General features: G+C 45.4%; 1 protein-coding gene across 2 annotated transcripts; it reads left to right on the top strand.

The window, feature by feature from the left end:
• Positions 1 to 14107: 14107 nt before the first annotated feature.
• Positions 14108 to 66095, top strand: bcl10 (BCL10 immune signaling adaptor). Of its 2 annotated transcripts, none has more exons than XM_072574851.1 (3): positions 14108 to 14368; positions 64075 to 64360; positions 65204 to 66095. In XM_072574851.1, exons 1-3 carry the CDS (start codon positions 14318 to 14320, stop codon positions 65569 to 65571), a joined length of 705 nt encoding a protein of 234 aa, XP_072430952.1. In that variant the 5' UTR covers positions 14108 to 14317; the 3' UTR covers positions 65572 to 66095. The 2 variants fall into 2 exon arrangements, with proteins under 2 accessions (XP_072430952.1, XP_072430951.1); XM_072574850.1 differs by having other exon boundaries at positions 14109 to 14368; positions 65201 to 66095.
• Positions 66096 to 72089: the final 5994 nt, after the last annotated feature.

Here is a 72089-nt window from a genome sequence, read left to right as displayed (position 1 = left end):
ATGTACAGAGGGAAAAGGGATTGTTAATAGTTGATAATAAAGTGGCTAGATTATCTACATCCCAGAGTACCAAAGGCAGTGTCCCTTGAACTAATGGATACATTGATGGTCATCATCCAAGATTCTTGGACTATAGACTAGATTCTACAGACTCAGAAACAGTTCTTACAGATTGGCGGCTCTAACACATGAGGAGAGATTGAGTCATTTCGGATTTTGTTCACTGAATTTTAGAAGAATGAGGGGGGAGTTTAGTAGAAACCTATAAAATTCGAACAGGACTAGACAGGATAAAGGTAGGAAGGATGTTCCCGATTCTTAAACCAGAACCAACAATCATGGTTTAAGGATAAGGAGTAAACCTTTTAGGTCTAAGATAAGGAGAAATGTCTTCACCCAGAGAGTGGGCAGGCTGTGGAATTCACTGCTGCAAAAAGTGGTTGAGCTCAAAACATGGATCTTGTGGCTAAAGAGATCACGGGACGTGGGGGAGGTGGGGAGGTAGAGGGTGGGATTAGGATATTGAGCTCAATGATCAGCCTTGATCCGATTGAATGGCAGAGCAGGCTTGATGGGCTGAATGGCCTCCTCCTGCTCCTATCTTTTTTTGTTTCAATGTTTCATGTATTTAGAGTGTGCAACCTTCGACTGATGTGATACTTGGATTCAAATGAGATCCATTGACCGCACCATCACACCTTTCTCTCTGCCGTGGTGCTGCAGTTACAGATTCAGTAAGGTCTGAATCCAGCAGTAGGTGTGAAGCTGAAGTGAAGTAACACTTGATTATCCAGAACAGGTGATCTCACTCAACCCTTGTTCCAAAATGCAGGTTCTTCAACACTCTAATTAGACTAACATTAGAGCAAAATAAAACCATGTTTTTCATGTATTATGAGGCAGTAAGAGATAGAGGAATAGGAATAAAAGATATGTATGATCCTCTCTGGACTATGGCTAATTACTGACTGACTTATTGCAATTAGCCAGAGATGGCTCTTGCCACGTCCTAATGATTTACTTTGGAGCTTCATCTTTTCACTGGATTTCTAAATGGAAGGAAGAGAGAGCCATTTATCAAAGTTTGCAGACTAAGGTGGATAGTATTGTAATTACTTTCAAGAGACTAGAAATTGCAAGTGGAAATTTATAGATTGGGTGAGTAGGCAGGGCTGTGGCAGGAACATTGTAAAACAAAGATGACACCAGAGGATGTCAGAACAGAAATAGACCATTCAGCCCATTGAGTCTGCTCCTTCATTCAATGAGATCATGGTCATCATGATAATCTTCAACTCACCTCATCGCATGGTAGACTGGCTAGTAAAGTTAGATCACACAGGATTCAGGAACAGCTTACCAATTGGGCTTAACAGCAGGAGACAGAGAGTGGTGGGGTAAGGGTGTTTTTCAGACTGGAGCCCTATGACCAGCAGTGTTCTGCAGGGATCAGTACTTCACCACTGTTGTTTGTCATTTATTGAAATAATTTGGATCAGAATTTAGGAGGCAGGGTGAGTAGTTTGCGGACAACACCAAAATTGGTGGCGCAGTGAAGAGTGAAGAAGTTTTTCTAAGATTACACAGGGATAGAACATAGAACAAGACAATGCAGAACAGGCCCTTCGGCCCTCGATGTTGCGCCGACTTATGAACTATTCTCAGCTCGTCCCCCTACACTATCCCAAAATCATCCATGTGCTTATCTGAGGATTGTTTAAATCTCCCTAATGTGGCTGAGTTGACTCCATTGGCAGGTAGGGCATTCCACGCCCTTACCACTCTCTGAGTAAAGAACCTGCCTCTGACATCTGTCTTAAATCTATCACCCCTCAATTTATAGTTATGCCCCCTCATACATGCTGACGTCATCATCCTATGAAAAAGACTTCCACTGTCTACCCTATCTAATCCACTGATCATCTTGTATGTCTCTATCAAATTCCCTCTTAGCCTTCTTCTTTCCAATGAGAACAGGTTCAAGTCTCTCAGCCTTTCCTCATAAGACCTTCCCTCCAGACCAGGCAACATCCTGGTAAATTTCCTCTGCACCTTTTCCAATGCTTCCACATCCTTCCCAAAATATGGGGACCAGAACTGTACACAATATTCCAAGTGTGGCTGCACCAGCATTTTGTATAGTTGCAACATAATATTGCGTCTCCGGAACTTAATTCCTCTACAAATGAAACCTAACACACCGTATGCCTTCTTAACAGCACTATCCACCTGGGTAGCAACTTTCAGGGATCTATGTACATGGACTCCAAGATCCCTCTGCACATCCACACTACCAAGATTCTTTCCATTGACCAAGTACTCTGCCTTCCTGTTATTCTTCCCAAAGTGCATCACTTCACATTTAGCTGCATTGAACTCCATTTGCCACCTCTCAGCCCAATTCTGCAGTTTATACAAGTCTCCCTGCAACCTGTAACATTTTTCCAAACTGTCCACTACTCTACCGACTCTAGTGTCATCTACAAATTTCCTAATCCATTCACCTATGCTTGCGTCCAAGTCATTTATAAAAATGACAAACAACAGTGGTCCCAAAACAAATCCTTGTGGCACACCACGAGTAACTGGACTCCAGGCTGAATATTTTCCATCAACCACCACTCGCTGCCTTCTTACAGAAAGCCAGTTTCTAACCCAAACTGCTAAATCACCCTCAATTCCCTGCCTCTGCATTTTCTCCAACAGCCTACCACGTGGAACATTGTCAAATGCTTTACTGAAGTCCACATATACCACGTCAACTGCCCTACCCTCGTCTACATGCTTGGTCACCTTCTCAAAAAACTCAATGAGGTTTGTGAGACATGAACTTCCCTTGATAAAACCATGTTGACTATCTGAAATCAAATTGTTGCTTGCTGGATGATTATAAATCTTATCTCGTATAATCCTTTCCAAAACCTTTCCTGCAACAGACATAAGGCTCACTGGTCTATAATTACATGGGTCATCTCTACTGCCCTTCTTGAACAAGGGCACAACATTTGCAATCCTCCAGTCAATGTAGACAATAACAACTCACATATAAAAGTCAAAGGCTCTGCTATCTCCTCCCTAGCTTCCCAGAGAATCCTCGGATAAATCCCAACCGGCCCAGGGGACTTGTCTACTTTCACTCCTTCTAGAATTCATAACACCTGTTCATAACTAACCTTGATCCTTACTAGTCTAATATCTCATACCTCATTCTTCTCCTCTCCTTTTCCTGAGTTAAATCCGATAAGAAATGTTCGTTTAGCACCTCTCCAATCTCCACGGGGGTCCACACTCAACTTCCCACTTCTGTCTTTGATTGGCCCTATTCCTACCCTAATTATCCTTTTATTCCTCACATACCCATAGAAAGCTTTAGGATTCTCCTTTATTCTATTTGCTAAAGACTGCTTGTGTCCTCTCTTTGCTCTTCTTAACTCTCTCTTTAAATCCCTCCTAGCTGATCTGTAACTCTCCATCGTCTCATCTGAACCATCTTGCCTCATCAACACATAAGCCTCCTTCTTCCTTCGTAACAAGAAATGCTAGTTCTGTTGTAAACCACGGTTCCCTTACCTTATCACTTCCTCCCTGCCTGACAGGGACACGCAATATCTGTTCCTTAAACCAGCTCCACATTTCCATTGTCTGAATCCCCTGCATTTTGCTACCCCATTCTATGCATCCTAATTCTTGCCTAATCACATTATAATTGCCCTTGCCCCATCGATAACTCTTGCCCTGTGGCATGTACCTATCCCTTTCCATCGCTAAACTAAACGTAACTGAATTATGGTCACTATCTTCAAAGTGCTCACCTACAACTAAATCAAACACCTGGCCTGGTTCATTTTGATAAAATGAACAACAGCAGGATTTGCACAATTAATGGTGGGCTCTGGGTAGAGCTGTAGAACAGAGAGACATAGCGGTTCAGGTACATAGCGAGGAAAGAGATCAATCTGAGACTGGTACAGTTGAGAAGTGAGTCAAACAGTCAGGGCAGGCAGGGACAAAGCAGAGAACAAAGTAAGACTGATAAATTAAACTACATTTATTTCAATGCAAGGGGCCTAACAGGGAAGGCAGCTGAGCTCAGGGCATGGTTAGTAACATGGGACTGGGATATCAGAGCAATTACAGAAAATGGCTCAGGGATGGGCAGGACTGGCAGCTTAATGTTCCAGGAAGGGAGGCAAGAGAGTAGGAGGAGTGGCGTTTTTTGATAAGGGACAGCATTACAGCTGTACTGAGGGAGGGCTTTCCTGGAAATACATCCAAAGAAGTTATTTAGGTGGAACTGAGAAATAAGAAAGAGATGATCTCCTTATTGGAATTGTATTATAGTCAACGGGAAATTGAGAAACAAATTTGTAAGAAGATCTCAATTATCTGTAAGAATAATAGGGTGGTTATGGTAGGGGATTTTTACTTTCCAAACATAGACTGGGACTGCCATAGTGTTAAGGGTTTAGATGGAAAGGAATTTGTTAAGTGTGTACAAGACAATTTTCTGATTCAGTATGTGGATGTACCTACTAGAGAAGGTGCAAAACTTGACCTACTCTTGGGAAATAAGGCAGGGCAGGAGACTGAGGTGTCAGTGGGGGAGCACTTTGGGCCCAGCGACCATAATTCTATTAGATTTAAAATAGTGATGGAAAAGGATAGACCAGATCTAAAAGTTGAAGTTCTAAATTGAAGAAAGGCTAATTTTGACAGTATTAGGCAAGAACTTTCAAAAGCTGATTGGGGGCAGATGTTCGCAGGTAAAGGGATGGCTGGAAAGTGGGAAGCCTTCAGAAATGAGATAACAAGAATCCAGAGAAAGTATATTCCTGTTAGGGTGAAAGGGAAGGCTGGTAGGTATAGGGAATGCTGGATGATGAGAGAAATTGAGGCTTTGGTTAAGAAAAAGAAGGAAGCATGTGTCAATTATAGAAAGGAGAGATCTAGTGAATCCTTAGAAGAGTATAAAGACTACAGGAAAGTGGAAAATCAGGATGACAAAAAGGGGACATGAAATAGCTTTGGCAAATATAGTTAAGGAGAATCCAAAAGGTTTTTACAAATACATTAAGGACAAAAGGGTAACTAGGGAGAGATTAGGGCCCCTCAAAGATCAGCAAGGCGGCCTTTGTGTGGAGCCACAGGAGATGGGGGAGATACTAAGCGAGTATTTTGCATCAGTGTTTGCTGGGAAAAAGGATATGGAAGATATAGACTGTAGGGAAATAGATGGTGACATCTTGAAAAATGTCCATATTACAGAGGACGAAATGCTGGATGCCTTAAAATGTGTAAAAGTGGATAAATCCCCAGGACCTGATCAGGTGTACCCTAGAATTCTGTGGGAAGCTAGAGAAGTGATCGCTGGGCCTCTTGTTGAGATATTTGTATCATCGATAGTCACAGGTGAGATGCCGGAAGACTGGAGGTTGGCGAAGATGGTGCCACTGTTTAAGAAGGGTGGTAAGGACAAGCCAGGGAACTGTAACAAAGAGAGTAATAAGAAAGGAGAGGATCAAATATGAAGGTAGGCTAGCTAGTAATATTAGAAATGATAGTAAAAGTTTCTTTCAATACATAAGAAACAAACGACAGGCAAAAGTAGACATTGGGCCACTTCAAACTGATGCTGGAAGCCTAGTGATGGGAGATAAGGAAATAGCAGGAGAACTTAACAAGTACTTTGCGTCAGTTTTCACAGTGGAAGACATGAGTAATATCCCAACAATTAAAGGGAGTTAGGGGGCTGAGTTGAGTATGGTTGCCATTACAAACAAGATAGTGCTAGAAAAGCTAAAAAGTCTTAAAATTGATAAATCTCCTGGCCCCAATGGGCTACATCCTAGAGTTCTGAGAGAGGTGGCTGAGGAAATAGCGGAGGCATTGGTTGAGATCTTTCAAGAGTCACTAGAGTCAGGGAAAGTCCCGGATGATTGGAAGATCGCTGTTGTAACCCCCTTGTTCAAGAAAGGATCAAGACAAAAGATGGAAAATTATAGGCCAATTAGCCTAACCTCAGTTGTTGGTAAAATTCTAGAATCCATCGTTAAGGATGAGGTTTCTAAATTCTTAGAAGAGCAGAGTCGGATTAGAACAAGTCAACATGGATTTAGTAAGGGGAGGTCATGCCTAACAAACCTGTTGGTATTCTTTGAAGAGGTGACAAGTAGGTTAGACCAGGGAAACCCAGTGGATGTGGTCTATCTAGACTTCCAAAAGGCCTTTAATAAGGTGCCACACAGGAGGCTGCTGAGCAAGGTGAGGGCCCATGGTGTTCGAGGTGAGCTACTGGCATGGATTGAGGATTGGCTGTCTGACAGAAGGCAGAGAGTTGGGATAAAAGGTTCTTTTTCAGAATGGCAGCCGGTGACGAGCGGTGTCCCGCAGGGTTCAGTGTTGGGGCCACAGCTGTTTGCATTATATATTAATGATCTGGATGAAGGGATTGGGGGCATTCTAGCGAAGTTTGCAGATGATATGAAGTTAGGTGGACAGGCAGGTAGTACTGAGGAAGTGGGGAGGCTGCAGAAGGATCTAGACAGTTTGGGAGAGTGGTCCAGGAAATGGCTGATGGAATTCAACGTGAACAAATGCGAGGTCTTGCACTTTGGCAAAAAGAATAAAAGCACAGACTACTTTCTAAATGGTGAGAAAATTCATAAAGCCAAAGTACAAAGGGATCTGGGAGTGCTAGTCGAGGATTCTCTAAAGGTCAACATGCAGGTTGAGTCTGTGGTTAAGAAAGCGAATGCAATGTTGTCACTTATCTCAAGAGGGTTGGAATATAAAAGCACCATTGTGCTACTGAGACTTTATAAAGCTCTGGTTAGGCCCCGTATAGAATACGGTGTCCAGTTTTGGTCCCCACACCTCAGGAAGGAGATACTGGCACTGGAGCATGTCCAGCGGAGATTCACACGGATGATCCCTGGAATGGTAGGTCTAACATATGAGGAACGGCTGAGGATCCTGGAATTGTATTCATTGGAGTTTAGAAGATTAAGGGGAGACTTAATAGAGACATACAAGATAATACATGGCTTGGAAAGGGTGGACGCTAGGAAATTGTTTCCGTTAGGTGAGGAGACTAGGACCCGTGGACACAGCCTTAGAATTAGAGGGGGTAAATTCAGAACAGAAATGCGGAGACATTTCTTCAGCCAGAGAGTGGTGGGCCTGTGGAATTCATTGCCGCAGAGTGCAGTGGAGGCCAGGACGCTAAATGTCTTCAAGGCAGGGATTGATAGATTCTTGTTGTCTCGAGGAATTAAGGGCTACGGGGAGAATGAGGGTAAGTGGAGTTGAAATGCCCATCAGCCATGATTGAATGGCGGAGTGGACTCGATGGGTTGAATGGCCTTACTTCCATTCCTATGTCTTATGGTCTTATGTAGACCAGTGAGCTGGACCTTAGTGGTGGGCAAGTTGTTGGAGGGAATCCTGAGGGACAGGATGTACATGTATTTGGAAAGGCATGGACTGATTAGGGATAGTCAACATGGTTTTGTGCGTGGGAAATCATGTCTCACAAACTTGATTGAGTTTTTTGAAAAAGTAGCAAAGAGGATTGATGAGGGCAGAGTGGTAGACATGATCTATATGGAAATCAGTAAGACGTTCGACAAGGTTCCCTGTGGGAGACTGTTTAGCAAGGTTAGATCTCATGGAATACAGGGAGAACTAGCCATTTGGATAGAGAACTGGCTCAAAGATAGAGACAGAGGGTGATGGTAAAGGGTTGGTTTTCAGACTGGAGGCCTGTGGATTGGCAGTGGAAGGATCGGGTTCACTACATTTTTTCATTGAGATAAATTATAAGAGGTATATTTAGTACATCTGCAGATTACTCCAAAATTGGAGGCGTAGTGGACAGCGAAGATGGTTACCTGAGATTACAATGGGATCTTGATCAAATGGGCCAATGGGCTAAGAAGTGGTTGATGGAGTTTGATTTAGATAAAGGTGAGGCGCTGCATTTTGGGAAAGCAAGTCTTAGCAGGACTTATAGGCTTAATGGAAAGGTTCTAGGGAGTGTTGCTGAACAAAGAGACCTTGCAGTACAGGTTCATAGCTCCTTGAATGTAGAGTCAAAGATACGTAGGATCGACAAGAAGGCGTTTGGTATGTTTTCCTTTATTGATCAGAGCATTGATTATCGGAGTTGGGAGGTCATGTTGTGGCTGTATAGGATGTTGGTTCGGCCACTTTTGGAATATTGTGTGCAATTCTGGTCTCCTTCCTATCAGAAAGATGTTGTGAAACTTGAAAGGGTTCAGAAAAGATTTACAACGATGTTGCAAGAATTGGAGGATTTGAGCTATAGGAAGAGGCTGAACAGGCTGGGACTGTTTTCCCTGGAGCATCAGAGGCTGAGGGGTGACCTCATAGAGGTTTATAAAATCATGAGGAGCATGGATGGGGTAAATAGACAAAATCTTCTCCGTGGAGTCCAGAACTAGGGGGCATATGTTTAGAGTGAGAGGGGAAAGATATAAAAGAGACCTAAGGGCCAACTTTTTCACTCAGAGGGTGGTACGTGTATGGAATGATCTGCCAGAGGAAGTAGTGGAGGTTAGTACATTTGCAACATTTAAAAGGCGTAGGTATGGATATATAAATAGGAAAAGTTTAGAGGGATATGGGCCAAATGCTGGTAAATGGGACTAGATTAGGTTGGGATATCTGGTCGGCATGGATGAGTTGGACTGAAGGGTCTGTTTCTGTGCTATACATCTCTCTGACTCTCTGACTCTATGGTAGAAGATTTCAAAATGAGGGGGCATATTTTAAGGTGAGCAGAGGAAGATTTAAGAGTTCTGAGGGGCAACGTTTTCACACAGAGGGTGGGTTCATCTGTGGAATGAACTGCCAGAGGAAGTGATAGATGCAGGTACAGTTACAACATTTAAAAGATACTTGAATGTTATATGAATAGGAAAGAGATATGGGCTAAACGCAGGAAAGTAGGACCAGTTTAGTTTGGGAAACTTGATCTGCATGAATGACAACAAAATAATGTGAAAAGAGATCAAAATACAATGTCTTTCCAATCAAGAAATAATCAACAATTCCAAGTGCCTAGTAACAAAAAAAAACAAAATTCACCAATCTTCCCACCAGAAAGATTTCAACTTTCAGATCCAGTTCAGTAAATTGGCAAACATGGAAAGCCCAGTTCTAAGATTTCAAAGAGCTTCTGATTGGACACCAGACCAAATGTGAAACAGATGGAAAGAACACCAGGTCATGTACGACACAGACAACAGACTAATGAATAAATAAATTACATTTGACAACCTCACAACATCTTTTGATTGGTATTTCCCTCCAAGAATAAATAAAATACTTTAATATCAGATATCAATGCCCAGGAGAGTTTGCAGATAATTTCACGAATGTCTTGTACAATCTGAACTATGCAAAGTTATAACAAGACCTCAATTACAGCTGAATTGTCCTTGGGCCAAATCGGTAACTGAACTCCTTCAGTCAAAAGAGGATCTAAATCTTGAACAAGCAGTCTAAATAGATGTGCATACTGAGTCTAGAAACTTGTTCAAGAATCATCATGCAACAATGGTTCCTTTAAATGCAAAACATTCTACAGAGAGTTTTGGCCACTTAAAATATAATAAACCATCCAACCAGAGTAGACTGACACCTCTTTTAATCGACATACCAAGTGATCTCAGGTTAAAGTATATTGTCACAGGTGTGGCTCCATATCAGCAGAGATAGACTTGACCTTATGTCAACAATTGTGCAAGAACATCAGGAATCAGCAATAACCTTGTGATGATGTCATAGAATTGCACATCACTGAACATAAATAACACAGTGTGGGTGGAGCTGGAACACTCTAGAGTGAGGGAGAATCTTGAGAGTCAAAAACAGAAATTGCCAGAAAAGCTCAGCAGGTCAGTCAGCATCTGTAGAGAGAAATCAGGGTTAACGTATTGGGTCAAGTGACCCACCCTCAGAACTCTGACCCAAAATGTTAACTCTGATTTCTCTCCACAGAAGCTGCCAGAGCCGCCGAGTTTTTCCAGTAATTTCTGTTCTTTTTTTGTTTCTGATTTCCAGCATTTGCAGTTTTTCTGGTTTTTATTTAGAATCTTGAGTGTGTGTGGACATGAACAAACAAACAACTTAGATTCATGCTTACTAAATATAAGTCGAAGAATGTAGTATATCTTCCATTACCATGTATTGAGTAGTCATGTGTAATCCCTGATATAAGTCTAAGCCTGAAGATAGTTCTGGGCATTGTCTTTTCCACAATCAGTCTGTCTTGAACCCAGTGTCAAACCACACAATAAAACAGCCTCCAACATTGCATTAACTTTTATTTGGTCACTTATTATTCATTAATCATTTATGGTTGCTTTTCGGACTGGAGGCCTCTAACCAGTGATATGCCACAAGAATCAGTGCTGGATCCATTGCTTTTTAGCATTTATATAAATGATTTGGATATGAATAAAAGAGGTATAATAATAAGTTTGCAGGTGACACCAAAATTGGTGCTGTAGGGCAGTGAAGATTATCTCAGAATACAATGGGATCTTGATCAGATAAGTCATTGGGTCAAGGAGGATTAGATAAAATTTAATCTAGATAAATGTGAAGGTTGCATTTTGGGAAGGCAAACCAGGGCAGGACTTATAAACTTAACGGTAGACCTCTGGGGAGTGTTGTCAAACAAAGAGTCAAAGGTGTGCAGGTTCGTAGTTCCTTGAAACTGCAGTCACAGGTCAACAGGGTAGTGAAGAAGGCGTGTGGCACACTTACCTTCATTGGTCAGAGCACCGAGTATAGGATAAAAGCAAATTACTGCGGATGCTGGAATCTGAAACCAAAAGACAAAATGCTGGAAAATCTGAGCAGGTCTGGCAGCATCTGTAAGGAGAGAAAAAAGCTGACGTTTCGAGTCTAACTGACCCTTTGTCAAAACTCAAAGTATAGGAGTTGGGATATTACATTGAGGACATTGGTGAGGCCAATTTTGGAATACTGCCTTCAATTAGAGTCATACTGCACAGAAATAGACTCTTTGGTCCAACTTGTCCATGCCAACCAGATATCCTAACCTAATCTAGTACCATTTACCAGCATTTGGCCCATATCCCTCTAAATCTTTCCAATTCGTATCCCCATCCAGACGTCTTTCAAATGCTGTAACTGTACCAGTCTCCACCACTTCCTCTGGCAGCTCATTCCATACATGCACCACCCTCTGTGTGAAAAAGTTGTCCCTTCGGTCCCCTCTCTCACCTTAAACTTAGAACATAGAACATAGAACATAGAACAATACAGCACAGAACAGGCCCTTCGGCCCACGATGTTGTGCCGAACTTCTATCCTAGATTAAGCACCCATCCATGTACCTATCCAAATGCCGCTTAAAGGTCGCCAATGAATCTGACTCTACCACTCCCACGGGCAGCGCATTCCATGCCCCCACCACTCTCTGGGTGAAGAACCCACCCCTGACATCTCCCCTATACCTTCCACCCTTCACCTTAAATTTATGTCCCCTTGTAACACTCTGTTGTACCCGGGGAAAAAGTTTCTGACTGTCTACTCTATCTATTCCTCTGATCATCTTATAAACCTCTATCAAGTCACCCCTCATCCTTCGCCGTTCCAACGAGAAAAGGCCGAGAACTCTCAACCTATCCTCGTACGACCTACTCTCCATTCCAGGCAACATCCTGGTAAATCTTCTCTGCACCCTCTCCAAAGCTTCCACATCTTTCCTAAAGTGAGGCGACCAGAACTGCACACAGTACTCCAAATGTGGCCTAACCAAAGTCCTGTACAGCTGCAACATCACCTCACGACTCTTGAATTCAATCCCTCTGCTAATGAACGATAATACTCCATAGGCCTTCTTACAAACTCTATCCACCTGAGTGGCAACCTTCAAAGATCTATGTACATAGACCCCAAGATCCCTCTGTTCCTCCACCTGACCAAGAACCCTACCATTAACCCTGTATTCCGCATTCTTATTTGTTCTTCCAAAATGGACAACTTCACACTTGGCAGGGTTGAACTCCATCTGCCACTCCTCAGCCCAGCTCTGCATCATATCTAAGTCCCTCTGCAGCCGACAACAGCCCTCCTCACTGTCCACAACTCCACCTATCTTTGTATCATCTGCAAATTTACTGACCCACCCTTCGACTCCCTCATCTAAGTCATTAATAAAAATTACAAACAGCAGAGGACCCAGAACTGATCCCTGCGGAACTCCACTTGTAACTGGACTCCATGCTGAATATTTACCATCTACTACCACTCTCTGACTTCGACCGGTTAGCCAGTTTTCTATCCAATTGGCCAAATTTCCCTCTATCCCATGCCTCCTGACTTTCCGCATAAGCCTACCATGGGGAACCTTATCAAATGCCTTACTAAAATCCATGTACACTACATCCACTGCTCTACCCTCATCCACATGCTTGGTCACCTCCTTGAAGAATTCAATAAGACTTGTAAGGCAAGACCTACCCTTCACAAATCCGTGCTGGCTGTCCCTAATCAAGCAGTGCCGTTCCAGATACTCGTAAATCCTATCCCTCAGTACCCTTTCCATTACTTTGCCTACCACAGAAGTAAGACTAACTGGCCTGTAATTCCCGGGGTTATCCCTATTCCCTTTTTTGAACAGGGGCACAACATTCGCTACTCTCCAGTCCCCTGGTACCACCCCCGTTGCCAGTGAAGACGAGAAGATCATTGCCAACGGTACTGCAATTTCCTCTCTTGCTTCCCACATAATCCTAGGATATATCCCGTCAGGCCCGGGGGACTTGTCTATCCTCAAGTTGTTCAAAATGTCCAACACATCTTCCTTCCTAACAGATATCTCTTCTAGCTTATCAGTCCGTTTCACACTCTCCTCTTCAACAATACAGTCCCTCTCGTTCGTAAATACTGAAGAGAAGTACTTGTTCAAGACCTCTCCTATCTCTTCCGACTCAATACACAGTCTCCCACCACTGTCCTTGATCGGACCTACCCTCGTTCTCGTCATTCTCAGGTTTCTCACATACGCATAGAATGCCTTGGGGTTATCCTTGATCCTATCCGCCAGGGATTTTTCATGCCCTCTCTTAGCTCTCCTAATCCCTTTCTTCAGGTCCCTTCTGGCTATCCTGTATCCCTCCACTGCTCTGTCTGAACCTTGTTTCCTCAACCTTATGTAAGCCTCCTTCTTCCTCTTTACTAGACATTCAACCTCCCTCGTCAACCAAGGCTCCCTCACACGACCATTTCTTTCCTGCCTGATCGGTACATACATATCAAGGACACGTCGTATCTGCTCCTTGAAAATGTCCCACATTTCCACCACATCCTTCCCTGACAGCCTATGCTCCCAACGTATGCTCCTCAAATCCTGTCTTACAGCATCGTAATTTCCCTTCCCCCAATTGTAAAAACTTCCTTGTTGTGTGCACCTATCTCTCTCCATAACCAAGGTGAAAGTCACAGAATTGTGGTCGCCATCACCAAAATGTTCACCCACTAACAAGCCCACCACTTGTCCCGGTTCGTTACCGAGTACCAAATCCAATATGGCCTCCCCTCTGGTTGGACAATCTACATACTGCGTTAGAAAAGCTTCCTGGACACACTGCCCTCTAACTTATGCCCTCTAATTGTGGACTCCCCCACCCCGGGGGAAAGACCTTGCCTATTTACCCTATTCATGCCCCTCATGACTTTATAAACTTCTATAAGGTCACCCCTCAGCCAGTCAAAAAAAAATCAGAGGATAAGTGTTAGTAGACTTGTAACGTGCAGATGGGCTGAATATCCACCTACCATGATGGGAATCTTGTCAACAATTTTTATTTTAAATTGCAATCACTGAAAGGTCTACTTTTCCCACAGGACAAGAAAATGAAATGATCAGGTTTGCAGGCAGTGTGAGTGTTTTGGGTGAACAGGGAGGTTGTGTTCCGGACAGTGAGCAGCTCTCTCTCTCTCTCTCTTTCTCCAAAGTTTCACTCAAATCTTCCTGACGTCAGTGTGACCAGAGGAGGCTGCTGCTGGTGCAAAGTCTGCAATTGGTTCGGCTTCCCACCCAGCTTCCCCGCAGTGTGTGTGAGTAACAAACCAGGAAGGAAGTGCAGAGTTCACAATGCAAACATGTAAAAGTTGCTGCAGGTAACCTGGGCTCCGCGAACCCCCTCTTCCCCTGGACAGGCACTACCCGGACTCTGCTCACACTCACCACAGGGTCCCCTACACACACACAGGGGGACAGGGAGAGGATTAGGGTCCCCTCCCGGAACCCGCACCCATGGAGTCCCCGCAGCTCACCGAGGACGAGATGGCTGAAATAAAAAAGGAAGTAAGTTCATTGCCGCTGTTTGAACAAAATGCGAAGAGGGAACGGGGTTTCCTGCCCCAGCCTCTGGTACTCACCTGCCCCCTTTACAGGGTAGGACAGGTGAGGGGGTATCAGGCTAGTGGACACACTGAAGCTGGCCTACCCATGTACCTGGGTCACTGCAGTGTGGGTACACCTGGGCACTGAGGCTGGTGAAACCAAAGCACTGTGGATTGGCTCACTTGGGCACAGCTGCACCTGGGCACTGAGGCTGGTGTACCTGGAGCAGTGGGGAAGGGCCCAGTTGGGCACTGGGCGGTGTCTTATACTTGAACAACATGAGCCTGCAGCTCCTGGGCTGACAGAGACTGGACAATGTGTCCAAATTCAGTATGGCCTTTCTATGGTCAATGCCAGGAGCATCCGGAATAGTGTGGGTGAACTTGCAGCATGGGTCGGTACCTGGGACTTCGATGTTGTGGCCATTTCGGAGACATGGATAGAGCAGGGACAGGAATGTTTATTGCAGGTTCCAGGATTTAGATGTTTCAGTAAGAACAGAGAAGATGGTAAAAGAGGGGGAGGTGAGGCATTGTTAGTCAAGGATGGTATTACAGTGGCAGAAAGGACTTTTGAGGACTCGTCTACTGAGGTAGTATGGGCTGAGGTTAGAAACAGGACAGGAGAGGTCACCCTGTTGGGAGTTTTCTATAGGCCTCTGAATAGTTCTGGAGATTTAAAGGGTACCAAAGATAATTCTGCATGGGAGTGAGAATGATCGTGTAGCTGTTATTGGGCTTTAACTTTCCGAATATTGACTGGAAATATTATAGTTCAAGTACTTTAGATGAGTCAGTTTGTGTCCAATGTGTGCAGGATGAATTGGAAACACGAGCTTCCAATTAAACCTGTTGTACTATCAGTTGGTGTTATGTGATTTTTAATTTTGTACACCCCAATCTGACCCCAGCATCTCCAAATCAACGCAAGGAGTATCAGAAATAAGGTGGGTGAACTTAAGGCATAGATCGGTACCTGGGACTATGATGTTGTGGCCATCATGGAAATGTGGATAGAAGAGGGACAGGAATGGCTGTTGGAGGTTCCTGGTTACAGATGTTTCAGTAAGGTTGGGGGGGTGGTAAAAAAAGGAGGGGGGATGGTGTTGCTAATTAGAAATGGTATAACGGCTGCAGAAAGGCAATTCGAGGGGGATCTGCCTTTGGAGGTAGTATGGGCTGAAGTCAGAAATAGGGAAGGAGTAGTCACCTTTGATTAGATTAGATTAGATTAGATTACTTACAGTGTGGAAACAGGCCCTTCGGCCCAACAAGTCCACACCGACACGCAACCCACCCAGACCCATACCCCTACATTTACCCCGTCACCTAACACTACAGACAATTTAGCATGGCCAATTCACCTAACCTGCACATTTTTGGATTGTGGGAGGAAACCGGAGCACCCAGAGGAAACCCACGCGGACACAGGGAGAACGTGCAAACTCTACACAGACAGTGGCCCGAGGCGGGAATTGAACCCAGGTCTCTGGCGCTGTGAGGCAGCAGTGCTAACCACTGTGCCACCGTGCCACCTTGTTGGGTGTTTACTATAGGCCCCCCAATAGCAGCAGAGATGTGGAGAAACAGGGTTGAAAACAGATTTTGGAAAGGTGCAGAAGCCACAGGGCAGTAGTCATGGGCGATTTCAACTTCCCAAATATTGATTGGAAGCTCTTTAGATCAAGTAGATTGGATGGGGCGGTGTTTGTGCGGTGCGTCCAGGAAGCTTTTCTAACGCAGTATGTAGATTGTCTGACCAGAGGGGAGGCCATATTACCGGGACAAGTGATGGGCTTGTTAGTGGGTGAGCATTTTGGTGATGGTGACCACAATTCTGTGGCTTTCACCTTGGTTATGGAGAGAGACAGGTGCGTGCAACAGGGTAGGTTTTACAACTGGGGGAAGGGTAAATACGATGCTGTAAGACAGGATCTGAGGAGCATAAGTTGGGAGCATAGGCTGTCAGGGAAGGATGTCGTTGAAATGTGGAACTTTTTCAAGGAACAGATACGCTGTGTCCTTGATATGAATGTACCTGTCAGACAGGAAAGAGATGGTCGTGTGAGGGAGGTTGAATGTCTTGTAAAGAGGAAGAAGGAGGCTTACATAAGGTTGAGGAAACAAGGTTCAGACAGAGCGTTGGAGGGATACAGGATAGCCAGGAGGGAGCTGAAGAAAGGGATTAGGAGAGCTAAGAGAGGGCATGAAAAATCTTTGGCGGATAGGATCAAGGATAACCCCAAGGCCTTTTATGCGTATGTGAGAAACCTGAGAATGACGAGAACGAGGGTAGGTCCAATCAAGGACAGTTGTGGGAGACTGTGTATTGAGTCAGAAGAGATAGGAGAGGTCTTGAATGAGTACTTTTCTTCAGAATTTACAAATGAGAGGGACCGTATTGTTGAAGAGGAGAGTGTGAAATGGACTGGTAAGCTAGAAGAGATACTTGTTAGGAAGGAAGATGTGTTGGACATTTTGAACAACTTGAGGATAGACAAGTCCCCTGGGCCTGACAGGATATATCCTAGGATTATGTGGGAAGCAAGAGAGGAAATTGCAGAACCGTTTGCAATGATTTTTTTGTCTTCACTGTCAATGGGGGTGGTACCAGGGGACTGGAGAGTGGTGAATGTTGTGCCCCTGTTCAAAAAAGGGAATAGGGATAACCCCGGGAATTACAGGCCAATTAGTCTTACTTCTGTGGTAGGCAAAGGATACTGAGGGATAGGATTTATGAGTATCTGGAAAGACACTGCTTGATTAGGGACAGCCAGCACGGATTTATGAAGGGTAGGTCTTGCCTCACAAGTCTTATTGAATTCTTTGAGGAGTTGACCAAGCATGTGGATGAGGGTAGAGCAGTGGATGTAGTGTACATGGATTTTAGTAAGGCATTTGATAAGGTTCCCTATGGTAGGCTTATGCGGAAAGTCAGGAGGCATGGGATAGAGGGAAATTTGGCCAATTGGATAGAAAACTGGATAACCGGTCGAAGGCAGAGAGTGGTGGTAGATGGTAAATATTCAGCCTGGAGCCCAGTTACAAGTGGAGTTCCGCAGGGATCAGTTCTGGGTCCTTTGCTGTTTGTAATTTTTATGAATGACTTGGAAGAGGGAGTTGAAGGGTGGGTCAGTAAATTTGCAGATGATACGAAGATTGGTGGAGTTGTGGATAGTGAGGAGGGCTGTTGTCGGCTGCAAAGGGACTTAGATATGATGCAGAGCTGGGCTGAGGAGTGGCAGATGGAGTTCAACCCTGTCAAGTGTGAGGTTGTCCATTTTGGAAGGACAAATAAGAATACGGGATACAGGGTTAACGGTAGGGTTCTTAGTAAGGTGGAGGAGCAGAGGGATCTTGGGGTCTATGTTCATAGATCTTTGAAAGTTGCCACTCAGGTGGATAGAGCTTGTAAGAAGGCCTATGGTGTATTAGCGTTCATTAGCAGAGGGATTGAATTCAAGAATCGTGAAGTGATGTTGCAGCTATACAGGACCTTGGTAAGGCCACATTTGGAGTACTGTGTGCAGTTCTGGTCGCCTTACTTTAGGAAAGATGTGGAAGCTTTGGAGAGGGTGCAGAGAAGATTTACCAGGATGTTGCCTGGAATGGACAATAGGTCTACGAGGATAGGTTGAGAGTGCTAGGCCTTTTCTCATTGGAACGGCGAAGGATGAGGGGTGACTTGATAGAGGTTTATAAGATGATCAAAGGAATAGATAGAGTAGACAGTCAGAGACTTTTTCCCCGGGTACAACAGAGTGTTACAAGGGGACATAAATTTAAGGTGAAGGGTGGAAGGTATAGGGGGGATGTCAGGGGTAGGTTCTTTACCCAGAGAGTGGTGGGGGCATGGAATGCGCTGCCTGTGGGAGTGGCAGAGTCAGAATCATTGGCGACCTTTAAGTGGCAATTGGATAGGTACATGGATAGGTGCTTAATCTAGGATAGAAGTTCGGTACAACATCGTGGGCCGAAGGGCCTGTTCTGTGCTGTATTGTTCTATGTTCTATGTTCTATGTGTGTAGGATGGGTTTCCTGACACAGTATGTAGACAGGCCAACAAGGCGAGAGGCCACATTGAATTTGCTAATGGGTAATGTACCTGGCCAGGTGTTAGATTTGTAGGTAGGTGAGCACTTTGGTGATAGTGACCACAATTCGATTATGTTTACTTTGGTGATAAAAGGCATAGATATATACTGCAGGACAAGAGTTATTGCTGGGGGAAAAGGCAATTATGATGTGATTAGGCAAGATCTAGGATGAGGAAGGAAACGGCAGGAGATGGGAACAATTGAAAATGGAGCTTCTACAGCTACTGTGTGTCCTTGATAAGTGTGTACCTGTCAGGTAGGGAGGAAGTGGTCAAGCAAGGGAACCGTGGTTTACTAAAGAAGTTGAATCTCTTGTCAAGAGGGAGGACAAGCATTATGTTAGGATGAGACACGATGGCTCAGTTAGGGCACTTGAGAGTTACAAGTTAGCCAGGAAAGACCTAAAAGAGAGCTAAGAAGAGCCAGGAGGGGACATGAGAAGTTGGCACATAGGATCAAGAAAAATCCTAGTTTTCCATAGGTATATCAGGAATAAAAGAATGACTCGAGAAAGGTTAGGGCGAATCAAGGAAGTAGTGGGATGTTGTGCGTGGAGTCCAAGGAGATAGGAGAGGCGCTGAAAGAATGTTTGTCGTCAGTATTCATACTGGAAAAAGGCAATGTTGTTGAGGAGAGTACTGAGATACAGGCTACTAGATGAGGCGGGATTGAGGTTTATAGGGTGGAGGTGTTAGCAATTCTGGAAAGTGTAAAAAATAGATAAGTCCCCTGGGCCAGGTGGGATTTATCCTAGTATTCTCTGGGAAGGCAGGGAGGAGATTATCAAGCCTTAGGCTTTGATCTTTATATCATCATTATCCACAGGAATAGTGCCGGAAGGCTGGAGGATAGCAAATGTTGTCCCCTTGTTCAAGAATGGGAGTCGAGACAACCCTGATAATTATAGACCAATGAGCCTTACCTGAATTGTAGGTAAACTGTTGGTAAAGTTATAAGAGATAGGATTTATAATCATCTGGAGAGGAATAATTTGATTAGGGATATTCAACATGGTTAGGTCGTGCCTCTCTCACGTTATTGACTTCTTTGAGAAAGTGACCAAACAGGTGGATGAGGGTGAAGAGGTTGATGTGGTGTATGTGGATTTCAGTAAGGTGTTTGATAAGGTTCCCCCCACAGTAGGCAATTGCTCAAAATACGGAGGCATGGGATTGAGGGTGATTTAACCATTTGGATCAGAAATTGGCGAACTGAAAAAAGACAGAGGGTGGTGGTTGATGGGAAATGTTCATCCTGGAGTTCAGTTAGTGGTTGTGCACTACTGTTTGTCATTTTTATAAATGACCTGGATGAGGGCATAGAAGGATGGGTTAGTAAATTTGCAAATGACACTAAGGTTGGTAGAGTTCTGGGTAGTGCTGAAGGATGTTGCAGGTTACAGAGGGACATAGTTAAGCTGCAGAGCTGGGCTGAGAGGTGGCAAATGGAGTTTAATGCGGAAAAGTGTGAGGTGATTCACTTTGAAAGGAGCAACAGAAGTAAAGAATACTGGGCTAATGCTAAGATTCTTAGTTGTGTAGATGAGCACAGAGATCTCGGTGTCCATGTACATAGATCCATGAAAGTTGTCACCCGGGTGGATAGGGTTGTTAAGAGGGTATAGGGCATGTTAGCTTTAATTGGTAGAGGGATCAGGTTTTGGAGCCTGATGTTGCAGTTGTATAAAACTCTGGTGCAGCTGCACTTGGAGTATTGTGTACAGTCCTGGTCACCGCATTATAGGAGGGGTATGGAAGCATTGGAGAGAGTTCAGAGGCAATTTACCAGGATGTTGCCTGGTATGGAGGGAATGTCTTACGAGGAAAGGCTGAGGGACTTGAGGCTGTTTTCGTTAGAGAGAAGGTTGAGAGGTGACTTAATTCAGATATATAAGATAATCAGAGGGTGAGATCGAGTGGACAGTGAGAGCCTTTTTCTTTGGATGGTGATGGCTAGCACAAGGGGACATAGTTTTAAATTGAGGGGTGATAGATATGGGACAGATGTCAGAGGTAGTTTCCTTACTCAGAGAGCAGTAGGTGCATGGAGTGTAACAGTAATATACTTGCCAAGTTTAAGGGCATTTTAATGGTCATTGGAAAAACATATGGATGAAAATGGAATAGTGTAGGATAGATGGGCTTCAGATTTGTTCTACAGTTCGGTGCAACATCGAGGGCCTAAGGGCCTGTACTGCGCTGTTATGTTCTATTATGAAAAGTCTAGTTGCTGACACTGAGCTTCTGCATTGGGGTCTGAGTTTGATTTTATTTTGCGGTAATGCTTTTCAGTAAACCCAGTTTTTCGGAAGTGTCACATGACTTTGACCAGTGACAGGTCTTGCTCTATAATTAAACTAGTCAGAGTGACTGTGGGTTAGAAGCAGATTAACATTCAAGTTGTAAGTTTGCTTGCTGAGCAGGTAGGTTTGTTCCTGGATGTTCTGTTACCATGTTAGGTAACATCATCTGTGAGCCCCCAGTGAAACAGTTGTTTGGCTGCAACAAACACTATATCGGACAGACAGACAGGAAACTAGCCACCAGGATACACGAACACCAACTAGCCACCAAAAGACATGACCCACTATCACTAGTATCCTTACATACTATGAAGAAGGATTGGGACAACACATCCATCCTGGGACAGGCTCAACAAGACACATGCAAGGGAATTCCTAAAGGCCTGGCATTCAAACCGAACTCCACCAATAAACACATCGATATGGACCTCATTTACCAACCTTTGAGAAAAGGAACTGGAAATGGTATCACCCACCTTAACAGACCAAGACACATAAATAGGAAGCAGGACAGAACACCAGTGCTCCATTGGAGGCTCACTGACGATGTTACCGACCATGGTGATGAAATGGCTGAGAACAAACCTGCCAGCTCAGCGAGCAAACTTACAGCCTGACCCTCAACCTGAGCTACAAATCTTCACAAAAATTGCAAGCAGATTTACATTGCATACAGAAATTAGAGTCAACACAGGCATGAAGCTGTGAGAGACCACTCTCTGTGAGATTATTATTGTGAAGAGAATGTTAACACGTGCTTTAAAACTATGTAAATTGTTTGTGAAAGGAGAATTTGACATATTTTAATGTCGTGTTTTTTTTTCTCCTTGTGTAATACTGACCTTGGAGGAACTTTTTCTTTGTACTTAAGGTTCTTGTTCTCATTTTTCTATCCCTTCATGTCCTTGCCTTGTAATCCTTTGCAGCCCAACAATCCTTAAGTGAATCTGCTGTTTTAATCACTTCACCACCTGTGGCCCTGAACTCCTGAATTCCTTCTGTAAAAATCTCTCTCTCACACATTGTCTCTCTCTGTCTCTCACTCTCACTCTCCCTCTCTTCCTCCTATTTAGAAACTCTTTAAAACTGAGTTCTTTTGATCAAGCTTTAACTTGACTGACCTAACATTTTGTGGCACACTGTCAGAATGTGTCTGATAATTCCTTGTACAGAAACACAGAAAACAGGAGCAGGATTAGGCCATTCAGCCCTTTGAGCCTGCTCTACCGTTCAATAGGATCATGGCTGACCATCCAATTCAGTCCCCTGTTCCTGTTTTCTCCCCATGTATTTTGCCCTAAGAACTATGTCTAAGTTTTACTTGGAAATATTTTAATCGTTTTGTCTCAACTGTGTTCAGTCGCAGAGAATTCCACAGGATCCCAGTTCTCTGAGTGAAGCCTTTTCTCCTCATCTCAGTCCTGAATAGCCTACTCCCTGTATCTTTAAACCATGATCCCTTGGTTCTGGGCTCCCTGGTCATCCAGAACATCCATCCTGTGTTTGCTGTTGATAGTTCTGCGGGATTTTTTGTACATTTCAATGATCTCCCTCCTCATTCTTCGAAACTCCTTGCAATGTCGACTGCACTGATCCAGTCTGTCTCCATACATCAGCCTTGCCATCCCAGGAATCAGGCTGGTAAACCTTCACTGCACTCCCTCCATAGCCAGGACATCCTTCCTTAGATAAGGAGACCAAAACTATACACAATACTCCAGGTGTGGTTTTACCAAGACCCTGTATAATTGCAACAAGACATCCCTGCTCCTGTTCTCAAATCCTTGCACTATGAAGGCCAAAATATTGCTTGTATGAAGTGATGGTTTTCTCTTTTTAAAAATGTTTAAGGCACTATAAGACATAGAAAATGGTCAAGATCAGCAGGAAACTACAAGATTGGGAAAGCTTTTTAAAAGGTCAACAGAACGCCACAAAAAGAGCTGTAAAGAAAAATAAGGTGGAACATGGCAAGAAACTAACTCAGGATATAAAGACAGATAGCAAAAGCTTCTATAAATATAGAAAACAAAGAAGAACGATGAAAGTAAACATTCGGCCTTTAGAGGATGAGAAGGGGGATTTAGTCACGGGGTATGAGGAAATTGCTGAAAATGTGTTTCTGGAAAAGCGCAGCACGTCAGGCAGCATCCAAGGAACAGGAGAATCGACGTTTCGGGCATGAGCCCTTCTTCAGGATTCCTGAAGAAGGGCTCATGCCCGAAACGTCGATTCTCCTGCTCCTTGGATGCTGCCTGATCTGCTGCGCTTTTCCAGCAACACATTTTCAGCTCTGATCTCCAGCATCTGCAGTCCTCACTTTCTCCTCAAAGTGATGAGGAAATTGCCAAGGCATTGAACAGGTATTTTGTGTCAGTCTTCACAGTCGAGGACACTAAATACATGCCAGCAAGTGACAAAGAGAGGAAGGTAGGTGAGGACCTATTATGGAAGAGGTAATGTTGGGCAAGCTAATGGAACTAAGAATAGACAAGTCTCCTGGCCCTGATGGAATGCATCCCACGGTACTAAAAGAGATGGCAGGAGAAATAGCAAATGTGCTGTGGTCATTTTCCAAACTTCACTGGACTCTGGGCAGTTCCAGCTGATTGGAAAACAGCAAATGTGATGCCAATGTTTTAAAAATGGACGTAGACAAAAGATGGGGAATTATTGACAAGTTAGTTAAACTTCTGTAGTGGGGAAAATGTTTGAGCCTATTATCAAGGAAGAAATAGCAAAGCATCTAGGTAGAAATTGTCCCATTGGGCAGATAACGCATGGGTTCATGAAGGGCAGGTTATGTTTAACTAATCTACTGGAATTCTATGAAGACATTATGAACATGGTGGACAATGGGGGTGTACATGGAGATTTCTAAAAGGCATTCGACAAGGTCCCGCACAAAAGGCTGCTGCGTGAGATAAAGGTGCAAGGTGTTACAGGCAATGTATTAGCATGGATAGAGGATTAGTTAACCAACAGGAAGCAAAGAGTGGGAATAAATGAGTGCTATTCTGGTTGGCAATCTGTGACTAGTGGTGTGCCTCAGGAATCAATGTTGGGACACAAGTATTCACAATTTAGAGATGATTTTGTTGTGGTCAATGTGTAATGTGTCAAAGTTTGTTAATGACACTAAGATGTGTGATAGAGCAAAGTGTGCAGAGGATGTAACTTTGCAAAGGGACACAGATAGTTTAAGTGAGTGGGCAAAGGTCTAGCAGACAGAATGCAACGTTAATAAATGTGAAGTCATCCATTTTGGTCGGAGTAACAGTAAAAAGGATTATTATTTAAATGGTGAAAAGTTGCAGCATGCCGCTGTGCAGAGGGACCTGGGTGTCCTTGTGTATGAATCGCAGAAGGTTGGTCTGCAGGTACAATAAGTAATTAGGAAGGCAAATGGAATTTTGTCCTTCATTGCTAAAGGGGTTGAGTTTAAAAGCAGGGAGGTTATGTTGTAGCTGTACAAGGAGCTGGTGAGGCCAACCCTGGGGTACTGTGTGCAGTTTTGGTCTCCTTACTTGAGAAAGGATGGACTGGCACTGGAGGGGGTGCAGAGGAGGGTCACTGGGTTGATTCTGGAGTTGGTTTATGAGGAGAGACTGAGGAGACTGGGATTATATTCAATGGGATTTAGAAGAATGAGGGGGATCTTATAGAAACGTATAAAATTATGAAGGGAATCGATAAGATAGATGTAGAGAGGATGTTTCCACTGGCAGGTGAAACTAGGACAGGAGGGCACAGCCTCAAGATTAGAGGGAGCATGGCTAGAACTGAACTGAGAAGGAGCTTCTTCACCCAGAGGGTAGTGAATCTGTAGAATTCCCTGCCCAGTGAAGTAGTTGAGGGTCCCTCAGTAAAGCTAAGGTAGAAAATTTTTTTGAACAGTAAAGGAATCAAAGATCTGTGTGGAGTTTGCACATTCTCCCCATGTCTGCGTGGGTTTCCTCCCACAATCCAAAAATGTGCAAGTTAGGTGAATTGGCCATGCTAAATTGCCCGTAGTGTTAGGTGAAGGGGGAAATGTAGGGGGAATGGGTCTGGGTGGGTTACGCTTTGGCGGGTCAGTGTGGACTTGTTGGGCCGAAGGGCCTGTTTCCACGCTAATTATAGTGAGATGGCGGGTGGATGGAGCTGCGGCCATGAAAAGAGGGCCAGATGGCCTACTCCTGCTCCTGATTCTTGTGTTCGTATATCAATGCAGGTTGTTGACATTGCTCTTTTTGCAAATTTAATTTACGAAAATATGATTGGGAGGAGTATCATTTGTGTGGAGGTGGTATTGTTCCTTTGTCACCAACACTGGACAGATGTCACTATTGGGCTAATGGTCACAATGTGGAGAAAGTGTTCAGTAATGAAATGTGGGTTGTGCAGACAGCTGTAATTGAATGGACTGAACTCACTGATTTGGTCAATTCACAGAATAAGTAAAATGAAATAGAAAACTTACATTTTAATAGCACCTTTGCCCACCCACAGGCCATCCCATAATGTTTTAGAATTAGGTTTATTGTCACATGTACTTGCATGAGTACAGTGAAAGGTTTACAAAGTCGCCACTTATAGCGCCATCTTTATTTTATTCATTTTATGGGTGTCACTGACTAGGCCAGCACTTATTGTCCATCCCTAATTGCCCAGAGGGCAGTTAAGAGACAACCACATTGTTGTGGGTCTGTATGCCAGACTAGATAAGGATGGCAGTTTCCTTCCTTAAAGGATATTCGTGAACTAGATGAGTTTTCCAACAATTGGCAATGGGTTCATGGTCATTATTAGACTCTTAGTTCCAGATTTTTTAAAAAATTCAAGCTCCTCCATCTGCTGAGGTGGGATTTGAACCCAGGTCCCCAGATCATTACTGGATTTACAGTCCAGCAATGATACCACTAATCCATTGCCTCTGATGTTCAAATTAGAAAAACAAAGAAATAAAAAGTCCAGCATTACTGTTCCTCAAGCAAGCTGCAACTCCCCCGCCCCCACCATGCCAACCCAACTCCAGGTCCTGCCCTATTCCCCCAACCTGAGCCCACTCTGGGTTGGCCATTCCAGCCTGTGCCAAACTGAACAGCTGATGACCCACAGAGTTCCTGAGTCCAGATTCCAGGATCTGGGCACTGCCATCTCTGCTGCTGCCAACGGCCCTCTGACACCACTGCAACTCCCCGTGACATCAGACGATGAAAGAAAAGAGAAGGTTGGTGGGGGGGGGGGAGAGAGGGATGGATATGGTTGGCCGGGAGCCCTAATACTCCTACCATACCAACCCTACCATCTTGGACCATTTTACAGGCAGTGCGCTACTTTTATAGTCTAATCATTGTGATCATGTCATTGCTAAATCATATTTAGTAAGCTCTCACAAATAGCAATCTGATAGTGACCAGAGGACCTAGGAGCAGAATTAGGCCATTCAACCCATCAAGTCTGCCCCACCATTTCATGAGATAATGGATGATCTGATCATCTTTAACTTCACTTTCTTGCCTTTCCCCATAATCCCTTGATTCTCTTACTGTCTCAGCTCGGCGACCCAGCCTCGATACCTCTTTCTGGTGAAGAATTCCACAGATTCACTGTCTTCTGAGAGAAGAAATTTCTCCTCATCTCTGCCTTAAATGGGTGACCCTTACTGTGCGACGAGAGGCAACAACCTTTCCACATCTCCCTGTCAAGTCCCCTAAGAATCTTGTTGGTTTCAATAAGATCTCCTCTCATTCTTCTATATTCCAATGAGTCCTGGAGGAAACCCACGCAGACACGAGGAGAATGTGCAAACTCCACATAGACAGTTGCCTAAGGCGGGAATTGAACCTGGGTCCCTGGCACTGTGAGGCAGCAGTGCTAACCACTGAGCCACCCGTTTTCAGCTCAGCACCACCTTCTCAAGCACAGTTAGAAATGGACAATAAATGCTGGTCTAACCAGCAATGCCAAATGGATTTTTAAAAAAAATTGGGGTTGTTTCCGGGGCATAGAACATAGAGCCTTACAGCACAGTACAGGCCCTTTGGCCCTCGATGTTGCGCCGACCTGTCATTCCAATCTGAAGCCCATCTGACCTACACTATTCCATGTACCTCCATATGTTTGTCCAATGACAACTTAAATGCACTTAAAGTTGGCGAATCTACTACCGTTGCAGGTAAAGCATTCCATACCCTGACTACTCTCTGAGTAAAGAGACTACCTCTGACATCTGTCCTATATCTATCACCCCTCAATTTAAAGCTATGCCCCCTCGTGCTCTCCGTCACCATACTTAGAAAAAGGCGCTCCCTATCCACCCTATCTAACCCTCTGATTATCTTATATGTCTCTATTAAGTCACCTCTTAAACTTCTTCTCTCCAATGAAAACAGTCTCAAGGCCCTCAGCCTCTCCTCGTAAGACCTTCCCTCCATACCAGGCAACATCCTAGTAAATCTCCTCTGCACCCTTTCCAAAGCTTCCACATCCTTGCGGTGATCAGAACTGTACACAATACTCCAAGTGTGGCCGCACTAGATGTTTTGTACAGCTGTAGCATAACCTCATGGTTCTGGAACTCGATCCCTCTATTAGTAAAAGCTAAAACACCTTACGCCCTCCTTCTTAACAACCCTATCAACCTGGGTGGCAACTTTCAAGGATCTGTGTACATGGACACCGAGAACTCTCTGCTCATCTACACTACCAAGAATCTTACCAATAGCCCAGTACTTTGCATTCCGGTTACTCCGACCATAGTGAATCACCTCACACTTGTCCGCATTAAACTCCATTTGCCACCTCTCAGCCCAGCTCTGCAGCTTATCTATGTCTCTCTGTAACCTACAATATCCTTTATCACTATCCACAACTCCACTGACCTTCGTGTCATCTGCAAATTTACAAACCCACCCTTCTACGCCCTCATCCAGATCGTTTGTAAAAATGCCAAACAGCAGTGGACCCAACACCTACCCTTGCGGTACACCACTTGTAACTGGACTCCAGGGTGAACATTTCCCATCAACCACCACCCTCTGTCTTCTTTCAGCAAGCCAATTACTGATCCAAACTGCTATATCTCCCACAATCCCATTCCTCTGCATTTTGTACAATAGCCTACTGTGGGGAACCTTATCAAACACCTTGCTGAAATCCATATACACCACATCAACCAGTTTACTCTCATCTACCTGTTTGGTCACCTTCTCAAAGAACTCAATAAGGTTTATAAGGCATGACCTACCCTTCACAAAACCGTGCTGACTATCCCTAATCAAATTATTCTTTTCTAGATGATTATAAATCCAATCTCTTATAACCTTTTCCAACATTTTACCAACAACTGAAGTAAGGCTCACTGGTCTATAATTATCAGGGTTGTCTCTACTTCCCTTCTTGAACAGGGGAACCACATTTGCTATCCTCCAGTCTTCTGGCACTATTCCTGTAGACAATGACGATTTAAAGATCAATGCCAAAGGCTCGGCAATCTCCTCCCTGGCTTCCCAGAGGATCATAGGATAAATCCCATCTGGCCCAGGGGACTTATCTATTTTCACACTCACTGCAGGATTTCTAATACCTCTTCCTTGTGAACCTCAATCCCATTTAGTCTAGTAGCCTGTATCTCAGTATATTCCTTGACAGTATTGTCATTTTCTAGAGTGAATACTGTCGAAAAATATTCATTTAGTGATTCCCTTATCTCCTCTGACTCCACACACAACTTCCCTCTACTATCCTTGATTGGCCCTAATCTTACTCTCGTCATTCTTTTATTCCTTAAATACCTATAGAAAGCCTTAGGGTTTACCCTGATCCTATCCGCCAACAACTTCTCATGTCTCCTCCTGGCTCTTCTGAGCTCCCACTTTAGATCTTTCCTGGCTACCTTGTAACCCTCAAGCGCCCTAATTGAACCTTCACATCTCATCCTAACATAAGCCTTCTTCTTCCTCTTGACCAGCGATTCCACTTCCTTCGTAAACCACGGCTCCCGCGCTCTACAGCTTCCTCCCTGCCTGACAGGTACATACTTATCTAGGACACACAGTAGCTTTTCTTTGAATAAGCTCCACATTTCTAATATGCCCATCCCCTGCAGTTTCCTTCTCCATCCAATGCTTCCTAAATCTTTCCTAATTGCATCGTAATTGCCTTTCCTCAGCTGTAACTCTTAACCAGTGGTTTCCACCTATCCCTTTCTATCACTAAAGTAAACATAACAGCATTGTGATCGCTATCACCAAAGTGCTCACCTACTTCCAAGTCTAACACCTGGCCGGGCTCATTACCCAGTACCAAATCTAATGTGGCTTCGCCACTTGTAGGCCTGTCTACATACTGTGTTAGGAAGCCCTCCTGCACACACTGGACAAAAACTGACCCATCTATGGTACTCGTACTGCAGTGTTCCCAGTCGATATTTGGAAAGTTGAAGTCCCCCATGACAACTACCCTGTCTCTCTCACTCCTATCGAGAATCATCTTTGCTGTCCTTTCCTCTACATCTCTGGGACTATTCGGAGGTCTATAGAAAACTCCCAACAGGATGACATCTCCTTTCCTGTTTCTAACCTCAGCCCACACTACCTCAGTTGACAAGTCCCCAAACATCCTTTCTGCAACTGTAATACTGTCCTTGACCAACAATGCCACACCTCCCCCTCTTTTACCATCTTCTCTGTTCTTACTGAAACATCTAAATCCTGGAACCTGCAATAACTATTCCTGTCCCTGCTCTATCCATGTCTCCGAAATGGCCACAACATCGAAGTTCCAGGTACCAACCCATGCTGCAAGTTCACCCACCTTATTTCAGATGCTCCTGGCGTTGAAGTAGACACACTTCAAACCAACTTGCTTGCCGGTGCCATCTTGCATCCCTGAAATTTGATTTCAGACCTCCCTACTCTCAACCTTTTCTATACTCGAACTACAACTTTGGTTCCCATCCCCCTGCTGGATTAGTTTAAACCCACCCCAATAGCCTTAGTGAATCCCCCCCAAAGATATTTGTACTCCTCTGTTTCAGATGAAGACCATCCTGCTTGTAGAGGTCCAACCTACCCCAGAAAGAGCCCCAATTATCCAAGAATCCAAAACCTACCCTCCTGTACCATCCCTGTAGCCACGTGTTCATCTCCTCCTCTCTCTCCCTATTCCTCGCCTCACTGGCACGGAAGCCTAGAGGATTTGACAGGCTAATTGATGTTTTAGGCTGAGATAGATTCTTGATGGTTGGGGAATTGAGGGCTACAGGGAAAGGATGGATGTGAGGAATGTTGGATCAGCCACAGTCCTATTGAATGGCAGAGCAGACTTGAGGGACTGAGTGGCCTCCTTCTGTTCCTATCTCTTTACAGTTTTATGATTTTACAGGATAGGGCTGGATTTAAATTAGGCAGATAAGGGGAAAACTGACCCCGTTAGCTGCTGATGGGAGAACTGAGCGCCACAGGTTTGAGGTGCAGTGGGGATGTGAGGAGGAAGCATTTGACATGGTGAGTGGTAATGATTTGGAACTCGCTGGCTGTGAGAGTAATACAAATGGAGACAACGAATGATTTCAAGACATGATTGTGATGGTCTTTCAGGAAAATATAGTTGCAGCAGTGATGGGATAGAACCCTGGAATGGGACTGAATAGTATAACGCCCTACTAACTCTTGCATTGCAGCTGTCTCGGGATTGCACTGCTGTGTTAAGTTTCAGTGCTCAAACCTGAGAGTCAGAGCTAAACCCACAGCCCTCTGACTCACAGGTGAGAAACTGTTACTCACTGAATCACACAACTGAGCTGACTCAGAATTTACATCAGGAATAAAGGCTTCTTACAGGTTGTAGATTTGCAAATTAATAAAGTAGTGACGCATACATCGTATGATCATTCTGTTGTAAAAAGAAAGCAAAATCGTGCAGATGCTGGAAATATGAAACAAACTGAGAATGCTAGAGAAACTCCACATCTGTGGAGAGAGAGAGAAAAACAGTGCGAACATTTCAAGTCTTCAGAACTGAATGGTGTTGGAAATGTGTTTCTTTTTAATATTTTCAACGGCGGCACAGGAGGAGCAAGAGGGTAGAAGGATGGGGTGGGGTGGGGGAGTGGAAAGAAAACAGGGTTTAATTCTAGAGGGACTGAATTGAAACGGACCAAAGTTGTGTCAAACTTTCATAGAAACTTGGTTGGAACACATTTGTTTTGCTGTGACTTCATATTGTGGCAGTGCAGAAGAAAAGATTACAAGGGTTAGCAGCAGAGAGAAGAGGCTATAATTTATTTGTAAAAAATTAACCAGACTGGAGCTGTTCTCTTTCCAACTCCTCCACCCTTGTGGGCAGCATGTTCCAGATCATTACCACTCACTTCTCTCTCTTTGGTGGAAGTCTTTAAGATTATGGGTGTTCTGTTTGGTAGCTGGTTATAGAAAATATATCCACTTGGCAGGGAATTCAAAACTTAGGAGTCACAAATATGAGGTATTCAATCGTGGTCAGTGGAGGGAGACCGGGGTCATCTCACTGACCTGGTAGCAACACCAGAGACCTTCTCCAGAGAACTTCAGGAAGGGCAGTAACTGATGCCCAGCCAGTGAAACATGTTTGCTTTCACTTTAAAATTGACCTTCTAAATTAAAAAAAAAGTTTAAACCTCACCAAATGTGGACTTAAAGTTTAATTAATAAATGTGGGAAAATTAAAGGAAGACTTGCTGATGGTGACTATGATTGTTGTTCATAAACCCGTCTGGTTCACTAATATCCTTTAAGGAAGGAAATCTGACGTCCTTGCCTTGCCTGGTCTGGCCTACACGTGACTCCAGATCCACAGCATTGTGGCTGACTCTTAACTGTACCCTGAAATGGATGGTAGTTCAAGGGCAATTAGGGACGGACCACAAGTGTTGGCCTTGCCAGTGAAGTTCATATCCCATGAAAGAATTTTGTAAAGTTTTGTAAATTATCAGGAGAATCAAAGAAAGTAACTTCACTACCTAGAGGGTGGTATTAATCTAGAATTTGCTAGCAGGAGGTCTGGTTGACGTAAATAGAACAGGTACATTTAACAGAAAGCTACACAATTGGAATTTCCAAATCTGGGACTTATCATTTGAAAGAACAATGGCAGCAAATGCTTGAGGGCACCTCCATTGTCCAAGTCTCCTCCAAACCACACACCATCAAACAGCAGGGAACGTGAGCTCAAAACCTTCAGCAGTACAGCTCCATTTTGTGGCGATTGTCTATCAATCACTCTGACCATTGACCCACGGCCAAACTTCAGAGCGATCAACATTGCAGCAGTTGTAATGGCTGTGAGCTGTTGACCATATAATAACTGGTTTATTGCATGTAGCAGGGATGTTTTTGATGAATATTTGTATCTTTAGGAGGCCTGCAGTCTACTCTGTTTCTTTGAACATATTTTTGTGTAGTTGAGGACTTATTTTTGAAAAGTTTCTGTTTGCAACTTGTCAAACATGAATGATGGATAATGAGTTGGAACTGAACTGAAGGTATTTTTGGAGGAGATTATGGTGTGTTTTTATTGTTTTCTTTTGATTCTGATGATTTATGACCAATTTGAGTTTATGTATTTAGTAGGGGTTTTCAGAATCAAGGTAGATGTAGGGCAACTGTTAGGGTCAATTTTTTTTAAAAAGGCACAGATTAAGGTAATTGTAAAAGAAGCAATGATGTGTGAGTGGAATTCTGTTCATGAGCCAGTGTTTAGGCTCTGGAATGTTCAACCTGGAAATGAGGCAGAGGTAGATTCAGTCATAGAGTCGTACAGCATGGAAACAGGCCCTTCAGCCCCACTTGGCCATGCTAACCAGGTTTTCTAAACTAAAGCAGTCCTATTTGCTGGCGTTTGGCCCATTTCCTTCTAAACCTTTCTTGTTGATGTACTATTCAAATGGGTCTTTTAAGTGTCATAATTGTACTGGTCTCTACCATTTCCTCTGGCAGCTCGTTCCATACACCCACCACTCTCTGTGTGGAAGTGGTGCCCCTCAGCTCCCTTAAATCTATCCCCTCTCACTTTAAACTTATATCCTCTAGTTTTGGACTCCCCTACCCTGGGGAAAAGATCTTGGCTATTCACCTTATCGATGCCTCTCATGATTTTATAAACCTCAAGGTCACCGTTAGCCTCCAATTCTCCAGGGATAAAATTAGATTAGATTAGATTAGATTACTTACAGTGTGGAAACAGGCCCTTCGGCCCAACAAGTCCACACCGCCCCGCCGAAGCGCAACCCACCCATACCCCTACATCTACCCCTTACCTAACACTATGGGCAATTTAGCATGGCCAATTCACCTGACCTGCACATCTTTGGGCTGTGGGAGGAAACCGGAGCACCCGGAGGAAACCCACGCTGACACGGGGAGAATGTGCAAACTCCACACAGTCAGTCGACTGAGGCGGGAATTGAACCTGGGTCTCTGGCGCTGTGAGGCAGCAGTGCTAACCACTGTGCCACCGTGCCGCCAAAAGTCCTAGCCTATTCAGCCTCTCCTTATAATTCAAACTTTTCAGTCTTCGTAACATCCTTGTAAATTCTTTTTACACCTTTATCCAGTTTAATAACGTTCTTCCGACAGTAGGGCAACCAGAATTGTATGCAATACTCCAAATGTGGCCTTACCAATGTCTTGTACAGTTGTAACATGATGTCCCAACTCAATGTTCTGATCAATGAAGGCAAGTGTGCCAAATGTCGTCTTCACCATTCTGTCCAATCGAGGTATTCAACAGGGAATAAAATTATTACCAGAGAAGGCAGGGTTACAAGAAAACGATTGGAACGGGTGAAAGGAGCTCCTCTGAGAGTGAGCACACACCAAATGGGCCAAGTGGCCTCCTTGTTGCTATGTGTTCTGGTTTTGGAAATAGCAGTGTACTGTGACCCTGGCAGACTGGGCGCAGTTTATGGTCTGATATCTCGGTTGTGTTACAGCAAGTTGTGACAACCAGACTCCTGGTGGGGTTCCCACTTCATCTCCACACCTTGATTCATCCTTTAGTCACCCAGTTTGTCACTGGGAAGTTAGTTTAAAAAGGAATCCTGCCCTCGTGCGTTCCTTTGGTGTTTCCCGGAATAGAAATAAGAGGGGAGCCGAAACAAATTCAAAGTGAAATAAGGGAGGAATGCATCAGTGCCTGAATTATTATTGTTGTACTCCGTTCTCATTAGGGAATATCTATGAGGCTGAGATTGTCATGGATAGCATGTTTAGTGAGACGGTCCCACCAGCGGGAAGAGCTTATCTACACAGGGAAGAGTTGGGGTGACCACCAAGAAGACGAGTAAGTGTGGGCCAGTAGGGACAGAGTCATCTGTGGCTATTCCCTCTCAAACAGGGATACAGGGGAATGCTGGGGGACTGGCCTCTTGGTGGGGGGGGGGGCGGCGTGGGTGGGGGAGGAGGGGAGGTGAAGTAGCAGCAGCAGCTAGATCAGTGGCACCATGACTGGCATTGTTGTAGTGCAGGGAGGGTCGAAGTGCAGGTGAACAGTAGTGATGGGGCACAGGCTTTTCTGTGCCTGCGAGTGAGATCCTGGGCTGGTGAATTGCCTCTCTGGTGCCAGGGTCAAGGATGTCTGAGCGGGCACACGATATTCTGAAGGGAGAGGGTGAGCAGCCAGAGGGTGTGGTCCACCTAGGTACCAACGACATAGACAGGAAAAGAGACAAGGTCCTGCATAGGGAATTCAAGGAGTTAGGTGGGAGGTTGAAAAGCAGCACATCTAGGGTTATAATCTTGGGATTACTCCCTGTGCCATGTGCCAGAGACTTGGACTAGGAAGATAGCGCAGTTTTAAAAACATTGGTAAAGAGCTGGTGTAGGAGGGAGGGCTTCAGGAATGTGGATCATTGGAATGTCTTCAGGGACAGGTGGGACCTGTACAAGAAGGATGGGTTGCACCTAAACTGGAGGGGTGCCAACATCCTGGCAGGGAGGTTTGATAGTGCCACACAGGAGGGTTTACTCTGGTGTAGCAGGGGGATGGGAGACAGAGCAGTCGGTCAGCAAATAAAAGGACCAAGGAGGAGTCAGTAAGGCAGAGAGGAAGAACAGATCAGGGAGAGGTTACAAAACACAGCAGGACTGAGGCCTGAAGTGCATCTGTTTTAATGTGAGGAGGATGGCAGGGTAAAAGAGATGAACTCAGAGCTTGGATTAATACATGCAACTATGATGTTAGAACATAGAACATAGAAGAATACAGCGCAGTACAGGCCCTTCGGCCCTCGATGTTGCGCCGATCAAAGCCCACCTAACCTACCAATGTTATAGGTATTCCAGAGATTTGGTTGAGAGAGGGACAGAATGGCAGCTTAAGGTTCCAGAATCCAGATGTTTCAGGCCAGATAGATGTGTAAAAAGAGGTGGGAGAGTTGTATTACTGATTAGGGAGAATATCCTAGGTGTATTGAGAGAGGACACCTTGGAGGGCTGATCTAGTGAGGCAGTGTGGGGTGGACTCAGGAGTAGGAGGGATGCAGTCATTTTGATGGGATTGTACTATAGGCCTCCCAACAGCCCGTGGACGATAGAGGAACAGATATACGGACAGATTTCGGAGGAAGGTAAAAATAACAGGATAAGGACCTGATCAGATGTACCCTTGAAGTCTGTGGGAAGCTAGAGAACTGATTGCTGGGCCTCTTGCTGAGATATTTGTATCATCGATAGTCACAGGTGAGGTGCCGGAAGACTGGAGGTTGGCTAACGTGGTACCACTGTTTAAGAAGGGTGGTAAGGACAAGCCAGGGAACTATAGACCGGTGAGCCTGACCTCAGTGATGGGCAAGTTGTTGGAGGGAATCCTGAGGGACAGGATGTACATATATTCAGAAAGGCAAGGACTGATTAGGGATAGTCAACACGGCTTCATGCGTGGGAAATCATGTCTCACAAACTTGATTGAGTTTTTTGAAGAAGGAACAAAAAGGATTGATGAGGTCAGAGCAGTAGATGTGATCTATATGGACTTCAGTAAGGTGTTTGACAAGGTTCCTCATGGGAGACTGGTGAGCAAGGTTTGATCTCACAAATGCAGGGAGAACTAGCCATTTGGATACAGAACTGGCTCAAAGGTAGAAGACAGAGGGTGGTGGTGGAGGGTTGTTTTTCAGACTGGAGGCCTGTGACCATTGGAGTGCCACAAGGATTGGTGCGAGGTCCACTACTTTTCGTCATTTTGTAAATGATTTGGATGTGAGCATGAAGGTACAGTTAGTAAGTTTGCAGATGACATCAAAATTGGAGGTGTAGTGGACAGCGAAGAAGGTTACCTCAGATTAAAACAGGATCTTAATCAGATGGGCCAATGGGCTGAGAAGTGGCAGATGGAGTTCAATATAGATAAATGTGAGGTGTTGCATTTTGGGAAAGTAAATCTCAGCAGGACATATACACTTAATGGTAAGGTCCTAGGGAGTGTTGCTGAACAAAGAGACCTTGGACTGCAGGTTCATAGCTCCTTGAAAGTAGAGTCACAGGTAGATAGGATAGTGAAGAAGGTGTTTGGTATGCTTTCCTTTATTGGTCAGAGTATTGAGTATAGGAGTTGGGAGGTCATGTTGCGGCTGTACAGGATATTGGTTAGGCCACTGTTGGAATATTGTGTGCAATTCTGATCTCCTTCCTACCAGAAAGATGTGAAATTTGAAAGGTTTCAGAAAAGCTTTACAAGGATGTTGCCAGGGTTGGAGGATTTGAGCTATAGGGAGAGGCTGAACAGGCTGGGGCTGTTTTCCCTGGAGCATCGGAGACTGAGGGGTGACCGTATAGAGGTTTATAAAATTATGAGAGGCATGGATAGGATAAATAGACAAAGTCTTTTCCCTGGGGTTGGGGAATACAGAACTAGAGGGCATAGGTTTAGGGTGAGAGGGGAAAGATATAAAAGAGACCTAAGGGGCAACTTTTTCACACAGATGGTGGTACGTGTATGGAATAAGCTGCCGTGGAAGTAATGGAGGCTTTTTAGATTAGATTAGATTAGATTAGATTCTCTACAGTGTGGAAACAGGCCCTTCGGCTCAACCAGCCCACACCGACCATCCGAAGAGCAACCCACCCAGACCCATTTACCACCCCGCCCCAACCAATGCTGCCAACACTATGGGCAATTTAGTGTGGCACCTGACCTGCACATCTTTGGACTGTGGGAGGAAACCGGAGCACCCGGAGGAAACCCACGCAGACACAGGGTGAATGTGCAAACTCCACACAGACAGTCGGCCAAGGCTGGAATCGAACCTTGGACCCTGGTGCTGTGAGGCAGCAATGCTAACCACTGAGCCACCGTGCCAAGCCTAGCACAATTGCAACACTTAAAAGGCATTTGGATGGGTATATGAATAGGAAGGTTGGAGGGATATGGGCCGTTTGCTGGCAGGTGGAACTAGATTGGGTTGGGATATCTGGTCGGCATGGACAGGTTGGACAAAAGGGTCTGTTTCCGTGCTGTACATCTCTATGACTGTAATTGTGGTGGGGAAGGTTGTGTCTCACAAATTTGATTGAGTTTTTTGAGGAAGTGACAAAGGTGATTGATGAGGGCAGGTCAGTAGATGTTGTCTACATGGACTTTAGCAAGGCCTCGTGGCAGGCTGATACAGAAGGTGAACTCAAACGGGATCTGGGGTGAGCTGGTAAGAAGGAATCAGAACTAACTTTGTCATAGAAGGCATACAGTAGCAATGGAAGGGTGATTTTCTGCCTGGAGACCTGTGATAGTGATGTCCCACAGGGACCAATGGTGGGACCCCCAAATATAAATGATTTGAAGGAGAATGCAGGTGGCCTGATTATTTTGAGGATGGCACAAAACCTGGGGGAGTGGCTGTGATTTGTGAGGAGGATTGCCAGATGGTGCAGTAGATACAGGTAGGCTGGAGACTTGGGTGGGGAAATGGCAGATGGAGTTTAGATCTGATGCAGGAGGAATATAGTTGAAAAGGGTGGCACAGCACAGCAGGTCAGGCAGCATTCGAGTGGGGTTGGGGAACTGTCAGGTTGGAGGCTGTGGTTTGGAGATCCCCTGAGGTGATGAGGTTATGGATGGTTCGGGAGATGATGGTTCGGTAATGAGAGGTGGAGTCATGCTCGAGGGGGTGGAGGTAGGAACATGTACAGTAAATAGCAGAGCACTTAATAGCATCAACATACAGGGAGATCTAGATGTACAGGTCCACAGTTTCTTGAAAATGGCAACACAAGGGAGGAGGTGTATAGAGGCAGAGTCCTGGAGTGGTGTTAATGTGAAATGAAACCGTGTGTGCTGGAAAGGCTGTGTGTATGTGAGAGAACCCATGTTGCAAGGAACAGAGTCAGCAAAGTTTAACAACAAGCCCCGGACCTCCCCTCCCTGAGGGTCAGGCTGGGGTCTCTACTTCCTTCCTACCTGTGGCCCACTTAAGATTGGGCGAGGACAATTGAGGTCCTTAAGTGAGTAATTAATACACATTTAAGGGTCTCATCCTCCCACTGTCAAATAAGCCCCAAGTCTGGAAAATACTCCATTTGTTTGCAGCGAACAAGCTACTGTGTACGAAAGTGTTGCTTTCAGAAAGTGTAAATGAGTTGTGCTACCAACCTGACTGTTTGTGTAAGTTGATTGTTAGTGAGCATATTTGAGATTGTTCAGCAAGTGGATGGCAAAGTGATATTGCAGAGAAACAAACTCGCTCATGTCTATTTACAGGATGCTAGACAGGGCACCCTTGACTTCCAGCAGTTAACATTTGATTGTCTCTCAGTGGCTGGAAGACTTGTTCTCTTGACTGTCAAACGTGGCACCCCCACCCTTGTTGCAGCCAGCGAACACCCCTCCGACCATGATCTGTCTCATCAGAACTCACCATTGGTTCCCTGTGACTTGGAGAAAATTCTACCCTGCATCTCAAATCAAACTTTCGTTGGAACTGACAGTCAGTGAATCACGTTAACAATAAACATTTCTATCGAATCTCCATGGTGTGGAAGCAGGCCATTTGGTCCATCAAGTCACACTGTCCCTCTGAAGAGCAGCCCAGCCAGGAACACCCCCATATCTTATCCCTGTGTTTCCCGTGGCTTACCCACCTAGCCTGCATAGCCCTGAACACTTTGGGCAATTTAGCACGGCTTATCCACCTAACCTGCACATCTTTGTGTTGTCCCATTTCCCTATCCCCATATCAGTTGAAGCAAACACTCAGAGACACAGTATAGTTTTACCTCCTCCATCTTTATTGTGGACCCTGGAGGGAGAGAGAATGATTGCCCATTTGCACAGAGACATGAGTTCTCGGTCTTCTCTCGAACGGCAGATTTTTAAGGGATAATATAGTCACTTAGAGGGAGCAGCTTCCAAATAAAGCAACCTCTATATTGATTGGGTGACTGTCACAATCACCGAGCATCAATGGTAAAGATTAAAGCATCTGGCATTATACAGTGGATGTTCTTAACCTTGCTAACTGGCATTACATAATGGATGCTTTTCACCATGTAAACACACGACCCTTGCCTCCAGCACCTCACTGTTTACTGCAAGTTCTTATCTAGTCAAAGTCATGCGAGCTGAGCCTTTGTCAAGGAACCCAAAACTTAACACTTTCCCTGCCTGCTCATATCTTAAATACTTTCTCATTCTCTCCTTTTATCATTCCATGATAACCCCCTGGATGGCACTACCAGCCTTTATAAGACTGTGACAGCCATTATTTAAGCAAGTTATTGACGCACGGCATACAATGATTATAACAACAAAAATTATTAGTCCATTACCGTAAATAGAATTTGAAGAATCCTCCCAAGTGGAAAAACATTTCACCAGTAAAATTCTTAACTCCACAGTCCTTAGTGACCACTCCACTCCCTCCAAGTCAAGTGGAAACGAGCCAGTTCTCCAAAATCTCCTTCAGTAAAGTCCAACCTGAAAACAAAATTCAGTCTGTCCTTGCACACCACTCCACGGAGAAATCTGAATCCTTGGATAAAGGCAGTTAAATACTTAACAAAGCTGCCGAGACTTCTGTCCTTGTGGAGATGCTTCAGATGGAGGATCCCAGCACATCGGAATGTGCAGTGCAGCAGCTGCAGCTGGAGGCTAGATGAATGCAGCATTCTTTGCTGCTTCTGCTCCCACTCTGCTGTTAAATGGAACAAAGCCAACTGGCTGCTGTGATGTTAGTGTGATCAATGAACTTTCACATCCCTTAAATGATCGAAAGATAAGGTAAAGCTTATGTGGTTTAACATCCACAGGAAGGCCACTGACAAAAAGTGTATGACCTCTTCACTGTTCTCAGCTTCTTCACTTTTCACGCTCATGACTGAGGAACTGATTGTATCCGTTGGATCAGGCTGTGCGGAGGGTGGGCGTTGGTCCAAAGGTGTGCTTTGTATCTGTTGGATCAGGCTGTGCGGAGGGTGGGCGTTGGTTCAAAGGTGTGCTTTGTATCTGTTGGATCAGGCTGTGCGGGGGGGGTGGGCGTTGGTCCAAAGGTGTGCTTTGTATCCGTTGGATCAGGCTGTGCGGGGGGTGGGCGTTGGTCCAAAGCTGTGCTTTGTATCCGTTGGATCAGGCTGTGCGGGGGGGTGGGCGTTGGTCCAAAGGTGTGCTTTGTATCCGTTGGATCAGGCTGTGCGGAGGGTGGGCGTTGGTCCAAAGGTGTGCTTTGTATCTGTTGGATCAGGCTGTGCGGGGGGGTGGGCGTTGATCCAAAGGTGTGCTTTACCTGTGAATGGAGAAACACTCTGGACGATATTAGCTGCTGAAATTATCTTTGCATTTCCTCTCTCATTCCTTCCTTGCCAAGGTGTGTATCAGTATGAAGACAGTCACACATTTAACTACATTGAATTGTGTCTGCCGATTTCAACATTGTCAATCATCTTGAAGTCTGTACTCTGTTCACTATTAAAGAACAAAGAACAAAGAAAATTTACAGCCCAGGACCAGGCCCTTCGGCCCTTCAAGCCTGAGCAGATCCCAATGTACTGTCTAAACCTGTCGCCCAATTCCTAAGCATCTATATCCCTCTGCTCCCCACCTACTCATGCATCTATCCAGACACATCTTAAATGAATCTACCGTGCCTGCCTCTTCCGTCTCTGCTGGCAACGCGTTCCAAACATCCACCACCCTCTGTGTGAAGTACTTGTGTGTGTCCCCCTTAAACTTTCCACCTCTCACCTTGAAAGCGTGACCTCTCCATAAACCTCTAAATTGTACTGCCTAAACAATTCAGTCAGTTATAAACGCCAATCAGTGGTCCTAAAGTCAAACCCTCAGATACCTCATTCAGGTTATTCAAAAATTATTTTCCTTTAAAAATTGATACTTGGCTAATGTGAAAGTTGTCAGGAAAAGTATTTGAAACGTCTGGAACATCAAGAAAACAACAAAATGTTTCCTGCACTTTAGCCATTGAAGAGGCAGTTTCAGTTCAGATTTAAATCTCAGATATTTGTGGGAAACAAATGCAGAATCTATTCAAACATGTTCTCAAAATGAAAGTTCCCAAATAAGACAGTTGGAATTACAGTGGCAACTTTGGTAGAGATCAACATTCTTTGAATTTGCAATATGGAGGGAACCATTGAGGTCTTAACAATAATTAACAGAACAGCTCAGCCTCAAGTTTGAATATTCTGTAAAATCTTAGCAAAACATCAAACTCAAAATGCACTCTTCTTTTTGTGAACACTGCATTAAATATACAGCAGCAAAGATGTATTTTAATACAATACTCTCATCTGGCTAAAGCATGACCACTGACCCAACTGTTGCTTTTTAAATTGGCATTGTAGAATTTCAAACACATCAGGGGCTCAAGGCTTTAAAGTTAGTCAATCTGTTTTAAGGCTATAAGTATGATAATTCTAAAAAGGACATAATGTTATACAATTTCAATGTAAAAACAAAATCTGCCCCATTACACAGCCCAGAAAACACATTGAATTGAAATCCTGTTTCAAACAAGGCAAAACAGTTACTTAAAAGGATTTTCTGAACCAATATTTTAACAAACCAAAATGTTTAAACAACACTCTCAGCATGGCACAATTTACATTGAAACTTCCCTTTCTGACCCAAGTATTAGCACAACTTTAATTTCAGTGTTTCTCTTTTTTTGCATCCTCTTGATGAAATTACACTTTTATAAAAAGAGAAAGGTCTCCCAACAGGCCACATGACACCACAGTCCATGCCACTCCCTTCCCCCAGAACGAAGACTCGCAGAGTCGAGTCCACAGCACAAACACCCAGACAAAACTTCCCCGGCAGTCAATGCAGCCCACTGTCGGGACCCGAGAGGACCGGCTCCACTTTCACCACCCACCCCCCCCCCCCCCCCCCCCCCCCCCTTTCCCAGTGACGCCACATTGTCTAAGAGGACTTCTAAAGGGAGGTGTGGGGGACAAAGAAGATAACTTTAAGTACCAAATTTCAGCTTTATTTTTGGAGCCTCAAATTTCACCACGAGGGATTTTAACCCTTTCTCACTTTACTACTACTTACTCTGTGTCCAGTCACTCTAACCCCAATCAAACCCAGGGGCCTCGAGTCGTAATTAAATCCGGGGACTCGGACCCCAATTATAATCAGGGGACTTGAAGCCCAATTAAACACGGGACTCTAAACCCAATTAAACCCAGGGGCCTCAAATTGCAATTATAAACAGGGGACTTAAACCCAACTAAACCCAAGGGACTCTAATCGCAATTAAACCCAGGGGACGCGAACCCCAATCAAACGCAGGGGACAGGAACCTCAATCACACTCAGGGGACTTGACCCCAATCACACCCAGGGGACGTGAACCCCAATCACACCCAGGGGACGTGAACCCCAATCACACCCAGGGGACGTGAACCCCAATCACACCCAGGGGACGTGAACCCCAATCACACCCAGGGGACGTGAACCCCAATCACACCCAGGGGACGCGAACCCCAATCACACCCAGGGGACAGGAACCTCAATCACACCCAGGGGACTCGAACCTCAATCACACCCAGGGGACTTGACCCCAATCACACCCAGTGGACTCGAACCCCAATCACACCCAGGGGACGTGACCTCAATCACACCCGGGGGACGTGACCCCAATCACACCCAGGGGACTCGAACCTCAATCACACCCAGGGGACTTGACCTCAATCACACCCAGTGGACTCGAACCCCAATCACACCCAGGGGACGTGACCCCAATCACACCCGGGGGACGTGACCTCAATCACACCCAGGGGACTTGACCCCAATCACACCCAGTGGACTCGAACCCCAATCACACCCAGGGGACTCGAACCCCAATCACACCCAGGGGACTCGAACCCCAATCACACCCAGGGGATTTGACCCCAATCACACCCAGGGGACTCGAACCCCAATCACACCCAGGGGACTCGAACCCCAATCACACCCAGGGGACTCGAACCCCAATCACACCCAGGGGATTTGACCCCAATCACACCCAGGGGACTCGAACCCCAATCACACCCAGGGGACGTGACCCCAATCACACCCAGGGGACTCGAACCCCAATCACACCCGGGGGACGTGACCCCAATCACACCCAGGGGACGTGACCCCAATCGCACCCAGGGGACTTGAACCCCAATCACACCCAGGGGTCACAACCACCCCCCCCCCCAATTAAACACAGGGGACGTGATCCCAATCAACCCCAGGGGACACGAACCCCAATAAAACCCAGGGGACAGGAACCCCAATCAAACCCAGGGGAATCGAACCCCAATCAAACCCAGAGGAATCGAACCCCAATTAAACCCAGGGGACACCCCCCCCCCCCCCCCCCACCCCCCCACCCCCCCAATAAGACCCAGGGGACGCAAACCCCAATCAAACACTGGGACTTGAATCCCAATCAAACCCATGGGGCACGAACCCCAATCAAACCCAGGGGACAGGAACCCCAATCAAACCCAGGGGAATCGAACCCCAATCAAGCCCAGAGGAATCGAACCCCAATTAAACCCAGGGGACACACATCCCCCCCCAATAAGACCCAGGGGATGCAAACCCCAATCAAACACTGGGACTTGAATCCCAATCAAACCCAGGGGGCACGAACCCCAATCAAACCCAGGGGACAGGAACCCCAATCAAACCCAGGGGAATCGAACCCCAATCAAACCCAGGGGACCTGAATCCCAATAAAACCCAGGGGACGCCACCCCAATCAAACCAGGGGACGCGAACCCCAATCAAACCCAGGGGACAGGAACCCCAATCAAACCCAGGGGACCTGAATCCCAATAAAACCCAGGGGACGTGACCCCAATCAAACCCAGGGGACACGAACCCCAATCAAACCAGGGGTTCGAACCCCAATCAAACACTGAGACTTGAATCCTGATAAAACCCAGGGGACTCGAACCCCAATCAAACACTGGGACTTGAATCCCAATCAAACCCAGGGGGCACGAAACCCAATCAAACCCAGGGGACGCGACCCCAATCAAACCCAGGGGACACGAACCCCCCCAATCAAACCCAGGGGGCACAAACCCCAATTTGAGTTTACTGAGTTCTCGACTGAACTAATTACCATTCAAGAAGTCTGTAGAATAAAAAGCGATTGAACAAGGGGACTCTTTCTGATACAGAGGAATATCAAGAAGAACCAAGGTTTAAGATCTTACTTTGGGGGTCTGTTCATCTTGAGACACTGGTGTTCTGGGCGATCGCTGACACTGTCTGATTGTAACCATTCATTTGGGCTCCTACCATATTGGCATCCCATTTCCCTATCCCCATATCAGTCAAAGCAAACACGCAGAGACACCGTATAATTTTATCTCCTCCATCTTTATTCCGGGCCCTGGAGGGTGAGAGAATGATCGCCCATGTATATAGAGACACGAGTTCTCACTCTGCTCTCAAACAGCAGATTCTTAAGTAATTATATAGTCCCTTACAGACAGCAGCATCCAGATAAGGCAACCTCTATATTGATTGGGTGACCATCACAATCACCGAGCATCAACGGTAAAGATTAAACTTCTGGCATTATACAGTGGATGTTCTTAACCTTATTAACTGCCGTTACGTAATTGATGCTTTTTACCTTGTAAACCCACTACCCTTGCCTCCAGCACCTCACTGTTTACTGCAAGTTCTTATCTGGTCAAAGTCATGCTAGCTGAACCTTTGTCGAGCAACCCTAAACTTAACTCTTTCCCTCCCTGCTCGTAGCTTATACCCTTCCTCATTTGGTCTGTGAATGGAAACTGGAGCACCCAGAGGAAACCCACGCAGACACGGGGAAAATGTGCAAACTCCCCACAGACAGTCACCTGAGATTGGAATCGAACCTGGGTCCCTGGCACTGAGAGACAGCAGTGCTAACCACTGAGCCATTATGCCCCCTGCATTGTTTTGGGCGTTTCAGACTCAGTTTGGCTGATTGCAGTCTGTACCCCATTAGTTGCAATCCCACAATTAGTTAGACTTGCTAAACAATCCTGGGTCTGCTAATGGCTACACTAATACCCAATGAGTCAGGTTCATAACATGGCTCTTTCACACATACTAGAAGTGACACTCACAAAAGGGACATGCTCAGATCCTTCGCCCTTTATGAATTACACAGCACCTTGAACCTCATGCTCCGGATGCTGTCTGAGTGGCTGTGCTTTTTCAGCACCACACCTTTCCACTCCAGACCTTGGGCAGCCTAGAATTCCCTGCTGCTTTCTCCATGACAATGTCAGGGTTGGTCAAAGTGATTTCACCAAGCAAACAGTAGCCTTTTCTCCTGTGGTATAAATTATTGTGATCCTTTGAAATTTGGCATTCTTGCATTTATCCTGATGAGTGCAAGATAAACAGCTTCATAATCATGTACCTTCTTCTCAGCTTATGTACTTCAAAGTCATTTGGTCATCTTGAAAGTGTCTAAATTTATTCACCAATCAAGAAATTGGTAGAAATGGGGAAGACCATTTGTTTAACTTGCCATTTGACAAAGCTGTTTTCCCAGTTGATGCAGGTAGCTTCCTGTCAGGTGAGTTTAGGTTAGGCATTCCCTGCCCTGTTCCAGTAACTAACCTCATGCTCCAAATTTGGTAACAGCTTCAATTACATTTGATTGAATGAATTAACCACTTCTCAAAAATATACATTGTGTTCTCGTGTCATTTCTTCCCCTCACTGATTTACAAACTGTTCAAGAAATGGATTATTTAAACCCTGAATATTCTAGACAAGAATACTTCCTCAATTGAACGTCCCTCTCGGGAGTGTAGCTTCGATGTGCTACTTTCGAGTTTAATTCATATTGAGATTAGTTGGTCTGATTAAAAACTCACCCAGGACTTTTCTCTTTACATTGTTCAAGAATGTTTGGGTGGATCTCAACAAATTCTTCGATGAATACTTTTCAAATACTTTACCTCTTTTATCTTTCAACTTAGAAGCCGTGAATGAACATCAGATCTCCCTTCCAAGACCACAAACAGAATTAGTATCTGGGCTAGTTTAACACATCAGCAATGCGCACCCTGCTCAAACCTCCTGTGTGTGATTTGATTAAAGTTAATTCTTTTAAGTTGTTCAGAGAGTTGTCTCTGATTATTTTCTGTTGTAATATCATGGGATTGAAAATGTGTAAGTGCTGAAGGTTTCCCCACCCCCCCCACCATTCTAATGTTTGGACAGTAATGGTGACTAAGGGACAGTCTCTTCAGTGAGGACAGTTGACACTTGGTAATGGGCAAGTCAGGCTGAATGATCAGTTGTTGTGTATCCTCCATCATAACCAGCTATCAATCGTGAATATTTATGCAGGAAACTCCCTTTCATAAACCCAAAACACATTCCTGTCAGCGCACATTCCAAATTCTGTTGTTACACTGTCAGGGGGTCAGTGCCAAGCGAGTGCTGCACTCTTGGCGGGGGGTGGGGGGGGGGTCAGTACTGAGGGAATGCTGCACTGTTGGAGGGTTATGCTGAGGGAGTGCCGCATTGTTGGGTCGTGCTGAGGGAGTGCCTCACTGTCGGAGTGTCAGTGCTGAGTGCGTGCTGTACTGTCGGAGGGTCAGTAGATTAGACTAGATTCCCTACAGTGTGGAAACAGGCTCTTCGGCCCGACCAGTCCACACTGACCCTCCGAATAGTAACCCACTCAGACCCATTTCCCTCTGACTAATGCACCTAACACTATGGGCAATTTAGCATGGCCAATTCACCTGACCTGCACATCTTTGGATTGTGGGAGGAAACCCACGCAGACACGGGGAGAATGTGCAAACTCCACACAGACTGTCACTTGAGGCTGGAATCGAACCTGGGACCCTGGTGCTATGAGGCAGCAGTGCTAACCATTGAGCCACCGTGCCGCTCTATGCTGAGTACTGAGGGAATGCTGCACTGTCGGAGTGTTGGTGCTGAGGCAGTGCCGCATTTTCAGAGTGTTGGTGCTGAGGGAGTGCCACAATGTCGGAGGGTCAGTGGTGAGGGAGTGCCGCACTGTAGGAGGGTCAGTACTGAGGGAATGCTGCACTGTCGGAGGGTCAGTGCTGACGGAGTGCCGCACTGTCGGAGTGTTGGTGCTGAGGGAGTGCTACATTTTCAGAGTGTTGGTGCTGAGGAAGTCCCACATTGTCAAGGGTCAATGCTGAAGGAGTACTGCAGTTAGCTGCTGCCCTTTGAGCGTAACTGAGCTCCCATCTGTGTTCTCAGTTGCATTGAACATAAACAGGGGAGTGATGTGACTAATAGTTATTCCTCCAGTAATATCATTGACGTGGAATGATGGGAAAGTTAGATTTTTTTCTGAGTTCACCTGCATTTGTAAAGTATTAGAATCATACAACATGGAAGTAGACACCTTTTGAGAATGGAGGATTTGAGCTTTAGGAAGATGCAGGTTAGGCTGGGATGTTTTCCCTGGAGCATCAGAGGCTGAGGGATGACTTTACAGAGTTTTATAAAATCACAAGGTAATGTGAATGGCAGGTGTCTTTTCCCTAGGGTGGGGGATTTCAGGGTAGGGGTCAGAAAGGCTTAATAAAGACATGAGGGGCAACATCTTTCCACAGAGAGCAGTTCATGTGTTGGTGATTTCCTTGTGCTTTGGGCAGAGGTGTTGGTTTGCTGTACCTCTTGAGACTTTATATCCTGGTTACAGTATGTAGCTGCTGCTGTTACCTCGGTCATGGAAAGGAGTTGCCTATGTAAGGAATTTATGACAAGGTAATTTTCAGATGTTGGGAGATAATGGTGAACTTTGCATTGGGGTTTCCTGTCTTCAACGTTGCACTCACTATCTCAGCTCAGAGTGCTAATGTGCTCACTATGTGAGCGTGGAGTGGGGAACCTGGTTCAACTGGGGCATCATCTGGGGTAGGGCAAATATTCCAGGGGATAGGAGAAGTTGGCAGAGTGGCGCCAGGTGGTTTGCTCCTCCAGACAGTGAGCAGGGCAGAATGGCCTCATTGTAATTCTGTGATCAGATCCAGACTGGTACGAGAGGGAAAGCAAGTCTTTTAAGTAATGATTTGGAATTCGACAACTTTAAAAGCTGAAACAGTCTCTAAGCTGAATGAAGGACACTCCGCAGTTGTAATTGTTTACTTGTCTGGGATGTCATTAACAGTTATTACATCATGAAAGTGTTTCTTGTCGAGTTAATTAGTCAACTTGATTTTCTGTGATTAGTAGAAGGTCAGTAAGCAGGGATCAACAATCGTCCTCTCTGGATGACTCTCACTGTTTTATACAAACAAACACTGATGTTAAGACTGTTGCTGGGAAGAAGGTGCAGGACAGAGGGAGGGAGTTAGAGTCCTGGGACACTGAGACTGACTGTGGATTGGCAGCGGGTGGCACCTGTACTGGGACTGGTATAAACTGGGCAAGTTGCATCTGAATAAACCCAGTTACTCATGACACATTTTCCTCAAGTCATTGAGGAGGGTTTGAACTAAATTGGCAGCAATGTGGGAACCAGGAGAGAATATCAGGGAAAAATACTGAAAAATGCAATCCCTAACTTAGGGCATTGTGGGTCCACCTACAGCACATGGACAGTGGTGGCTCATCATCACCCTCTCAAAGGGGCAATTAGGGACAGGCAATAAATGCAGGCCAAGCCAGTGATGCCCACATCCAATGAGTGAATAAAAAAACACTGGCATTGTGAAAAGTACAAATAGCTAGAGGTGCAATAAGAGAAACGAAAACATTCTCGGGCAGCACTCAGTGCACAAATACAGAGAGGATAGTAACAGAGATTGATGAATTACAGATTGTCTTGTGGAAATACTATGTTGTGGCTGTAAAATGGAGAGCACTAGGTGTTTAATATAAGAGGTAAAAACAATGACTGCAGATGCTGGAAACCAGATTCTTGATTAGTGGTGCTGGAAGAGCACAGCAGTTCAGGCAGCATCTAAGGAGCTTCAAAATCGACGTTTCGGGCAAAAGCCCTTCATCAGGAATAAAGGCAGTGAGCCTGAAGCGTGGAGAGATAAGCTAGAGGAGGGTGGGGGTGGGGAGAAAGTAGCATAGAGTACAATGGGTGAGTGGGGGAGGAGATGAAGGTGATAGGTCAGGGAGGAGAGGGTGGAGTGGATAGGTGGAAAAGGAGATAGGCAGGTAGGACAAGTCCGGACAAGTCATGGGGACAGTTACTGAGCTGGAAGTTTGGAACTAGGGTGAGGTGGGGGAAGGGGAAATGAGGAAACTGTTGAAGTCCACATTGATGCCCTGAAGTGTTCCGAGGCGGAAGATGAGGCGTTCTTCCTCCAGGCGTCTGGTGGTGAGGGAGCGGCTGTGAAGGAGGCCCAGGACCTCTATGTCCTCGGCAGAGTGGGAGAGGGAGTTGAAATGTTGGGCCACGGGGTGGTGTGGTTGATTGGTGCGGGTGTCCCGGAGATGTTCCCTAAAGCGCTTTGCTAGGAGGCGTCCAGTCTCCCCAATGTAGAGGAGACCGCATCGAGAGCAACGGATACAATAAATGATATTAGTGGATGTGCAGGTAAAACTTAGATGGATGTGGAAGGCTCCTTTAGGGCCTTGGATAGAGGTGAGGGAGGAGGTGTGGGCGATTTCGAAGCTCCTTGGATGCTGCCTGAACTGCTGTGCTCTTCCAGCACCACTAATCCAGAACCTAAGTGTTTCATATTCCTAGTTGCAGGGATTCAGGAATGATAGAAGGCAGTATTGTTTATAGGAGCACAAGGCAGTGCTGGAGAAAGAGAATGTGAGGGTTCAGACAGCATTGATGTGGCCGGAGCTGAGGAACAAGATAAGAGCAATGATATTGCTCAGGGTAGCCTATAGACCACTTTCCTGATGAAGGGCTCTGGCCCAATACATTGATTTTCCTGCTCTTGGGGTGCTGCAGGGAGATGGGTCTGGGTGGGTTGCTCTTTGGAGGGTCACTTGGGCTGATTGTTCTGAAGGGCATGTTTCCACCCTGTGGGAAATCTAGTCTAATCTAAACTGCCTGACCTGCTGTGCTTTTCCAGCAACACCCTCCCAACACTGATCTCCAGCATCTGCAGTCCTCTCTGTCTCCCTGGGATGATAGTAATGTGAAGGGGGACAGGAGTTCTTGCAGTGTCCTGCCCAGTGACAAAGAGGCATTACAAGTGTTGGCTGTGTTGGCAATGAGGTGGGCCAAGTCTCAGTAGGGAAACATTGAGAGGACTGTGATCATTTACGATTGGATCTATTGCTGATAGTGTAATGAACAATCCAAGCTTTGAAAGATGATCTGGGGGTGAGCCAACTTCAGTGGAGCAAGAAGGACTGGAGCCAGGCAGCCATCCTGAATACAAAAGCAGACAGCACCCTTGGGCTTTATAAATAGGGGCGTAGAGTACAAGGGAAGGGAGGTAATGTTGAATTTGTACAAGACACTCATTAGACCTCAACTGGAGTATTGTGTAGGATTCTGGGCAGAGCACTGCAGGAAAGATGTAAAAGCATCGGAAAGGGAGTGGAATAGTGGCTGTAGGGATGAGAAACCTGAGTTACAAGGATAGATTGCAGAAGTTGGAGCTATTTTCCGTGGAAAGGAGAAGGCTCAGAGAAGATTGGATAGAGGTTTTCCTAACCATGAGGGGCCCTGAATAGAGTGTATTGGGAGAAAGTGTTCCCGCTCAAAATGATTGACAACGAGAGGGCATGGATTTTGTAACTTGCAAAAGATGCAAACGCGAGATGAGAAAACAATGTTTTCACCCAGTGAGAGTCTGGAATACACTGACTGGAAACGTGGTGGAGGCAAGTCTAGGAGGGGTACTGGGTGGCAGTTTAAAGGGTATGAGGAAAATTCAGGAGAACGGCACTAAGTCATTGAGAGTTAGTGTAGACCTGGTGGGTTGAATGGCCTCCTGCACTGTAAGGATTCTGTGAAGAAGGCCCATGAGCTCGCCATGAGCTTGCCCTTTGAGTGATGAGCACAGGATATTGATATCAGGTTTGAAAGGAACGTTTCTAGATATTGGTGAAGTTACCCTTGACAGGCTTGGAAATAAACTGGCCTCTGAAAACGAGGCTGAGCTGTGAATAATAAACTGAGAGACTAACAGTGGGAAGTGTTGAAGGAATAATTTGATACATAGTGAAAGGACATGGCTGCATTGCAGGGTAATACTTTTGATGATAATACCCAGAGAAGGAGAGGAACAGACAGAGTGTACAAGTATAAAACAAAAGCAGCAAATGGGATAAAAGGTGAGATAATGATAAAAAGACAAAATTAATGGCTGTTTATCACAGAATCATAGAATCCCTACAGTGTGGAACAGGCCATTTGGCCCATTGAGTCCACACTGACCTTCTGAAGAGCATCCCACCCAGCCCCACCCACCCTCACCCTATCCCATGGCCAATCCACCCTGACCTGCACATCTTTGGATTGTGGGAGGAAACTGAAGCACCCAGAGGAAACCCACGCAGACACGGGGAGAATGTGCAAACTTCATACTGACAACCCGAGGCTGGAATTGAACCTGCTGCCCTGGCGCTGAGAGGCAGTAGTGAGCAAAGAATATTACAGTATAGGAACAGGCCCTTCGGCCCTCCAAGGCTGCGCAGGCACATTCTGCCCTTCCACACTAAAACAATCTTCACTTCCAGGATCTGTATCCCTCTATTCCCTTCCTATTCATGGATCCATCCAGGTGCTTCTTGAATGCTGCTATTGTGTTTGCTTCCACCATCTCCTCTGAGAGAGGCTTACAGGTTGAAGTTGGAAGGGCAGAAGGAGAGAGAGTCTAGCAGTCTGTTTCCACACAGCTCACTGCTGAACTGACTGAAACAAGATTTCAGCTTTTAGGACTGACCACTCCCTTTTCAATATTCAGGTAACTTTTAAAACATATAAGCTGTGGCCTAACATCTCATCTGTTTACGTAGAAACAAAACGGCCTCTCAATACCCTTTTCATCTCTGTACCAAACCAGTCATTTCGGAGTTTTACGAACCCTCTGAAAAAAGCAGAGGATACAGTATCCTTGAGAAAAGGAACAGCTTTCCAAAAAAAAAGGACCAGCTTTGTGACACATGATTTTTTAAACCTCTATAAGGTCATCCCTCCGCTTCCGACGCTCCAGGGAAAACAGCCCCAGCCTATTCAACCTCTCCCTATAGCTCAAATCCTCCAACCCTGGCAACATCCTTGTAAATCTTTTCTGAACCCTTTCAAGTTTCACAACATTCTTCCGATAGAAAGGAGACCAGAATTGCACACAATATTCCAAAAGTGATCTAGCTAACATCCTGTACAACCACAACATGACCTCCCAACTCCTATTGATCAATACTCTGATCAATAAGGGAAAGCATACCAAATGCCTTCTTCACTATCCTATCTACCTGCGATTCTACTTTCAAGGAGCTATGAACCTGCACTCCAAGGTCTCTTTGTTCAGCAACACTCCCTAGGACCTTACCATTAAGTGGACAAGTCCTGCTCTGATTTGCTTTTCCAAAAAGCAGCACCTCGCATTTATCTAAATTAAACTCCATCTGTCACTCCTCAACCCATTGGCCCATCTGATCAAGATCCCATTGTAATCTGAGGTAACCTTCTTTGCTATCCACTACACCTCCAATTTTGGTGTCATCTGCAAACTTATTAACTATACCTCCTATGTTCACATCCAGATCATTTGTATAAATGACGAAAAGTAGTGATAAAGTTTTGGGAATTCCACAGCTAACGTTCGATTATAATGGCCAAACATAATGTTTTAGGGCATTGAGAATTCAACAGTTAAAAAAACCTCTATTATAGTGGCATACTATGATGTTGACTGTGTGCCCACCCTCTGGCAGGCTGAGACCGGAAATCACTGGCTCTGTCAGAACTGTAGGAATTGTCTGGAGCCATAGGTGTGTATTTTGCCCTCGGGCAAAGCTGTTTGGTCCTTGGGTAAGACTGTCAGCCTTGGCTATAGATCTTACTAACTGCCTCCTGTTCCTATTAACATACTTCCTCACCAATTAATAATTGTTTGCGAAGACAAATAATGAGAACAATACTGGATCTTGTTATCTACATCCCTACCTATTAACACAAGATTGTGAATAATACAGTAACATGCTCATGTAAATAATTCTGTATTTGTCAGAGGAAGATAGCATCACTAGTCATTGTAAAATTGAGAAATACCTGTTTTTAACAATATAATAGCAATCAGCCATGTGATATTAAGAACTTCGTATAAGTCACACCTGAACAAGATATAAAGTACACTGATAAGTATGTACCTGTCTGGCAGGGAGGAAGTTGTCGAGCACAGGAGCCGTAGTTTATTTAAGAAGTTGAATCTCTTGTCAAGAGGAAGAAGAAGGCTTATGTTAGGAAAAGATGTGAAGGCTCAGTTAGAGCGCTTGAGAGTTACAGGTTAGCCAGGAGAACCTAAAGAGAGAGCCAAGAGGAGACATGGGAAGTCATTGGCAGATAGGATCAAGGAAACCCCTAAAGATTTCTATAGCTTTATCAGGAATAAAAGAACGATTAGAGTAAGATTACAGTCAACAGTGTGTTGCTGGAAAAGCACAGCAGGTCAGGCAGCATCCAAGGAGCAGGAGAATTATCGTTTCAGGCTGGAGCCCTTCATTAAGACCTGATGAAGGGCTTTTGCCCGAAACGTTGATTCTCCTTTTCCACGGATGCTGCCTGACCTTCTGTGCTTTACCAGACCTAAACTTTGATCTAAACTTTGGTTTCCAGCATCTGCAGTCCTCACTTTTGCCTAGATGGGATTGAGGTTCACAAAGAGGAGGTGTTAGCAATTCTGGAAAGTATGAAAATAGATAAGTCCCCTGGGCAGGATGGGATTTATCCTAGGATTTTCTGGGAAGCCAGGGATGAGAATGCCGAGCCTTTGGCTTTGATCTTTATGTCATCGTTGTCTACAGGAATAGTGCCAGAAAACTGGAGGATGGCAAATGTTGTCCTCTGTTCAAGAAGGGGAGTAGAGACAACCCTGGTAATTATAGACCAGTGAGCCTTATTTTGGTTGTGGGTAAAGTGTTGGAAAGGGTTATATGAGATAGGATTTGCAATCATCTAGAGAGGAATAAGTTGATTAGGGATAGTCAACACTGTTTTGTGAAGTGTAGGTCGTGCCTCACAAACCTTATTGAGTTCTTTGAGAAGGCGACCAAACAGGTAGATGAGGGTAAAGCAGTTGATGTGGCGTATATGGATTTCAGTAAGGTGTTCAATAAGATTCCCCGCGGTAGGCTACTGCACAAATTCCCTGATGAAGGGCTTTTGCCCAAAACATCAATTTTCCTGCTCCTCGGATGCTGCCTGACCTGCTGTGCTTTTCCAGCAGCACTCTGATCTTGACTACTGCACAAAATACGGAGGCATAGGATTGAGGGTGATTTAGTTGATTGGATCAGAAATTGGTGAACTGAAAAAGACAGAGGGTGGTGGTTGATGGGAAATGTTCATCCTGGAGTCCAGTTACTAGTGGGGTCCCGCAAGGGGTACTGCAAGGATCTGTTTTGGGGCCACTGCTGTTTGTCATTTTTATGAATGAGGGCATAGAACAATTGGTTAGTAAATTTGGAGATGACACTAAGGTCAGTGGAGTTGTGGACAGTGATGAAGGATGTTGTAGGTTACAAAGGGACATAGATAAGCTGCAGAGCTGGGCTGAGAGATGGCAAATGGAGTTTAATGCGGAAAAGTGTGAGGTGATTCACTTTGGAAGGAGTAACAGGAATGCAAAGTACTGGGCTAATGGTAAGATTCATGGTAGTGTAGATGAGCAGAGAGATCTCGGTGTCCATGTACACAGATCCCTGAAAGTTGCCACCCAGGTTGATAGGGTTGTTAAGAAGGCATATGGTGTGTTTGTTTTTATTGGTACAGGGATTGAGTTTCGGAGCCATGTGGTCATGCTACAGCTGTACAAAACCCTGGTGCGGCCACACTTGCAGTATTGCCTATAGTTCTGGTCACCGCATTATAGGAAGGATGTGGAAGCTTTGGAAAGGATTCACTGGGATGCTGTCTGGTTTGGAGGGAAGGTTGTATGAGGAAAGGCTGAGGGACTTGAAGCTGTTTTCATTAGAGAGAAGAAGGTTGAGAGGTGACTTAATTGAGACATGTAAGATAATCAGAGAGTTAGATAGATTGGACAGTGAGAGCCTTTTTCCTTGGATGGTAATGACTACCACGAGGGGACATAGCTTTAAATTGAGGGGTGATAGATATAGGACAGATGTCAGAGGTAGTTTCTTTACTCAAAGAGTACTAGGGGCATGGAACGCACTGCACCAGTAGTAGACTCACCAACTCTAAAGGCATTAAAATGATCATTGGATAGGCATATGAATGAGATTGGAATAGTGTAGATTAAATGGGCTTCAGATTGGTTCCACAGGTCGGCACAACATCGAGGGCTGAAGGGCCTGTACTGCGCTGTAATATTCTGTGTTCTATGCTATGTGTAATGTGTGGAGATTCATTGAGGATGCCACCACAAGAAGGCTGTAAGACTCCTTTGGTATCACCCAAAATCTCTCGCCGGCTATCTAGAAATAAAGGCTTGTTTCCCTTTAAACTGAAATCTGTGTCATCCGGAATTAAGAGTCCATATTTGGTGCTGTGACTTGGGATCTCAACATTGGGAACGTCTTGCTGGACTGAGTAAGTGACTTGAAATTTTGAATCGAACAGAACAGAGTGGTAAGGGTGCCCCAGGTGTTTTACTCCAGACCACTCCTTGGAACTGGTACCTTGAAAAGATCAAATGAACCACCTGAACCCAGCTTGTAGGTCGGGACAGTTTTGCCTGATTGCTGTAGATTGCTATGGGGCTACTCTGTATTCATCCTGTAATAAAACATTGTGAGTGGGGAACTGGTCGTCACTACCTGATGGATTCAGTTTAGGGAGCTGTCTCTTTCGGATTTGGCGGGCGGAAATTAATATACAATAGGAAAGAGGGCAGGCTCAGTAAATTTCTCACCCCGCAGTATTGATATGGCTGATGGAAATTGTTCATAGCCGAACAAGGAGTCATAAGGTAAAATGGAACAGTACCTTTATGTAGTTGGGAAGGGGAACAACCTGTGAGAAAATACCTGATCGGGAAAATGGTTATAGGCCCTTTTGAGAGATTGGTCATTTTTGTAAATTGTTTGTGTGAATTAGGCAACTTGGTAAATTGTTATAAGCAAATTAAAGAACGTCCAGTCTGAATGAGTGATTGTGATGGTATGTGTAGTGAAAGCTTTCATTTGAATGGTGAATTGACTTCAAAATTTTATCAGTAGTGACAGGCCTCCAGTCTGAAAAACAACCCTCCACCACCATCCTCTGTCTTCTACCTTTGAGCCAGTTCTGTATCCAAATGGCTAGTTCTCCCTGTATTCCATGAAATCTAACCTTGCTCACAAGTCTCCCATGGGGAACCTTGTCGAACACCTTACTGAAGTCCACATAGATCACGTCTACCACTCTGCCCTCATCAATCTACTTTGTTACTTCTTCAAAAAACTCAACCAAGTTCATGACACATCATTTTCCTCTCTCAAAGCCATGTTGACTATCCCTAATCAGGCCTTGCCTTTCCAAATACATGTACATCCTGTCCCTCAGGATTCCCTCTAACCACTTGCCCACCACTGAGGTCAGGTTCACCAGTCTCTGAGGAGTTGAGAGTTAAAAATAACAAAGCTAAAATTTTTTTCAACATTTGTTTTTCGGTTTTAGGAATCACTGGGTAGGTGGAATTGAGATAAAAATTAACTATCATCCAATGAAATTGTAGAACAGTCCCTGGGGGCTGTATGGTCACGTGCTGATTCTAACACCCAACTTTCAAAGTATTTTATACAGCAGTGGCAATGAGCTCAGAACATCTCAGGGAGAGCAGTCAAACCAGTGGAGCACCATTGCAAATGTAGGCACTGCTGTAACATAGGAAATAATTAACATTTCGATAAAAAAATTAACATTGTGCGAACCAAGTAAAAGAGAGACAATTTGGAGAATGTTTCCACTGAGTATATGGCCAGGGTGTGCACTGAGATATGGGACTCTGGATGAAGTAGTATTTGGCACAAAATGATGGGAATTTATAGCAAAAAACCCCCACAAAACTGTGATGCAAAGGAAGTGCAAGGAAGCCAGTCTGTGTACCTGAAGCTGTCTGTCCAGCTGGCCTTGTTTAAGGAGCTTTTTAAAACCTCGGCCTCAGACCGAAGCACTCGGACACCTGCCATCATCACTCGGGTCATTTGGGGTCAGGTTTGCTTTGATAACAATCCTCGGACATGTCAAAAGCACAATATAAATGCATGTTGTTGCTCAGTGACCTTAAACTATCACCCCATGAGTTACCCATGTAGCAAATTTCACACAATTTGTATGGTGTGATGAGCAGTGTCTAATATTATCAGCAGTGCAATGACCCTTCCAGGTTTATCAAAGATCTGAGTGTTGTTTAGCACAATGCTTGATATGTTGGCTGTCTCAGTTTAGAACTTGTTTGGCAAAAAATTTGAGTAAAATTCTTAAATATTGACTGTCTTTTGTAATACAAGCTGCAAAAGACGAGTGTTCAGAATCCCATGTTTATTCTTTGTGCTGTGCCATGTTAATTTGGTATTTTCTGATGCCAAGGGAGTTTCCCTCTACGTTCAAAATAACTCACTCTCTGAAAGGTGGAAGTAATTTGCATGTGTATAAAGCAGCTTTGAGATATTGGTTGAGATGTGAAGCATAAATATCACTTCTGAGTATGTTTCTGTGCATGTGAGTCATTTCAGAAGTGTCCCTTGAAGTTAAAGTTCGCATCACAAAGTATATAGAACACAAAGACGCTATTCCACTGTTTTGTTTTCCACTCCTCGTTGTCTTTCTCAATCAGCATACTCCTCACTTTCAAATATTACAGAAAAGCAAGACGCAATGCCATAGTGCATACTGTACTGATCAGGACACTCGCAGCAATGCCCCAAATGTCAATTTCACCAAGAAGGCATCAGCCACGGAATGACACAAAACTGTTTGTTAGTTTAGCTGTTAGCCAGCATTTGTGGTCCATCCCTAATTGCTATGGAGCCATTTGGTTTGCTTCACTATTCCAGATGGCATTAAGAGTCAGCCATGGTCTGGAGTCGCATGTAGGCCAGACCTGGTGAGGATGGCAGATTTCCTTCCCTAAAGGACATTAGTGGAACAGGTGGGTTTTAATAACAAGAGGCAGTGGTCGCGTGGTTGCCATTAAACTTAGCATTTAATTCCAGGTTTTTATTGAATTCAGATTTCGCCATCTGCCGCATTGGGAATTGAAGTCAGGACATTATTTCCTGGGGTTCTGGATGACTAATCCAGCCAATTTACCACTGTGCTGTCGCCCCCTTCATTGCCTCTGATACAATTCTGATGAGTTTAACTCCTCCGGTATCAACATATCCTTCCTGAGGGATTGTCACGACCTGGGCAGTGCTGTCTGGTTGAGTTTTTTTTCTTACATTTGTACACAGGATGAGAGCATCAGTGGTTGGTCCAGCCATTATTACCCGTCCCTAAGTGCCTTTGAGAAGGGTGTTGGTGAGCTGCCTTCTTGAACCGCTGCTGTCTTTGTGATGTGGACATCTTCACCATACTGTTGGGAAGGAGATTCCAGCAGTTTGACCCAGCAATGTGAAAGGACTGGTGAAACGTTCCCAAGTGCAGGCAGCTGAGTGGGTTGGAGAGGAAGTTGTAGGTGGCAGTGTTCCCAGTGTTCTATATACCTCTGTCCATGTTGGTGATAAACGTGGCTGATTGGAAGGTGCTGTCAAAGGAATCTCAGTGAGTTCCTGCACTGACTCCTGGAAATGGGACATTCTGCTTGTCACTAGGCATCACTGGTAGATAGAGTTAATGTTGAAACAGCTCCACGTACTTGTATTACACTTCCAGAACTCTCTATTCCTACTTGCTTGAAACAAAGACCACATTTTCATTCATTTTTAAACTTATTTTTATGCCTGTCCCCTCCTTGTTTTTAATGTTTTGTTTTGCTAGGGTCCTGAGCCTCAACTCTGACTGGGTCTGATCGGTCTCCAGATTGGATGGGCCAAATGGCCTAAGTCTGCAGCACTGCTGCCTCACAGGGCCAGGGGCCCGGGTTCGATTCCAGCCTCGGGCGACTGTGTCTGTGTGGGGTTTGTGTTTTCTCCCGTGTCTGCGTGGGTTTCTTCCCACAGACTAAAGATGTGCAGGTTAGGGTGGATTGGCCAAGGGAAATGCAGGGTTACAGGGACAGGGTAGGGGAGTGGATCTGGATGGGATGCTCTTCAGAAGGTTGGTTTGGGTTCGATGGGCCGAATGGCCAGCTTCCACACTGTAGGGATTCTATGAAGGTCTATATATTATTACAGGAGAAAGTGAGGACTGCAGATGCTGGAGATCAGAGCTGAAAATGTGTCGCTGGAAAAGCACAGCAGGTCAGGCTGCATCCAAGCAGCAGGAGAATTGACGTTTCGGGCATAAGCCCTTCTTCAGGAATGAGGAAAGTGTATCCAGCGGGCTAAGATAAAAGGTAGGGAGGAGGGACTTGGGGGAGGGGCATTAGGTTTGTAGGTATAATTGAGGACACTGTACAGAGGTTCATTCCCAAGAAAAGAAAGATTAACCGGGGAGGGATTAGACAACCTTGGCTGACAAAGGAAGTCAGGAAATCTATTAAAGAAAAAGAGAGATCCTATAAAGTGGCTAAGAACAGTGGGAAATCAGAAGATTGGGAAGGATACAAAAGCCAACAGAGGATAACAAAGAGTGTAATAAGAAATGAGAGGATCAAATATGAAGGTAGGCTAGCCAGTAATATTAGAAATAATAGTAAAAGTTTCTTTCAGTACATAAGAAACAAACGACAGGCAAAAGTAGACATTGGGCCACTTCAAACTGATGCAGGGAGCCTAGTGATGGGAGATAAGGAAATAGCAGGAGAACTTAACAAGTACTTTGCGTCAGTTTTCACAGTGGAAGACAGGAGTAATATCCCAAAAATTAAAGGGTGTCACGGGGCTGAGTTGAGTATGGTTGCCATTACGAAAGAGATAGTGCTAGAAAAGTTAAAAAGTCTTAAAATTGATAAATCTCCTGGCCCCGATGGGATACACCCTAGAGTTCTGAGAGAGGTTGCTGAGGAAATAGCAGAGGCATTGGTTGAGATCTTTCAAGAGTCACTGGAGTCAGGAAAGGTCCCGGACGATTGGAAGATGGCTGTAGTAACCCCCTTGTTCAAGAAAGGATCAAGGCAAAAGATGGAAAATTATAGGCCAATCAGCTTAACCTCGGTTGTTGGTAAAATTCTAGAATCCATCATTAAGGATGAGGTTTCTAAATTCTTGGAAGAGCAGAGTCTGATTAGAACAAGTCAACATGGATTTAGTAAAGGGAGGTCATGCCTGACAAACCTGTTGGAATTTTTTGAAGAGGTAACAAGTAGGTTAGACCAGGGGAACCCAGTGGATGTGGTCTATCTGGACTTTCAAAAGGCCTTTGATAAGGTGCCACACGGGAGACTGCTGAGCAAGGTGAGGGCCCATGGTGTTCGAGGTGAGCTGCTGGGATGGATTGAGGATTGGCTATCTAACAGAAGGCAGAGAGTTGGGATAAAAGGTTCTTTTTCAGAATGGCAGCCGGTGACGAGCGGTGTCCCGCAGGGTTCGGTGCTGGGGCCACAGCTGTTCGCATTATATATTAATGATTTGGATGAGGGAACCGGGGGCATTCTAGCGAAGTTTGCCGATGATACAAAGTTAGGTAGACAGGCAGGTAGTACTGAGGAAGTGGGGAGGCTACAGAAGGATCTAGACAGGTTGGGAGAGTGGTCCAGGAAATGGCTGATGGAATTTAACGTGAGCAAGTGCGAGGTCTTGCACTTTGGCAAAAAGAATATAGGAATGGACTACTTTCTAAATGGTGAGAAACTTAATAAAGCCAAAGCACAAAGGGATCTGGGAGTGCTAGTCGAGGATTCTCTAAAGGTAAACATGCAGGTTGAGTCTGTGATTAAGAAAGCGAATGCAATGTTGTCTCTTATCTCAAGAGGGTTGGAATAGAAAAGCAGAGATGTACTACTAAGACTTTATAAAGCTCTGGTTAGGCCCCATTTGGAGTACTGTGTCCAGTTTTGGTCCCCACACCTCAGAAAGGACATACTGGCACTGGAACGTGTCCAGCGGAGATTCACACGGATGATCCCTGGAATGACAGGTCTAGCATATGAGGAACGGCTGAGGATACTGGGATTGTATTCGTTGGAGTTTAGAAGATTAAGGGGAGATCTAATAGAGACGTACAAAATAATACATGGCTTTGAAAAGGTGGATGCTAGAAAATTGTTTCTGTTAGGCGAGGAGACTAGGACCCGTGGACACAGCCTTAGAATTAGAGGGGGTCATTTCAGAACGGAAATGCGGAGACATTTCTTCAGCCAGAGAGTGGTGGGCCTGTGGAATTCATTGCCACGGAGTGCAGTGGAAGCCGGGACGCTAAATGTCTTCAAGGCCGAGATTGATAGGTTCTTGTTGTCTAGAGGAATTAAGGGCTACGGGGAGAATGCTGGCAAGTGGAGCTGAAATGCGCATCAGCCATGATTGAATGGCGGAGTGGACTCGATGGGCCGAATGGCCTTACTTCCACTCCTATGTCTTATGGTCTTATGGTCTTATTAGAAATGCGATAGGTGGAAGGAGGTCAAGGTGAGGGTGATAGGCCGGAGTGGGGTGGGGGCGGAGAGGTCAGGAAGAAAATTGCAGGTTAGGAAGGCGGTGCTGAGTTCGAGGGATTTGACTGAGACAAGGTTGGGGGAGGGGAAATGAGGAAACTGGAGAAATCTGAGTTTATCCCTTGTGGTTGGAGGGTTCCTAGGCAGAAGATGAGGCGCTCTTCTTCCAGCCGTCGTGTTGCTATGGTCTGGCAATGGAGCAGTCCAAGGACCTGCATGTCCTTGGTGGAGTGGGAGGGGGAGTTGAAGTGTTGAGCTACGAGGTGGTTGGGTTGGTTGGTCCGGGTGTCCCAGAGGTGTTCTCTGAAATGTTCCGTAAGTAGGCGGCCTGTCTCCCCAATATAGAGAAGGCCACCTCGGGTGCAGTGGATGCAATAAATGATGTGTGTGGAGGTGCAGATGAATTTGTGGCGGAAATGGAACGATCCCTTGGGGCCTTGGAGGGAAGTAAGGGGGGGAGGTGTGGGCCAAGTTTTGCATTTCTTAATTGTTTATTTATTGTTCATTTATTACATCCGCTGCACCCGATGTGGCCTCCTCTAGATTGGGGAGACAGGCCGCCTACTTGCGGAACGTTTCAGAGAACACCTCTGGGACACCCGGACCAACCAACCCAACCACCCCGTGGCTCAACACTTCAACTCCCCCTCCCACTCCACCAAGGACATGCAGGTCCTTGGACTCCTCCATCACCAGACCATAGCAACACGACGGTTGGAGGAAGAACGCCTCATCTTCCGCCTGGGAACCCTCCAACCACAAGGGATAAACTCAGATTTCTCCAGTTTCCTCATTTCCCCTCCCCCCACCTTGTCTCAGTCAAATCCCTCGAACTCAGCACTGCCTTCCTAACCTGTAATCTTCTTCCTGACCTCTCCGCCCCCATCCCCACTCCGGCCTATCACCCTCACCTTGACCTCCTTCCACCTATCGCATTTCCAACGCCCCTCCCCCAAGTCCCTCCTCCCTACCTTTTATCTTAGCCTGCTGGACACACTTTCTTCATTCCTGAAGAAGGGCTCATGCCCGAAACATCGATTCTCCTGCTCCTTGGATGCTGCCTGACGTGCTGCGCTTTTCCAGCAACACATTTTCAGCTCTGTATATTATTACAGCCTATCCTGTCCTACGCACACTGTTGGGAAATCCTGTATTGTAACATTGTGAAAGGTCAGGAGCATCAGAAAATTATCAAGTATTGGGAAGTTTTAAAAACCTGAGCAGGAAGAAGAGGGTTGATACCAATAAGACATTCTGAGTCATGGAGTCATACAGCATGGAAACAGACCCTTCGGTCCAAACAGGCCGTGTCAAACATAATCCCAAATTAAACTAGTCCCACCTGCCTGCTCCTACCCTATATCTCTTCAAACCTTTCCTACTCATGTACTTATCCAAATGTCTTTTAAATATGGTAACTGTACCAACATCCACCACTTCTTCAGGAAGTTCATTCCACACACAAATCACCGTCTGTGTAAAAAATTTGCCCTTCGTGTCCTTTTTAAACTTCTCAGTTAGATCTCATTCATCTTAGTTCATGTCTCTGAGGTTTAGTTCACGTCTCTGAGGTTTAGTTCCTGCACGGTGCTACTAACAAGAAAAGTCAATTTCCTGAAACAAACCAGAAGGAGAGAGTTGTCCCTGAGTTGAACTTATGATCAAATCAGAGAAAAACGAGAGAGATACTTTTCAAGGAGGAGTGAAGCTTAAGGAAAGGAAAACACTCATCATCCGAAGGGTAACCCACCCAGACCCATTTCCCTCTGACTGGCCAATTCACCTGCACATCTTTGGACTGTGGGAGGAGACTGAAACACCCGGAGGAAACCCGCACAGACGTGGGGAGAATGTGCAAACACCACAGACAGTCACTCTTTTCAATCTTTTTCTGATGCTCGTGAGGATTCCTCTCAAAGCTGAGCAGCTCCAATGAGACAGATGCTGTGTTAAATGAACAGCAACAGGGGTTAGGGTTCATCTGGAAGCATTGAGTGTATTTGCTAACGTGATTCTACTCTTGACTGCAGGTTTTAGAGAAACTGAGGCCGTACTTGTGTGAGAAAGTCATTGCAGAAAGACATTTTGATTACCTGCGGGCAAAAAGGATATTGTCTAAGGAAGATACGGAGGACATTTCCTCCCAGGTACTGAATAGACGAAAGACTGGAAAGTTGCTGGATTACCTGGCAGAGAACCCGAAGGGACTGGACACTCTGATCAACTCCATCAGGCGAGAGGGCACACAGAACTTCCTGGTTCAGAGAATAACAGACGAGGTGCAGAAGATTAAAAACGAAAAGCTGATCCAGAAAGGTAAGAAGAAAGAGTCTTTCTGGTTCTCCCATCCCATCAAAGGATGCTGTTCTCTTTGCAAAGAGTGGAACCTCCACATGGTTCAATAACTGTCAAAGTTTTTTATCATTGTGCATGCTGTGTCCAGCCAGCATTCCCCCTTTACTGTCATTTTGAATCAATTGCGCAAATTCAGTGCAAATCCCAAAGTGCAAAAGAACAGTAAAGCTATGGGGAGTTGCTAGATGGGGAAGGTTTAGAGGGATATGGGCCAAATGCAGGTATAAGGGACAGTTGGACCAAAGAATCATACAGTACGGAAACAGACCCTACAGCCTGGCTCTGCTGAGGTTAGATTAGATTCCCTACAGTGTGGAAACAGGCCCTTTGGCCTAATAAGTCTACACTGACCCTCCGAAGAGTAACCCGCCCAGACCCATTTCCCTCTGACCGACGCGCCTAACACTGCGGGCAGTTTAGCATGGCCAATTCAATCTTTGGACTGTGGGAGGAGACTGGAGCACCTGGAGGAAACCCGCACAGACGTGTGGAGAATGTGCAAACACCACGCAGACAGTCACTTGAGGCTGGAATTGAACCTGGGACCCTGGTGCTGTGAGACAGCAGTGCTAACCACTGAGCCACCGTGCCACCCAAGTTGAGATATTACCAGACTCTGGCTAGTTGGATTGAAAATCTGGCCTTTTTGAGCTTCTTCTCTAGATATACTGCTTTTATTAGATTAGCATTCCTCAAATATTCTTTTCCTGTTAAATAATTTAATTGTAAACTGTGTAGAATCAGTATTCATTCAGTTTGTTCAATCTCTTTCTCTCTCATTTCTTTCTCTTCCACTTGAAGCAGGAAATTTCTCGAGCAGTTCAGAGATGGCCAAAGATATGTCTGAAACCAATAACCTGTCCGTGTTCCCATCCATTGAGTCCAACAGTCAGAAGACAGAAGCAAACATCCTCTTTCATCCTGAGGGTGAATACAGTCCCGTGCCATCAGCCTCACCCACACTCTCACCATTGGATTTGAAATCCCTGTCTTTGTTGGAGAAGGCAAGCACACTGGGCAATGTGGAAACCATGCCGACGACATTATCCCTTCCCAGGCCGGGAGAACCAGGAGCTCCTTCACTTCCCCCTGAACTGGACGCTGAAGCTGAGGGAGCCTGTAGTAATTCCAGTGACCCGGGATTTTTGCCATTACGGTCCCGTTCACCGTGACCAGGTGCCTGCATTGAAGACCTCTGCATGGTGACCTAGGAGCTTATACAGTGTCTGACTTTTATGATTCTATTTCTTTATTAAATGTGGGTAAGAAACTGAGTGCTTTTGTAAATGTACACAGAGGAACCTTGATTATCCAAGTATCAATTATCCAAATTTTGGATTATCCGAAGAAGATCTCAAGGTCCCGCTAGAAGCATTACATCAAAGAGTTGTTTCGACACTGATTGTTTATAATGATGAGAAATGAACTTGGCTCACTGAAATGCTGCCGATTACAGATGGGGGCACAGGCACCATCTCCAAATGACTGATCTCCCTCGCTCGCGCTCTTTCTCTCTCTCTCTTCCCCTCTCTCTGTCTCTCCCCCCACACTTTCCCTGGAGTTCTACACAGGAATGTATCCTAAACCCCCTTCCCCAGATAATCTCTCCAACATTGTGCTTTACACTGCAGGGGTGGAATCCGTCGGAAAGTTGCAGTAAAAAGGTGTTTGTGTGTGTGGGTGTGTTGGGAGTGGGGGTGTGTTGGGAGTGGGGGGGGGGGTGTTGGGAGTGGGGGGGGGTGTGTGTTGGGAGTGGGGTGTGTGTGTGTGTGTTGGGGGGTGGGTGGGTGGGTGTGTGTTGGGGGGTGGGTGGGTGGGTGGGTGTATGTGTTGGGAGTGGGGGGGGTGTGTGTTGGGAGTGGGGGGGGTGTGTGTTGGGAGTGGGGGGGGTGTGTGTTGGGAGTGGGGGGGGTGTGTGTTGGGAGTGGGGGGGGGTGTGTGTTGGGAGTGGGGGGGGTGTGTGTTGGGAGTGGGGGGGGGTGTGTGTTGGGAGTGGGGGGGTGTGTGTGTTGGGGGGTGGGTGTGTGTGTTGGTGGGTGTTTGGGTGTGTGTGTGTTGGGGGGGTGGGTGGGTGTGTGTGTGTGTGTTGGGGGGGTGGGTGGGTGTGTGTGTGTGTTGGGGGGGTGGGTGGGTGTGTGTGTGTGTTGGGGGGGTGGGTGGGTGTGTGTGTGTGTTGGGGGGGTGGGTGGGTGTGTGTGTGTGTTGGGGGGGTGGGTGGGTGTGTGTGTGTGTTGGGGGGGTGGATGGGTGTGTGTGTGTTGGGGGGGTGGGTGTGTGTGTGTGTTGGGGGGGTGGGTGGGTGTGTGTGTGTGTTGGGGGTGTGTGTGTGTGTGTGTGTTGGGGGGGTGGGTGGGTGTGTGTGTTGGGGGGGTGGGTGGGTGTGTGTGTGTGTTGGGGGGGTGGGTGGGTGGGTGTGTATTGGGGGTGTGTTGGGGGTTGGGGAGGGGGGTGTGTTGGGGGTTGGGGAGGGGGGTGTGTTGGGGGTTGGGGAGGGGGGGTGTGTTGGGGGTTGGGTATGGGTGTGGTGTGGGGGTGTGTGTGTTGGGGGGGTGTTGTGTGGGTACGTTTTATTTTGTTGGGGATGGGGCTCAGGCGCAGTGTGCTGCTTCCTACTGATAGCGGTGGGGTGCGGGAGGCTTGAGCAGTGCTGCAGGTCCCTTCCACAAATGTGTGTCTGCTCAGAGACCGAGACCGAGACCAAGGCAGGCAGAGGATTCCTGATGAAGGGCTTTTGCCCGAAACGTCGATTTCGCTGCTCCTTGGATGCTGCCTGAACTGCTGTGCTCTTCCAGCACCACTAATCCAGTATTTGGTTTTCAGCATCTGCAGTCATTGTTTTTACCAGAGCGAGGGAAAAGGAAACTTCAGAAAACACCGAGCCCCAGAGGAGAGGCATTGAATCAGTTATTCGAACAATCGATTATCCAAATGAAATAGTGCCCACCCATCTCATTCAGATAATCGAGGTTCCTCTGTCATCGTCTTAAGTTTATGTGTTCCATTTCCTATGAGCAAAGTCTTTGCTCTTCACAGTATGAAGCAGTTGTTCTCATCTGCAGTTGTTCTCATACCAGTATAGCTGGTACTTTTACTGACCTGTCTGTGTGTGTGTGTCCCTATGGTGTGTGTGTGTCCCTGTGTATGTGTGTCCCTATGGTGTGTGTGTGTCCCTATGGTGTGTGTGTGTCCCTATGGTGTGTGTGTGTCCCTGTGTGTGTGTGTGTGCGTGTCTGACTCTGCATGTGTCTGTGCATCTAATAATGTATGTATGCACATGCTGTCTGAGTGTCTGGTGTGTGTGAGTACGTGTAGACACTGATCTTCCACAAACTAGTAACCTAATAGTGGGGGAGAAGGTAACTTGTGTATTTTGTAACGAGAGACAGTTTGGCATGCTGGAGTCTGTATTCCTGAATGGATCAGCATTGTGGCTGTTACCTGTCGCTGTAATCCCAGAGTCATGGGTGCAGCTGTGCTTCTGGCCCAGGACAGCGATGGAGGAGAACCTCATGTGGTTGTAGCAGATGATAAGATCAAGTGAGAGCACCGTGTGTGCCTTTGTGCTGCACCCAAACATATGTGTACCCTCCCCCCCCCCCCCCCCCCCCCACCTTCCCCCAACCCCAGCAAACTGAGGCAATGGGGCTGGCTCTCCCACCAGGTGATTTAGTTGAGGCCCATAAATGGCCAGACATTAACCACGTGAAGGTCTTCATTGTCAGCACAACTAGGGAGTTTCCAATGGACGTAACTGCCCAGGTGACGGGAGGTTCTCTCCAGGGTCAACTTGCCCAATTACTTCCCCTTTGCATCACCTCAGAAAGAGGAGATAATCTCTGCTTTTTGACTCTGTAATAACCTGTGCTCATATTGACACAATCAATTTAATCTTGTTCATGTGCGTTTTTGTTGTTTTAAATCTGTATATAGGAAATTCAAACATAACTCTGGGATGTTCTTTTTTTTTGCTACTTAATCATCATTATCATGGGGTCTGTTGGTGCTGGCTCTTTTGCAATAGAAACAGTAGATGTATTAACAAGTAGCAACCTAACCTGAGAAGGAATAATGTTCTCAAATCTTTATCCCCCGAAATGACTAAGGGGATCAAGAAAGATGTGAGTGAGCTTCTATGTATCTTTTCATACAAATCTGTGTAAGATAGAGGGGTGGGGTAATAAATGAGTATCATTTATTCAGTGCCTTATCCCAGCTTTCCAGATCTCTCCAAATACAATTCATACTGAACAGAAATATCTTGAAAATAAGTTAATGGCTGTTATGTTGTTAAACCTGGCAGCCGTTCAGTGTGTGGTCAGACTTCAACCAACAGGGAGGTGAATAACTGCTCTTTGACATGGGATGAGGTCCTGTTCTTGCAGACCCCCAGCTGCTGTGTAAACAGTTTTAAGGGATCCTCTGAAATGAGAAAGTGGAACATTGCAACTGACCAGGAACTGGGATCTCCTACACCGGATCGTTTTCTCAGTATCAACATGTCGGAAACATACAGCGCACATTTTGTGAAATTGTAGTTAGTAACATCTGCACTATTTTTAACGAAGACAATTTGTGTCCTTTCTGCTTCTGTTAATGCTTTACCTTATCTACGAACTCATTGTTTCTCCTGTATTTGAATGTATCACACTGTGACTGTGAGAAACAAACGATAATATGTGAAATTATTCCAGTACCTGTCAGTCAGTGTTTTTCCCCATTGGAAAGCTGTAGATTGTATTTTATGTAGACCTCTATATTTTAAATTCAAGTTCTTCCAATGACGAGACCAACTCAACACAAACTGAAAAGGGTCGAGTGCTTCACCTTCCCTACACAGCACAAAACAGGCCATTGGGCCCATCCATTTCTGGCCAGTGGTTAAGCTCCATTTGAAATCCTCTCAACTTTTCTCATCTAAATCAATTGTTGTAACCCTCTATTTTCTTCCCCTTGGTGGGTATATTGAGCTTCCCTTAAATGTACTTATGCCGTACATTTCACCTGCTCCATAAGGAATAGGAACAGGAGTAGGCTGTTCCGGCCCTCCAACCTGATGTGACATTCACCACATCCACCTTCCTGCCCTTTCCCTGGAACCATTGACTCCCCGACTGATCAAGACTCTCTCTCTCTCTCTCTCTCTCTCTCTCTCTCTCTCTCTGCCTTAAATGTACACAAGGTGTCTGCCCCCACAGCTCTCTGTGACAAGGAGTTCCAAAGACACTCAACCCTCTGAGAGAAGAAGTTTCTCATCTCTTTCTTTGATTGGTGCCCCTTTATTCTGAGAATGTGCCCTCTGGTCCTAGACTCTCCCATGAAGGGATACATCCTCTCAGCATTGACTCTGTCAGACTCCTTACAATTCTATATATTCAGAGATTCCCTCTCATTTAGACTGCATAGTGGCTCAGTGGTTAGCACTGCTGCCTCACAGCGCCAGGGACCCAGGTTCGATTCCAGCCTTGGGTGACTGTGCAAACTCCACAGACACTCTCCCTGTGTCTGCGTGGGCTTCCTCTGGGTGCTCCAGTTTCCTCCCACAGTCCAAAGATGTGCAGGTTAGGTGAATTGGTCATGCTAAATTGCCTGTTTAGTTGGGGGGAATGGGCCTAGGTGGGTTACTGTTCAGAGGGTCGGTGTGGAATAGTTGGGCCGAAGGGCCTGTTTCCACACTGTACGTAATCTATCTCAAAAAAAAATTTTAGGGCAGTATGGTGGCTCAGTGGTTAGCACTGCTGCCTCACAGTGCCAGGGACCCAGGTTCAATTCCCACCTCGGGCAATTGTCTGTGTGGAGTTTGCACGTTCTCCCCGTGTCTGTGTGGGTTTCCTCCCACAGTCCAAAAATGTGCAGGTTAGGTGAATTGGCCATGCTAAATTGCCCATAGTGTTAGGTGGATTGGTCAGGAGTAAATATAGGGGAATGGGTCTGGGTGGGTTGGTCTTCAGAGGGTTGGTGTGGACTTGTTGGGCCGAAGGGCCTGTTTCCACACTGTAGGGAATGTAATCCAATCTTTTCTAAACTCCAGTGAGTCGAGTCCCAACCTGTTTAACCTTTGCTTGTAAAACAGCCCCTCCATATCATGGATCATTCCAGTTCCCTGTGATTTGATCTGATTTATTATTGTCACATGTACTGGTATACAGTGAAAAGTACTGTTTTGGTGCTACCCAGGTAAATCATACCTTACATACGTACATCAGGGTAATGGAGCAGAATGCAGAATATAGTGTTACAGCTACAGCGAAGGTACAGAGAAAGAACAACTCTGATGTATGAGAGGTGTGTTCTTAAATCTGATAACAGCAAGGAAGAAGCTGTTCTTAAATCTGTCAGTCCATGATTTCAAACGTTGATTTACACATTCTCACCAGGTGCCGAGGTTCCTTCTGAATTCCTGATTGGATTTCCTGGTGACTATCATATACTGATGACTTCTGCTTATATGTTTTCTCACAAAGGGAAACATTCACTGTCTTAAAAACTCTTATCATGATAAACACTCAGCTGCCTTCTCTCCCTGTTGGCTCATGTGGTGAGGATAAAGTTTATCAAAGATCTGTATGTGGGGACAGGGCCCCGGGATTCAATTCCCAGTCTCACGGAATCCCAGTCAGGAAGACCAGAGTTCAGGTCGGTGCAACAGTCAGACTGTGCTGGGTTCAGAACAGAATCGATGACTACATGCAATCCCAAATAGAGGGTGTGGCTATAGAACTGAACCCAATGTTCACCCTGCTTTGTTCAGTTCCAGGAAAAATGTTTTTTGGACCATGTGATGTAGGACAAAGGCTATTCAGCCCATCGAGTCTGCTCTGCTATTCAGTGAGATCATGGCTGATCTGATAATCCTCAACTCCACCTTCCTTTTCCCCTTTACGTTATTTCTCTTACTAATTTTAAATTTGTCTCGCTCTCAGCCTTGAATATACTGAATGACTCAGCTGTGACAGCTTTCTGTGGTAAAGAAATTCTACAGATTCACTTCCATCTGAGAGAACAAATTCCTTCTCATTCCTGTCTTAAATGGGCGACCCCTTACTCTGAGATGATGCGTAAAATGATCTTTCCACATTTCCCCTGTCAAGTCTTCAAACGCCAAGTATAGGCAGAATCCACACAGCCTCTCCTCGTAGGACACACCCTCCATCCCCGGGATCAGCCGAGTGAACCTTCTCCGGACTGCGTCCTTTGCCAGTCTGCCTTTCTATAGGTAAGGGGCCCAAAATTCTTCACAGTATTCCATCCATCGTCTGATTGTACAGTTTTAGCAAGACTTTCCTATTTGTATGTCCCGTTCTCTTTGAAATAAAAACCAAAATTCCATCTGCCTTCCCTATTATTTACTAATCTTTAACACAAGCCTTTTGGGATTAATGTACTTGGGCTCTCAAACCCTTCTGTTCCATAGCTTTCTGCAGTCTTTCCTAATTTAAATGATGTGTTCTGGTGGGTCATATCAAACAACATGTCTCTTTGGCTGTTCATAACAACCACAGTAGTAACCCTATACTCAATCAGGCCATATTGCAAAATCCAGGGCGGTGTCCCATTTGAGATGTGATTCTGCAATTGGACACCATTTGCTGGATAGTCCTGAGTGTGTGAAGAGTGACACTGATGACCAATTGCAGGTTGTTGTTTGGGCTCAGTGTGGTGCACCTGTGTTTCCTGGCCATTGTCTGTGTTA

This window comes from Chiloscyllium punctatum, chromosome 7 (genome assembly GCF_047496795.1).
Source record: "Chiloscyllium punctatum isolate Juve2018m chromosome 7, sChiPun1.3, whole genome shotgun sequence".
Classification (NCBI taxonomy): domain Eukaryota; kingdom Metazoa; phylum Chordata; class Chondrichthyes; order Orectolobiformes; family Hemiscylliidae; genus Chiloscyllium; species Chiloscyllium punctatum.
This window is presented reverse-complemented; position numbering and strand designations above follow the sequence as displayed.

Coding starts and splice junctions, on each gene's coding strand:
- bcl10 (XM_072574850.1), top strand. CDS start 14,318: ATGGAGTCCCCGCAGCTCACCGAGGACGAGATGGCTGAAATAAAAAAG. Junction 14,369..64,074: donor TGGCTGAAATAAAAAAGGAA/GTAAGTTCATTG, acceptor TCTTGACTGCAG/GTTTTAGAGAAACTGAGGCC. Junction 64,361..65,200: donor CGAAAAGCTGATCCAGAAAG/GTAAGAAGAAAG, acceptor TTCCACTTGAAG/CAGGAAATTTCTCGAGCAGT.